At 36.6% G+C, this 71,112-nt stretch overlaps 4 protein-coding genes across 5 annotated transcripts; 3 read left to right on the top strand and 1 right to left on the bottom strand.

Moving 5' to 3' along the window:
* Positions 1 to 21,847: 21,847 nt before the first annotated feature.
* Positions 21,848 to 34,033, top strand: LOC136232395 (CLP protease regulatory subunit CLPX1, mitochondrial). The gene is made up of 15 exons (XM_066021532.1): positions 21,848 to 22,603; positions 23,044 to 23,105; positions 24,107 to 24,207; positions 24,754 to 24,837; positions 26,218 to 26,264; positions 27,865 to 27,939; positions 28,059 to 28,136; positions 28,343 to 28,399; positions 28,645 to 28,715; positions 30,837 to 30,936; positions 31,058 to 31,162; positions 31,507 to 31,569; positions 31,756 to 31,878; positions 33,389 to 33,544; positions 33,636 to 34,033. The coding sequence occupies exons 1-15, from the start codon at positions 22,073 to 22,075 to the stop codon at positions 33,705 to 33,707; spliced, it is 1,725 nt and encodes a 574-aa protein (XP_065877604.1). The 5' UTR covers positions 21,848 to 22,072; the 3' UTR covers positions 33,708 to 34,033.
* A 795-nt stretch (positions 34,034 to 34,828) lies between these two features.
* On the top strand, positions 34,829 to 43,123 carry LOC136232709 (E3 ubiquitin-protein ligase SINAT5-like). Its single transcript, XM_066022076.1, has 3 exons — positions 34,829 to 35,278; positions 41,294 to 41,680; positions 42,418 to 43,123. Exons 1-3 carry the CDS (start codon positions 35,045 to 35,047, stop codon positions 42,778 to 42,780), a joined length of 984 nt encoding a protein of 327 aa, XP_065878148.1. The 5' UTR covers positions 34,829 to 35,044; the 3' UTR covers positions 42,781 to 43,123.
* A 9,550-nt stretch (positions 43,124 to 52,673) lies between these two features.
* LOC136232689 (uncharacterized) lies at positions 52,674 to 60,504 on the top strand. The gene is made up of 7 exons (XM_066022031.1): positions 52,674 to 52,915; positions 53,154 to 53,246; positions 54,089 to 54,195; positions 56,928 to 58,880; positions 59,029 to 59,343; positions 59,420 to 59,516; positions 59,610 to 60,504. The coding sequence occupies exons 4-7, from the start codon at positions 56,983 to 56,985 to the stop codon at positions 60,321 to 60,323; spliced, it is 3,024 nt and encodes a 1,007-aa protein (XP_065878103.1). The 5' UTR covers positions 52,674 to 52,915; positions 53,154 to 53,246; positions 54,089 to 54,195; positions 56,928 to 56,982; the 3' UTR covers positions 60,324 to 60,504.
* Positions 60,505 to 62,581: 2,077 nt separating this feature from the next.
* On the bottom strand, positions 62,582 to 68,464 carry LOC136232562 (uncharacterized). 2 transcript variants are annotated; one of them, XM_066021782.1, is made up of 6 exons: positions 68,246 to 68,464; positions 67,399 to 67,902; positions 66,472 to 66,666; positions 65,408 to 65,437; positions 63,657 to 64,766; positions 62,582 to 63,309 (listed from the first exon to the last, which is right to left on the bottom strand). In XM_066021782.1, exons 2-6 carry the CDS (start codon positions 67,837 to 67,839, stop codon positions 62,758 to 62,760), a joined length of 2,328 nt encoding a protein of 775 aa, XP_065877854.1. In that variant the 5' UTR covers positions 67,840 to 67,902; positions 68,246 to 68,464; the 3' UTR covers positions 62,582 to 62,757. The 2 variants fall into 2 exon arrangements, with proteins under 2 accessions (XP_065877854.1, XP_065877855.1); XM_066021783.1 differs by lacking the exon at positions 68,246 to 68,464 and having other exon boundaries at positions 67,380 to 67,605.
* Between the last annotated feature and the right edge of the window lie 2,648 nt (positions 68,465 to 71,112).

Raw genomic sequence — 71,112 nt, 5'->3', positions numbered from 1 at the left:
TGCGTGGCCACCGGTGTAAAAAATTGTAAAGTTCAGTAGTTATACTGTTAAGAATTGAAGTTCAGTGACCACAATGTTAAAATGATTAAAGTTCAATGGTCATGGGAGTAATTTATCCTAAGAATGAGATAAGGAAACAAATAGTTAAAGTTCAGTGGCCATGGATGTAATTTTCCTTAGCACAAATGCAAAACCGACACCGTTTTGCTATGCAGTAGTTTGGGAAAAAAAAAATGAAAAATGGCAAGGACAGATAAGGAAATAAGCTGTAAGGCTAAAATTGGAACATTTTGGAAAAAATTTAGAAATTGCACTGTTCATGACTTGTATATATAATTTAGTCTTTAAAATAATAAAATTTAATAAATTAATCCAAATTCTATAAATTAATTAAATCAAATATTGAAGTTTAGATATTAATTTAGTCTTTAAAATAATAAAATTTAATAAATTAATCTAAATTCTATAAATTTTATTAATTTAAGGACCAGCATAAAGTTTAATTAAATTTATCTTAACTCCAATACTTTTTTTTGGTAGAAACAGGAAAAAAAAAGGACAAAAATCAAAACAAAGAAACCTAGCCTGGGATAAGCCTAGGGAAGCTAACCCCAATCCTATCTTCTAAAAGAAAAGAAGAGAGAAAAATAGGAGGATCAGAAAGGGTTGTGACGCCCAACATCCCCTCATGACCAGCCGCCGCCAAGCGATCAGCAACCCGGTTCTGCTCTCTGAAGATATGGCTGAACTTTATGAACTCAAAGGAAGAACAGAGCCTTTTAATAGCTTTGATAAGGTTTCGGCTATTTAAACAAATATCATGATTATCAGAAATCATTTTAATGGCCTCCAGGTTGTCAGATTCAATAGATAACATCTTCAAACCCAGACTCTTGGCAAGCTTTATGCCAGAGAGAATCCCCCAAAGCTCCGCTGAAAATGATGAACCCATCCCCAGGTTCTGGGTGAACCCAGACAGCCAGGCGCCCCCTGCATCTCTAAGAACACCTCCAGCAGCAATCTTCCCATCATTGAGGCAAGAGCCATCCGTATTTAATTTCACCACCCCTTCTCTCGGCCTGCTCCAACTAAGGAGGTGGACATCTTTCTTCTGGGTAGATCTAGCAAGGGAGTCCCCTTTGAAACTCTCAGTGATCTTTGAAAGTTTTTCCGAGAAGAACTAAGCTAAGTTAGGAATATAAACAGTTTTATCTCTAAAAATCTCCTCGTTCCTCCACTTCCAAATCTGGTAACAGATGATAGCAAAGAAAATATTACTATGCTCCAGGTTAGCCAGTAACTTCCCACTAACTCCATTAGAAAACCAGTCAAGCTCAGAGTGGGCCAGGAAAGAAGAAAGAAGGTGGTGGGGAAGAGTTTTCCTCTACACCTCTTTACTCTTAGAGCAGTCTCTAAAAGCATGGCACAAAGTTTCAACATGGCCTCTGCATCTACTGCAAGCTCCTGACTCCACCAGATGCCGTCTATGCCTATCCGAATTAGTAAGCAGTCTGTCCCTAAACCCCAGCCAGTCCCCCTCAGAGTCAACCACATCGGCGATCCTCCAATTACAGATATTACTAGGCGGAGGGGAGCTACACACTTCTAATAACGGTTTGTCTCCAATCCAGATATCATTCCAGAAGCTGATGGATTTGCCATTACCCACCTCCAAGCCAACCCCCGAGCAGAACTCTGCAAACACATCGCTAAGCCCTTTCCAGAGAAAAGAACAATTGACAACTCTCTCCTTGGGGCCCCCAAAAATTTTGTCTTTACGATACTTCCCACAAAGAAGACGAACCTAGAGAGAGGAAGGGCATTGCCACATTCTCCACAGAAGCTTCATTAATAAGACTTTGTTATTATACTTAGCTTGTCTTATCCCAAGGCCTTCCATACTTTTCGGCTGGGTCTTAACTCCAATACCAACTTGTTTAAGTATCATTTTTACATCTAAACAAGGAGTTTCATTTTATGAGAATATTCCTTATAATAAAAAATGTAAAAGTAAAAAAAAAAAAGGCTTTCTACGAAACTAATCAATATGGTTAATTTCCTTCTTAATATAACAAAACTGTTTGATTTTATTATAATTTATAAATATGTCAAAAATTACATCCCAAAAACAATTTACTTAGTTACTTTCTAACAATTTTATTATTATAATTTTAGAAATTATTTAACAAATAAATAAACTATAAAGAAAACATATTTTAACTGCAAAACTACTCTGGAAAAAAAAACTGCGGCTCCTCCTTTCTTTCTTCTTCCCGTGTTCAAGTTTTTTCTCTCTTTTGTGGATCTACATTAAGGAGGAAGAATGGAGTTCTTTCTTCCTCCTCTCAATGGGTTAGGTTTATTGTAAATTTTTTATTGTATTATTTTCGGTCAGTGTTTATATATTTTATTGGATCTCTTTATCCGTTTGAATTGTATATGTTCTCCATTATTCTACTGTTTATACCTTTTTTGGATTTAGCAAGAGCGGAAATGATTTATTTTATACGTGGATCAATATATCTACGTGGATGCAACAAACGAAAGGACCCAGATCCGAATGTTCGGAAGGACATAAATGATGAAGATTCGATTGCAGTTGCTTTTCTGCGGATTTGGATTTCAATGAAGTATATGTTTTTTTGTTGGTTTTGTACCTTTTATGGCTTTTTATGCTCTTTGTAATCATTTTCGTCCCATTGTGGATTTTATAAGGTTTTTTACCTTTCTCGTTTCTTGTTGTACTTGTTGTTTTCGTATCTAATGAAGATATATGCATTTTCATAAAAAAAACTGCAAAACTAAAAAAATAAAAATAAATGCTAGATCCTAATTTATAAATTTTATTCTCTGAAAAATAAAGCTTGGACTATAATTTATCAACCTTAAATCCTAAAATATAAATTATAGAGCCTAAAAAACAAACCTAGACCTTAATTTAAAAACCATATATTCTAAAATATAAATTATGGACCGAAAAATTAAACTTGGAATCCTAATTTATAAATTCTATAAATTGATGACTTAAAAAAAAACCTAGATAATTAAACGGAAAAAGATGGGAGAAAAAAATAGAATTAGTGATGAATAATAGATAAAGACCATCTATCAGTAAAACCTCGATAAATGCATATCCTGTTAGAAATATGGGATCACAAACATAAAATAGGGACGTGATTAATCACTGTCCTTAAGGAAATATTAGCCCCCACTATCAATTGCTATTGGGTTTCTGACTAAGTTTCCTCTAGGATTTCCCTAACATAAAATTAATGATAGCAATTTCACTAATTTCCCTATGAACGTATTTGAATAATTAAAACAGTAAGTAGAAAGGTATGAAGGATTGAAGATATTTATAGCCAAAAAACTGGTTGTCAAAATACAGATGTCTCTAGACAATACAGATGTCTCCAGACATACAGATGTCTCTAGACAATACAGATGTCTCTTAGACAAAATAAAATACATATTTCCTTCTTATTCTTTCCATGTGGAATTTCCACAACACCAATATTAAAGACTAATATCTAACAATCCCCCACTTAGGCTTTATGTATTGGTGTTTAAATAAATCTCATTAGAGTTATGCATAAATGTCGGTATCTTGCGATTTGGACCTCCACTTAGTGTCACACTTCAAGGAAAAACGAAATTAATGGCGGCTTGCCGCTTTTGAGCCATAATCCCTTTTGTTATACCAGAAGTGTCACACACATAACTTCTATATAAACGTACGTTCATAGAAATGGTAGCACTATTATGGCCATGCGCTCATCCTAGACTTTATGGACAATTATAAAAGTAGACCACACTTTCATTAGGAGCGGCACCACTCCTTATGTCCATATAGGTGAAGTTCAAATACAACATATGAAGCTTCATTAAGAGTCTAAGACTCACCCTAATAATCATATACTATATAATTTATTATTATAGTTAGTATATCAATCAGTTATCAACAACTTGTTTTTACCACATTGAACCTTTACATAGTGATAATACTATACATAGGTTGGGTTTCTGTTGTTGCTGATGTAATCATATAGGTCTTAAACCAATCTCTTTGGACATTTTATATACTATGTCCCTTGGAAGTCCTTTTGTGAAAGGATCTGCCAAATTATTACAAGACTTAACATATACAACAGTTATAATCCCGTCTGATATTAACTGTCGTACATATGAATGTCTTAAGCTAATATGTCTATACTTTCCATTATATATCTTGTTATAAGCTTTAGACAAAGTAGCTTCACTATCGCAGTTCAAAGAAATGGCTGACATCGGTTGTGGCCACAACTTAATATCTAATAACATATTCCTCAGCCATTCAGCTTCTTTTCCTGCTGCTGCTAAGGCCAAAAATTCAGCCTCCATTGTGGAATGAGTAATACAAGTTTGTTTCTTTGAAGCCCAAGAAACAGCTCCTCCACCAAGCATAAAAATCCAACCACTTGTGGACTTACTATCACCGATAGTATTTATCCAACTAGCATCTGAATAACCCTCAAGAACTGCTGGAAATTTATTATAATATAATCCAAGGTTTTTGGTTCTTTTTAAGTAACCTAAAACCCTACCAATCGCTTTCCAATGTTCACGACTCGGATTACTCGTAAATCTAGAAAGTTTACAGACAGCAAATGCAATATCTGGTCTAGTACTATGTGATGCATACATCATACTTCCTATTGCACTAGCATACTCAAGTTGAGCAACACCTCTTCCCTCATTTTTACTAAGTTTACAAGATGAATCATAAGGGGAATTAGCCTCTTTAAACTTTAAGTGCTCAAATTTATTAAGCACTTTTTCAATATAATGAGATTGACTCAACGCAAAACCCCCACTATGTTTTATAGCCTTGATACCTAAGATAGTATCAACTTCATTTAAATCTTTCATTTTAAAACATGAACTGAAATAGTTCTTTGTCTCATTAATTCCTTTCATATTGGTTCCAAAGATTAACATGTCATCAACATATAAACATATGATGACACCATAATCTTTTGTAAACTTAGAGTAAATGCACCTATCTGCTGAGTTATAAGTAAAACCATTTGATAAAATAACAGAATCAAATTTTTCGTGCCATTGTTTAGGCGCTTGTTTTAATCCATACAAGGATTTAACCAATTTGCAAACTTTATTTTCATTTCCAGGGAGAACAAAACCCTCAGGTTGTTTCATGTACACTTCTTCTTCTAAATCCCCATTTAGAAAAGCCGTCTTCACATCCATTTGATGTACACATACACCAAAAATAGAAGCTAAAGCCATAAGTACTCTAATGGATGAAATTCTAGCCACAGGTGCATAAGTGTCAAAATAATCTACCCCTTCTTTTTGAGTAAAGCCTTGTGCAACCAATCTAGCTTTGAAAGAATTTATAGATCCATCTGTATTATACTTAATCCTGAATACCCATTTGCATCCAACAGTTTTGGACCCTGGAGGCAAGTCCGTAATATACCAAGTATTGTTTGATATCAATGAATCCATTTCATCATTGATTGCCTCTTTCCAAAAAGCTGAATTTCTAGAAGCCATTGCTTCTTGAAAAGTTTTGGGATCATCTTCTACAGTAAGTATAATTGGTATTTTATTAGTAACCCCATTTCTATTTCCTTCCACCAGAAAGAGAATAGCTTGAGAATTAATAAAATCTGGACCTAAATTCTTCTCTTTTCTAGTTCTTTCACTTCTTCTTGGTTCATTAGAAGAATCAGGCACAACTCTTTTCCCATTTGAGTTTGAAGAAATTTGTGGTGCTATTGAGTTTTCTGTTCCTGTGGAATCGCCACGAAATTTATTTTCAAAGAATTCAGCATCTCGTGATTCCACTATAACATTAGAATCCAAATCCAAAAACCTATATGCTTTTGAATTTTCAGCATAGCCCACAAAAACACTTTTCAAAGCCCTTGGTCCTAATTTAGTTTTCTTAGGATCTGGGACCTTGTAATATGCAACACAACCCCACACCTTAAAGTAACTTATATTAGGTTTCCTTCCTTTCCAAATTTCATAAGGTGAAACCTTAAATTTCTTAGAAGGTACTCTGTTGTGTATATGACATGCGGTTAGCAAAGTTTCTCCCCATAAATTAAGTGGCAAATTTGCATTAACAAGCATTGCATTTAGCATATCCCCTAAAACACCATTTTTTCTTTCAGCAACTCCATTTTGTTGAGGTCTATAAGGAGCACTAACCTGATGTATAATTCCACTAGATTCACAAAAAGAAGAAAATTCTGTAGGAAAATACTCCACACCTCTATCACTGCGTAGAATTTTAATTTTCTTATTCTTTTGTGTCTCTACCATGGCTTTATAACATTTAAACATTTCAAATGCTTGGTCTTTTGTTTTTAACAAATAAACATAGGTAAAACGAGAACTATCATCAATGAAAGTTATGAAATACCTATTACCTCCTCTAGTTAAATTTCCATTAAATTCACAAATATCAGAATGAATAAGTTCTAACATTTCTGTACTTCTTTCAATTTTAGGAAATGGTTTCCTTTTCATTTTTGCTTAAACACATACCTCACATTTATCTTCATGATCATTACCATAAGATATCATTCCATTTTTAGACATATATTTCATGGTTCTATAATTGGTATGTGCTAAACGATTATGCCACAAATGAAAAGAAGTACATTCAATTGCATGCACAAGAAAATAAGCAGAATTCTCAACTTTATTAATAGACAATTTGAACATTCCATCACAGACATAACCTTTCCCAATAAATGCTCCAGCCTTAGACAAAATTATTTTATCAGATTCTATTACAGCCTTTAACCCCTTTTTACATAACATAAAACCAGAAACTAAATTCTTCCTAATTTGAGGAACATGAAGAACATTTGTGAGAATAACTTTCTTTCCAGAAGTAAACTGAATTTCAACAGTCCCGGTTCCTTGAACCTTGGAAGAGTGATGATCACCCAACAAAACTTCATGGTCTGGAGAAGAATCAATATAAGTCTTGAAGAGTCCTTTGTTGTTGCAAACATGAGTAGTTGCACCAGAATCATACCACCAATCATTGCTTATGGTAAGAGATGCCATATGCAATTCTTGGATCATACCAATTTGCAACTCAGAAACCATGGCAATAATTTCATTATTGTCAACATGTTCAACAACATTTGCTTTGTCCTCACTCTCCTTCTTATTCTGATTTTTGCTATCCTTCTTCTTGGGGTTCTTACAGAATCTTTTGATGTGTCCTTTTTCACCACAATTATAACAAACAACATCAGACAAATTCTTCTTAAACTTTTTGTTGTTGTTGGGATTATTCTGATAATTTCCTTTCCTCTTTTTGCCCCCCTTCTGATTATTACTGACATAATTAACTTTAGAACTAGAAGCAACATCATGTTTCTTATCACGAATTCGAGTTTCCTCTTCAATTCGTAAATGCTTCTGAATTTGTTCCAAATTAAAATCCTCAGAAGTGTGCAACAGTTTCTTTCTATAGTTATTCCAACTTGAAGGTAATTTGGCTATGATTGCCCCCCACAAGTAATTTCTCTGGAATGTCTATAGTAAGATCCTTAAATTTAGAGGCCAAGATAAGAAATTCATGGACTTGGTCAAGTACAGATGCAGAATCATTCATAATAAATTCAAAAAACTTCATAGTGATAAACTTATCTGCCCCTTGCTTTTCTGAATTATACTTTGTCTCCAGTGATATCCATATATCCTTTGCCTTTTGTACATGAATGTACAAATCATAAAGACGATCAGAGAGATGGTTCAGAATATATCCTCTACATAGCGCCTCGTCTTCTTCTCGCTTCTTACGTTCAGCCACAATTCCATCAGTATCTTTGTCACTCGGTTCTGGAATAGATTGCAAATCAATGTCCAGAATGTAAAAAATTTTCAGAGTGATCAGAAAAAATTTCATAGTCTCCTTCCAACGAGTGAAATTCGTCCCATCAAACCGATCAAGTTTACCAGCATCACCAACATTCTTCAGCACGTTCTCCATAATATTTCCTTAAGATTGTTAGAAATATGGGATCACAAACATAAAATAGGGACGTGATTAATCACTGTCCTTAAGGAAATATTAGCACCCACTATCAATTGCTATTGGGTTTCTGACTAAGTTTCCTCTAGGATTTTCCTAACATAAAATTAATGATAGCAATTTCACTAATTTCCCTATGAACGTATTTGAATAATTAAAACAGTAAGTAGAAAGGTATGAAGGATTGAAGATATTTATAGCCAAAAAACTGGTTGTCAAAATACAGATGTCTCTAGACAATACAGATGTCTCCAGACATACAGATGTCTCTAGACATACAGATGTCTCTAGACAATACAGATGTCTCTTAGACAAAATAAAATACATATTTCCTTCTTATTCTTTCCATGTGGAATTTCCACAACACCAATATTAAAGACTAATATCTAACATATCCTTGGGACCGGAAAAAAAATATTCATTAAGCGAGATTATTTATTTATCGATAAATGAATAAATTATTCATTTATCGATAAATCAATATTTATTATTTTATAGATAATTTTTCATTGTAAAATACATACATTGTATGTGGTAAGAAAAATCAAAAGACATCAATTAAAGTATTACTTGAATCTAGAGACGTTTAATTTTTTTTTGGTGAAACTTAATGTATTTAAAACTAAGTTCATGTACATAGCAAATGAAAATGTTTAGTATTTAGCTACAAAAGGTAGAAGATATATTCCAAGTATACATTCTTTTCTCCTCCAATAGCTTCTCATCATTTGAAAGGAGTAAAGAAATCAACTATTGATAACTTGTCGGATTTAATTCGATGGTCCTCGTCGTAGTTACCTGCAAAACAAAACCGGAGACAGGATCTCCGGGAAAACTCTCCGACGATCAAGTCAGTTTTATGTGGAAGGCTAGTAGATTGATAATAGTATTGAGGGGAAAAATGTCAACTTACCTCCCCATTTGCTTTCATGTCTCTTTTATAAGTATCTCTAGGTAACCGCCGAGGGCGGTTACTCTTTCTATGCCACGTCCCTTACGTGGCCACCAACGTGGTTTCGTTTGTTTGAGTGGGAGGTTTAATGCCCTGTTAGGATTTCGGGGCGGTTATCCGCTTTACCCGCTTCCTTTATTAGGAGCCTATTTGATCTTGAACCATGGGCCTAAGTATAGGTTGGGCCCGTGTTTATGATTCGGCCCGGTTTGGCTTCGCGGATCATCACATGCCTCCCCCTTAGTTTGGCAAGAGCCCTTTAGGGTCTTTTCATATGTTATAGGCAACTCTTCATCTTTGTCTGGATATTCAAAATTCGAAAGTGGTTCCTTCGTTCTCCGTCATTTCCTCTCCGGCGTCAACATCTTTGCGTTCGTTCTTCTCTGTATTCTTTCTCACATGTAAGTTTTCCCCTTCTGTAACTTGCAGCTCGTTTAACTATTTCTTATTTCTGTTCGTTCTCCTCCCTGATATGTCGAACCCTGAACTTGATTTCGCACCTTTCGATGAAAATTACGATCGCGAGGTGTCTCACGAGGTCGAGGAGATGGTTGATGAAGTTTCAACTAGCTCTCCTAGGTCGAACTCTCATCCCGCCGATTTTCTCCATTTGGTGAATACAACTGATGAGGGCCTAGGTTTCGACCCCAAGAAGTTGATTCCACCACTTGTCCCAACTCCCCGTTTATTACCAAAAAAGGATAGGTCCGGAAGCTTAGTTTGCCGCGAGATGATTGACGACTTGCGGGAGCAGTATCCTTGGCTTCAAGGCCTGGAGACAAGCATTCCCGGGGAAAATAGAGGGCCTGGCGACTACCCAAAGGGGTACTTTACCATTTTTGTCGCCCAGATTATCTGCGGTTTCACGTATCCGCTGGCGGATGAGATTGCTTCCATCCTTGGTGGTTATGGAATCGCACCTGTACAACTGCATCCCAATGGATGGGCCGACTTAACCCTAGATAAGTTTTTGGCGGATTGTCTGGAGGTTCCCCTCTCGCTCAAGATTTTCTCTAAGCTTCATCATTTCAAGAGTTCGGGGGAGTACTTTACTTTCATCCGACAGAGCGGTTACTACGGCTTTGATGAGAAGTCGAACAAAATCTGTGAGTGGGATAAGTCCTATTTCTTCATTAAGTTCCATGAAGGGAATCCAAACTTTCTTCGCTGCTGGGGCCGACCCAATGTAAAGAGTTTGAACTTTGGTTACCCCAGCCAGGAAGAATCCGCTATTATAAAGTTCTTGAAGAGTACCCCTCCTTTTGTATGGACATATGATCAGGAATTCCATATGCTAAGAAGCCGAGTAGCGATTGCCTACCGCGAGGGAGATCGCGTTGTCTATATCCCTTATCGCGTTTTTGTACAAGGTACTATTAACTTATTTCCAAGTTGATGATTTCTTTTAACCCTTTGCAGGGGTGATCCTTTATCTCAACTCGCTGCAGATCGGGAAGCGAAAGCCCTGGCGAGAAGGAAGAAGCGGATGGCGGGAACAACTTCTGTTGCAGGGGCGAATTCTCCTGTGGGGGCGACTTCTGTTGAGGCGGCTTCCCCCACAATTGCTTCCGTTTCACAGGGCCCCGCTTCTGTTTTTGAGGAGCTTCCCTTAAATAGGAAGCGGAAGAGTAATGTGGATGTGGAGTCTTCTCGCCCTAGGAAGAAGAATACCTCCGTATCCTTGCCTGTCGGTGGTACATCTACATCCACTCCATCCAAAGCCAAGGGCGGTACCCCATTTCATGAGGTATCATAATTTATTCGCTCTTCTTGCGTTATTTATTTTCTCTTATCAGTTTTCGCTGTTCTCCTGACCCTTCTCCTTGTGTATCCATAGCCGATTCCTGATATCAGCGGATGGTGGACCAGAACCTTTGGTAAAGCCGTGAGCTTTTCCTGTAGGGACATTGTTTCTTCCATATGTAATGTCCTTAGGCGACTTCCCTCCGCTTCTCGTGTGCGCGAACAGATGCCGCTTCCGACTGCCATGGAGGGGATTGAGAAGTGTGCTATAGAGGTATATTGCTTTCTACTCATGTTCCATCCCTCAAACGCATGTCTCTATTCGCTCTTTTTATTCACGTATCGTCCTATATGCAGATTATCAATTTCGCGGAGGGTGCTCTCTGCAGGGATGCTGAACGAGCTAGAGAGCTGGAAAGCCTTGGCACTGAATTGGCGACTCAGAAGTCGCTTTTTGATGATGTCCAAGGCAAAGTAAAGGCCATTGAAGGTGCTTGTCAGAAGGCCATCAGCGAGAAGGAGGAAGCTCTCAAATCCCTCCATGCTAAGTCTGATGAGCTTCAGAAGGTTATTGATGATCTGAATTCGTCCAAGGAAGCTTTGGAGATGCAAAAGAGGAGGGCCGAGGAGATCACCGCTGAAGATGGTGCTCGCATCTATTCGTATGGAGAGTGGATTCATGCGGCTTATGAGCATGGACATCCAGATCATGTACTTAATCGCCCCAAGGTTCCCATTCCTGAAAAGGATTTAGCTGAAAAATGGGACAAGTTGGAGGCCGAGGATGCCGATATGGATGAGGTACTTCTCCTAGATTGGCAGAGTTTTCATGACTCTCCAATTAGCTGTGAGATCCCAAATCAGAACGTAGAAGGAGGGGTACCACAAGATGTTTCTCACATTGAACAAGAGGTACCTCGCTCTGATGCGGTTACTGATTTGACTGTTGGGGATTCGCTTGAAGCAGATCACCCCACAGGAGAAGATGAAGGAGCCGCTGAAGGCGTAGGGGGCAATAGAGGCGAAGGAGAAGAAACTGTAGTATAATTTTATTTATATCCGAACTGTTGTATGTAACAAACTGCCAGTATATATATCAACCGAGCGACTTTGCCGCCGCTTTACATATATGCGCAATTATTGTTTTATTCTTCTTCGCTTTAATGCCGGTTATTTTCGTATACGACCCTTGCTTCTTGCCGACTTCATACTTGTAATTTTTCGTAGTTAGTTTTGTTTTCATTAGGGTGGCCAGACCCTTTTTGCAATTTTTTTTAGTACTCATTTATTCGCTTAATTTTATGCCTTACAATTTTTCAAATAATCATAAGGTTAACCATAAGGTTTTGCGAATGATGCGTAATCATGCATCCGCCTTTCTTTTGTAGGCAACACATTTATGTGTTTAAGGTTAACCATAAGGTTTTGCGAATGATAGGTTTTGCAAATGATGCGTAATCATGCATCCGCCTTTCTTTTGTAGGCAACACATTTATGTGTTTAAGGTTAACCATAAGGTTTTGCGAATGATGCGTAATCATGCATCCGCCTTTCTTTTGTAGGCAACACATTTATGTGTTTGTATTAGCAGTTTGAAAAGGACGTGCATTCAGCCGTAGTATACTGAATAATTGTAACCAATGAACCTCTTTATTGATAAAGAAAAAAGACTTCTTGTTACATGGGTACCTAAACTGTGTGGGATCAAAGCCTCATTAAAACCTTTTATCAGAAAACCCAGTGGGAAAAAACTCATAAAAGGAAAAAGAGTACTCGTCATTTCCCTGAACTACTCGACCTGTTTATATAGGCGTAGATTCTCTAGATTCCAGGTGCGCGGGAGCTTTTTACCGCCCATTTCTTCTATTTCAAAAGTTGATGGTCCCAACTTCTTGGATACCCTGTAAGGCCCGATCCAGTTGACGCCTAATTTTCCTTTGCCTTCTCTGGACTATATTTTATCTGCTTTTTTCAAGACCAAGTCGCTCTCATTGATTATCACCTTTCGCACCCTTCTGTCATGATACTTCTTGATTCTATTGCGATATACTGCCATTCGCATGTAAGCTTTTTCCCTTCGTTCTTCAACAGAATCCAATGCATCTCTAATGTTGATAGGATTTTGGGTGTCGCAGTAATAAATTACCCGATCTGTAGGCGACTTGATTTCAGCAGGTAGGACTGCTTCGGCTCCATAAACCAGCGAGAAAGGTGTTTCGCCTGTTGCTGCTTTTACAGAGGTTCTGTATGCCCATAACATATGAGGTATCTCATCCGTCCAACCTGTTTTCTTATCACCTAGTCTCTTCTTGATTCCTTGAATCATGGCCCTATTGGTAACCTCTGTCATACCATTCGACTGGGGATGATTTACGGAAGAAAAATGATTCTTGATCCCCATGCTTTCGCAATATGCTTTGAACTTGACACAGTTGAACTGGGTGCCATTGTCGGTTATAAGTGTTTGTGGGATTCCAAACCGCATGATAATTTTCTCTCGTAAGAACTCGATCATTCGCTCAGGTGTTTGAGCGGTTACTGCCTCCGCTTCTACCCATTTGCTGAATTGGTCAACTGTGACTATCAAGTACTTCCTTTTCTTTGTTGTTTCTGGGAACGGACTCACTATATCGATTCCCCATGTCGCGAATGGCCACGCCGTCATTATAGTGACTTGTTCGGCTCCGGGAACATGCTTTTCATTTGCATGGATTTGACAGCTGTGACATTCCGCTACCATCTTCTGGGAATCCTCCACCACCTTTGGCCAATAATAACCCATCAACTTGACTTTTCTTGCCAACGCCGCGGATGCTTCATGTGCGCCACAAATTCCTTCATGGAGTTCTCGCAGCACGTAGTCTCCTTCATTGCGGCTAATACATTTCAACCATGGACATGTATATGATTTTCGGTATAAAGTTCCATCCCGAATTGAGTATCTTGCTGACTGCCCGAGTAGCTTTCTAGCTAAACTTTTATCAACCGGCAAATCTCCATGTTCTAGATAGTGGCGGATGGGCATCCGCCAATCTTCATCGTCTTCTAGCTCTTCGATGACCATAATCTGATCGGCTTCGAATGCTGGTGACGACCTTATTTCCAAATTACATGCCTTTTGACTCCATGGGTCTCTACTCGCTGCTGCCTTTGCCAACTCATCAGCCTTTGTGTTCTGGCCTCTTGGAACATGCACCATCTCCCAGACGACTCCTTTATGTGTTAACTCCTGCGTCAATCTGCCGACAACCTGATGGTACTTGACCAGATCCTCCTGTTTCACCAGATAATTTTTTGTGATCTGATTTATCATAAGTTTAGAGTCGCTGTAGATTACCACTCTTTCCGGCATAAGTTCATTAAGCAACTTCAATCCGCATATCATTGCTTCATACTCCGCGGCATTATTGGTAGTTTTGAATGTTAACCGTGCCGCATAGTACAGGCGAATAACATCCGGACCCTTGATGGCGACTCCTAGTCCAGCTCCATCTGTGGATAATGCCCCATCTGTGAACATACTCCACTCTTCTTTTTGTGCCTTTGGACATTCGTTTTCATCCCATGTGAACTCATTCACGAAATCGGCAAGTACTTGACTTTTTAGAGCTGGTCTTCCTTCGTAGCGAATATCGAACTCTCCCAAGCGAATTGACCACTCCATTAATCGGCCGGATGCGTCAGGTTTCTGTAGTACCTTTCGTATTGGAATTCTAGTTCTCACAATGATAGTATGCGCCTGAAAGTATGGCTTTAACCTAGCCGCCGTGGTTATCACCACGAGGGCCATTTTGTCTAACCTCGAATATCGAAGTTCTGCGTCCTTCAAGACTTTACTCACGTAGTACACCGGATATTGTTGCCCTTCTTCTTCCCGTACCATTACGGTGCATATCACCGTGCTGGTGACGGATACATAAAGAAATAAATCTTCTCCATCCTCTGGCCTGCTCATTAAGGGCGGATAACATAGTAGTCGTTTTATCCCCTCGAATGCTTCTTGACAATCTGGTGTCCATTCAAAGGACTTAGATTTTTTGATGGCATTGTAGAAAGGTAGACATCTTCTAGCCGAGTATGATATGAACCGCCCTAATGCCACCAACCGCCCATTGAGTCGTTGTACTTCTCTTATATTCCTCGGCGTCTTCATCTCCATCACTGCTTTAACCTTCTCAGGATTCGCCTCAACTCCCTTGCCACTAACAATGAAACCCAGGAACTTCCCTGCTCTTGCTCCAAACGTGCATTTCTCTGGGTTCAATTTGAGGCCATATTTGATCAGCACTTCCAGGATTTCTTTAATATCCTGCGGGTGGTCTTGCATCTTCTTGCTTTTAATGATCATGTCATCTACATAGATCGAGAAGTTCTCGCCTGATTTGTCTGAAAATATTTTGTTCATCATCCGTTGATAGGTTGCTCCAGCATTTTTCAGTCCAAAGGGCATCACCTTGAAGCAATAAGTTGCCTGATGAGTTATGAATGATGTCTTGATCTCATCCGCCTTCTCCATTGGTATCTGGTGGTAACTGGATTTCACATCGGTGAACGATAAAGCTTCAAATCCCGCAGTCCCATCTACCAATATATCAATGTTAGGTAGCGGATACATATCCTTCGAACAAGCTTTATTCAGATCTTTGAAGTCTACGCACATTCTGTACGTTCCATTTGGCTTTTTGACTAACACCACATTGGCTAGCCACTCCGGATAGGTGACTTCTCGAATTGCATCTGATTTTAGCAAATCCGCCACTGCTTTTTCAATCGCCTTCTGCCTCTCTGGAGCATGTCCTCTCTTTTTCTGACGCACTGGGGTTGCACTTTTGTCCACATTCAAACGATGTGTCGCCATTTCTGGGCTTATCCCCTTCAGCACTTTATTTGGAGCGGTGAATGCCGACTCGCACTGGATCAACACATCGGTAATGGCTTTCCTCGTTTCCTCTGGAAGTCCTGCCGCTATCCGTACATTCTTGTCATTTGAGATGGCGAATAGTTCTGTTTCTCCTAACGCTTCAGCCGACAACTTCTCATTAACTTTATCCTCTTCATCTGGCTTTGGTTCAAGTGACAATGTATAAGCTTGTTGAGATATAAGTTGATCTCCCTCAACAACGACTCGCCCTTGGTGTGTTGGCAAATGCAATGTCAAATGCTTCATTGAAATGAGCGACTCCGTTTCCGATAGGAACGGACGCCCCATGATTATATTATAAGCCAATGGGAGATCAACAATTGCGAACTCCAGATCACCTCGCCATTTTAGATTTTTATCGCCCATTTCTGTCTCCAACACCACCTGTCCACTTGTTTGAGATGATTGACCTCCAAAACCAGTTACATCCATGAACGTATGTTCTACTCGCTCGTCGTTAATTCCTAATTTGTTGAATGCAGTTCGAGTAATAACATTGCAAGAACTGCCTGTATCGATAAGGACCCGCTTAACGTCCCATCCTTCAATGGCCACCGTAATCACCAACGCATCTGCATGCGGCTCCGTGATTCACGCAAATGAGTAATTGAGGGCATCCTCCCTACTCGTGTTGCTTTTTCGCTGTTCACGACGAGCCCTTTTTGTTGGAGGCTCATAGATCCCGCCTGCTATCACGTTAATCACTCATTTTTTCTGCTTCTTTTCTGGTCTTACTTCTACCTCACGCGGAAGTGTTACCTTTTCATCCATCGTTTCTTTTCTAACGAATTGACTCAGTTTGCCTCTCTCAATCAGCTTTTCAATCTCCCTCTTCAGTTCGTAGCAATCATTCGTGTCATGGCCGTTCAATCTGTGGAACCTGCAATATTTGTTAGGATATCGCCCCAAACTAGTTCAACCTTTCGTCTCAGGAAACTGCACATCTTTCTTGAGGGGGTTCTTTTCAATCCAAAGTAACACCTCATGGCGAGTCGTATTCAATGGCGTTTGATATCCTCCTCCCTGGAAGGAGCGATCGCCCTTCCGAACAAAATTACCCTTGGACTGGGTTTGATTTTGATGGCGCCGATTGTCCGAAGCGGATCTAGTGGCATCTCTTTCTCGCCGGGTTTGAGCTCTATGTTCCCTGTTGACATCATCCACTTCCATGAACTCCTTTGCTATCTTCATGAGTTCGGCCACTGTGCGTGGCTTGTTGCGGATGATTTCCTCCCGCATGCTCCAATCTGTGGTTCCATCCGCCATTATGTTGCGGATGCTCACGATATCCGGGTTCTGTAGCCGCACCAGAATATCATTGAAGGCTACAACAAATTCCCTTAGGGAATTGTAATTTCTCTGTTTGATCTCTTTCAGCTGTCTATCCGTCACATCTGCTGCTTTACAGCCCACGAACTTTGCACAGAAATCACGACTGTATTGAGTCCAGTTGTGAATAGATTCAGTAGGTAGAGACCGAAACCAATCGGATGCTGCACCGCCCAAAGTGGTCGAGAACAATCGGCAAATTATGCTTTCGCTTGCTCCTGCAACATCCATCAACTCCCTATAGTTTCTGACATGTGCCTCAGGGTCAGAATTTGGATCCCCATAGTATTTAGGTATCGCCGGCGCTTTTATTCTGTGATCTGGAATAAACTCCCGCAACGATGGGGCAAAAGGCGAATCACTCTGCACCACTGCTCTCGCCCTAGGTGTGTACCCCATTCGCTCCATCATGCTTCGCAGTTGATCTTCCAATTCAGTATTGGGTTCCCGCCGAACTTCTTCCATCCGCTGCTGGTGAATTCTGGGTGACATCCACCCGCCATACTGTGTCGACATTTGTTCTCGCTGTGGGTCTAACCGCTGTCCAGTTATAGGATCAAAGTTCCAAGTGTGCTCCCGCCCAGACATATTCATTCCTTGCATTCCTGACATCGGCTGGGATGTCTGCCAGGTCGGATGGATCGTTATAATAGGATCTTGGTGCGAGTAGTTGCCTGGATGGCTGTGTGGGTTCATGCGACTACTCTGACCCATCCGATTTGTCTCTCGAGATGGCTGCGGAAGCGCAGATATGGCAGGAATAGTCGGTGATTGTGTCAAGATGACAACGGGTTCTTGAGGAGCAGCCGCTACGACGGTATTGTGATCATCGATTGCAGTTAACAAACTAATCATTCGATCTCCAGCCGCTTGGCTCATATTCGAAGCCAAGACTTGTCCTGCCATCTGTACGAAATCGCTATTGGACATCTCCCTCTCGGTTTGCACTTGGACCTCCAATAATGGACTCAACTGTCCCGAAGGATTCGACGAGCTGGGTACCACAGGCTGTGTACTCGCAGGCTGCGAATTCACAGTCCGTGGACCTCTTGAGTTCATACTAGTTGATCTGGTTGTAACTCCGGTCGTTCGTGATGGTTCTGACATGTTCTTTGTGTATCTTTACCCAGATGTTGGTAAAAAAGGTCCACGATCACCGCACCAATGATAACTTGTCGGATTTAATTCGATGGTCCTCGTCGTAGTTACCTGCAAAACAAAACCGGAGACAGGATCTCCGGAAAAACTCTCCGACGATCAAGTCAGTTTTATGTGGAAGGCTAGTAGATTGATAATAGTATTGAGGGGAAAAATGTCAACTTACCTCCCCATTTTCTTTCATGTCTCTTTTATAAGTATCTCTAGGTAACCGCCGAGGGCGGTTACTCTTTCTATGCCACGTCCCTTACGTGGCCACCAACGTGGTTTCGTTTGTTTGAGTGGGAGGTTTAATGCCCTGTTAGGATTTTGGGGCGGTTATCCGCTTTACCCGCTTCCTTTATTAGGAGCCCATTTGATCTTGAACCATGGGCCTAAGTATAGGTTGGGCCCGTGTTTATGATTCGGCCCGGTTTGGCTTCGCGGATCATCAACTATAGATGCATTTTTTCAGAAGAAATGACTTCTAGTTGATTGATTGAAAGGTTTTGGTGCATGTGATCAAAATGACTTAGGATTCTAATAAGCTAGATCTAATGGTGAATGAGCAAATTCTACATGCTCATTAAGGTGCATGTGATCAAGACTGTATATATATATAGGCTTCATGCTTCTCTAGCCCCCTTAACTTGGCTAAATTGGTCATTTTACCCCTTCAACTCATCGAATGTCCTATTTACCCCCTTAACTCCATAAAAATGGTATTTCTCACCCCCTTAACCTGTCCAAATTTGTCATTTTACCCCTTCTTAACTCATCGAAAATCCTATTTACCCCCTTAACTCCATAAAAGTGGTATTTCTCACCACTTATGATCCTATTTACCCTCTTAACTCCATAAAAATGGTATTTCTTATCCCTTTATAGTAGTCAAAAAAGTTGAAAAGAGAAAGAACGAATAAAAAATACAAATAACAAGAACATTAATATAAACAAGTTAAATACATTATATGTAGGGATAATGTACCAAAATAGGCCTATGATTTTTGGAGAAGTATAAATTTAGGTTCCACTTACAAAATAGCATAAATATAGGTTTAACGTTTAAAAAAAGTTATCAATTTAGGATTCGATAACGGATTGTAAGAGGTGAAAAATACCACTTTTATGGAGTTAAGAGGGTAAATAGAACATTCTATGAGTTGGGGGGATAAATGGACAAGTTGAGGGGGTAAAAAATATCACTTTTATGGAGTTAAGGGGGTAAAATGACTAATTTGGACAAGTTAAGGGGGCTGGGGAAGCATTGGGCCATATATATATATATATATATATATATATATATATATTCATTGGGCCCTTAGGGATTTAAATATTTTTATTACTTAATGCATTTAGCGAGGTTATTACTTTAGTCTATTGGCCCAAATCGGGACCGAAAGAATTTATTATATAAACGAGGTTATTACTTTATCGAACATTCATTTATCGAGGTTTAACACAGGAACTTAACTTACCACGTGGCTAGCCAAGAGGCAATAAGAGTTCTCACTGAAAACCTTACAAGGATTAGACTTTGTGGAAGCAGTGTCTAAATTGGTTACGCAAAAATATCATACCTCTTTATAGAGTACATATATAAAGAGAGGGTATCGACATACTTGCATAAAAATAAACATGTAAAATAAACATGTCATAAGGATACGAACCAAAAAGAGTGGCTCTCACATCATGCCTAATAGCAAGAAGGTCACATTACACAAAACAATAACAATTCCAACAATTAAAGAATTCAAGTGCTTGAAGAAAAAGAAGCAAGAAAATTTCATAAAATTATAAACTTGAAAGGATGTCAAGTACTATATATATATATATATTAAGCAATTCCCAAAGCTCATTTCTTTTACTCTTTCTCTAGGGTAATTTTCTCTTTAGTTCATTGTTGGATCTCAGTAGATTCTTGTTATATGTAGGGATGAAAAGATTCACCTTCGATAACTATTTAAAGACTTATGTTGAGATTAGACCTTATAGACGGTGCATCAACATAGTGTGATAGATTTACATGTTAATTTGAATGCGCTAACACGCCTCAACAATGACATTGGTCGCCTTCCTCTCAACATCTACAATGAGTAACCATTAAGATCTTTCCTCCTCTAGCTCTTTAATCCTAGCAGCTAACTAAACCTTCTCGTAGAACAACTCCTCGAAAGCCTTGGTGGCCTCGGACGGTGACTAGTAAGGGTTGCCCTAACTTCATCGAGCTCCATTTTCCGTGTAGTCAGCTTACTATGTAACTTATTCAACTCTGTCCAAAAGAGAGCTTCACGGTTATTTAGGCGGCCACCTCTAGTTCAAGTTGAGAATTCTCCACTTACAAGTTTTCACTCTTTACGGGCCCTTTGAGCACACTATTCTCATAAATAGGGAGCTAGTTCCTCAACAAACTATCCTAGGTCTTTTAAGCTGCTCTTTCGGGATAGAAGTCAAGACTTTCTCAACCTCCAACTCATTGCTCCTTTTCCGAGTAACTTGAGTCAAGCGTTCAACTTCAGCTTGTCGAGAATGTGACTCTGCCACTTTGACCTTCAAAGTGGCGCTTAATCGTCAACTTCTCGGACGCCTTCGAATGGATACCGCATAGGTATCTACAAAACCGTGCAAAAATAAGCACATTCAAGTCACAATAGAATTAATAAACAATAATTCAAATAACATAAAACATACCAACCAATACTTTAAATAACCATATCACAAGCAGTGCTAGATTCGTGATCACGGACTCTGCGATAATTCGAGGGTAGCAAGAATATATCTGCTATAAAATTAGCCAAATTTGTGTTAAGAATATTATTCGCTTCACGCTCCTCCTCGTGTACCCACTACCGATACGCCTGTATCCGAACATCTAGATGATTCAATGTCTCGGGCGCAAGACGGTGGAGTTACCACGCTCATATATCTTTCCATTTTTGGCTCCTTCAATAGAGTTGAAGTTGCTCCTATGATATCCTTCCTTCCCCCTAAAGAGTGCAAGTTCCAAACTCTTTCAAGCTTAGCAGTAGAAGAAGAAAGCTCCAAACTTGTAAGTTCGAAAACCTTGTCAGGAATAATTTCCACGAGATCATTCTCCCATTCGAACTCTAGTATTTGCCCCAATCTCGTGCACCTTACCTCCCTCGTATGCCTCGGCCTGTTCTGGCTACTTGGGTTTTTTTAAGATCTTTCTCGCTTTCACCATTGTTGTTGTTCTTCTTCTAAAAATATAGTTGAATTGATATTGACAATTTAAAGATCAATTTAGCGTTTTAAGTTATTAAATAGGATCAAATTAGTCCCGTATCAAGTTTAAACATGAATTTAGCCTTTCAACTTAACATTTACCCATGTCAATATATAATTAGCATTTATGTGACACGTGTCATTTTTTTATACCGACATGTATCTAGACTAATTTAATTTAAATATTAAGTTAAAGAACTAAATAGATTCTAAATTTGATTTTGTACTAAATTAACTTAGCAATCAAAATTAATCAAATTAATCCATAATTCCAATTTTTATGTTTTATGATTGCAATTCTCACGTGGAAGCACGTGGCGGTTTGAACTCTCCCTACCACCTGTCGCCACCGCTTACCTTTTTCATCCTCACACGAAACGTCATCGTTTGACGTTACAGTTTAGATCACATTTCCCCTCCTCTCCGGTGGTCAGATATTTCTCTGATAATGTATTAAAAATATTTAATATTATTATCTTCCATGAAAACTAACTACAAAATTCTCCAACCTTACATGATGATGATAATCATAAAAATCTGAGACATACCCATTAAAATTCATCCCCAATTCTCTCCAACCCCTCTACCAATTTCATTTTATGAACCCTTAATTTTTCAGTCTACTTCTGAGCTTTATGCTTACCACTTCACATTACTTTCCTGCTAAAGTTTCGATTCTATGGCTGCTGCTCTCAGATGCAAACCCTCCAGGGGAACAGCTTCTTACACTGTTTCTCAATTCAGATACTTGATGTTCAATTATATGCATGCTGGTTCTGCTTCGAGTTCTAACTGTGCGAATCGTACAAAATGGGACGATCATTTCGCGAACACTCCTTATCACTTCACTTCATTCAAACCCGTCTCGTTGCGCGGTGAGTTCGCTGAGAAAGGTAGACTGTTACTGGATAATAGGACAAGTAGCTGCGAATCAAGTAAGGATTGGAGCGAGAAATTTCCTTATACTAGTAATGGTGGGTCCAATTATGGAGACCCTCCTGAGGTGTGGCAGCCTCCTGGGGATGGGATTACAACGGTGAGGGTCAGTGACTCCGGCGTGAATGCAGTCCGCGGCGGTAAAGGTGGGCCTGGGTCGAATTTGAAGGATGAGAATTGGGGTGGATCCAATTTGGGTAATAATTTTCCAACTCCGAAGGAAATCTGCAAGGGACTGGATAAATTTGTGATTGGACAAGAAAGGGCTAAGAAGGTGATTGTTCTTATACTTTTGGATTTTGGAAGCAGTTAGGTATTTTATAGTGAAAAAGTACATGATTTTGTTTTGTTAGGGTTGCATAGGATTGGTTTAATAATGATGTATGATTTTATTTTAACACAAAGATTATGCATAAGACCAAATGGTATGGAAAGGACATGGCTGTTGAAGGATTAATTAATTTTAGTGCTTAATGAGTTGCTTGGATTTTAATATGTTTCCTTGTTTAATACTAAATTTTCTATGGATGCTGATATGATTATTGAAGAGTGCCTATTTTAATTTTTTTCTTGATAATTATTTGTTGGTATGCACAAGTTATCTGTATGTATTTGTACTTTGTTCATAAGTTCCAGGTGTTCAATATGCAAATACATTGTGCTATATAAATTTTTTCCAACATCATCTGAATTCCTTTATTGTTTTCTGTTCAGGTTCTTTCTGTGGCAGTATACAACCATTATAAGCGGATATTTTATGATACCATTCAGAACAGGTCAGTTGTATACCTTTATTGTATGCAAACATTAGTCAATTCGTTTCGGTTGTTAGTCATGTTTGTGCTGTTCTGAGATATGTGGCTCAGTAATCAGTTAGCACTAAAGGTAAAGCTGACATTGTGTCTACGTGTGTATATATGTATATATGTCAAAGGAACCATTTGACCCAAAAACTTAAAGCTAATAGGTAAGGTCTAAGAACAGCTTTTATTATTATTATCTCTAACCCACCCCTGAACTGAATGCCCCTTGGGCTTGAAGCGTTTACAACATACCCATCTTGATTTGTGTTGAAATTCCTTTTAATAAATGGGAGTTGTCAGGATTCGAATACTTGACCACTTGGTCTAAGAGGCTCTGACTATCACAGAACCAATTGAACTAAAAGCTTAACCTCATATTTTAAGGTCTAAGAATAGCTTTTATTATTATTATCTCTAGGAATATAATATATATGTGTGACCAACTTGTGAAGTTTCTAGTCATGCCATGAAACTCAGTGTGTTGAATGATTTGAATCCACATTGCATCAGGTTTGTTCAATGTCTTGTGAGTTTTTGGTGTCATGAACTAGCTTTGTTGTGGTGGACAACGTCTCCAAGTTGTTTGGAAGGTTTTTTTTCTCTTATACTTATTTTTCAAACAATATAAAATTTTACCCTCGAGTGTGTCAGCTTCAGGTCTTCATACTAATGGCCACTATATAACAATCCTTAAATTTCCAGCTGTTTGCTGGAGTATTGTTTAATTGTTTAATCACTAAGCTTTCCTGGATTTGGTCCTTCAATAGCTATACGGAGAATTCCATCTACCCAATTGTGATCTTTTCATTATTTTGTCCTTGAGAGGGTGAAAAATAGTATTATTGGATCACATGATCAATAATTGGTGATAGGATTGGCATGCCACTCTTGAGTCTTGATTCATTCTTGTGCTTCATCTTTTTCTTGCAAGAACTATTGAGTTCTAATGTGTTTAATACAACTTGGGAAACTAGGTCCGTAGGCGATTCAGGAAACAGCCAAGCAGAAGCTATGGATGATGATAGTGTGGAACTTGAGAAGAGTAACATTCTTCTAATGGGGCCAACGGGTTCAGGTAATTTGTCATTATCTTTATTGTAATTTCTTAGCGGCCTTTCATTTTGTTTTTATTGTCTTGACTCCTAGAAATCAAATTGATTATTACCATTGCAAATCACGAAATTAACCCAGAGAGAGAGAGAGAGAGAGAGTTATTAGTGCATTTCTAAGTACCAAGAAGTTTGGGAATTGTCTCTAACAAGACAATGTCATGATTGTGTACATTTCTACTATATTTATACCCATACAGTGACGTCTTTTTTTGTTATAGCTTCTTTATCATATTAGGATTATTAGTAGATGTCCAGATACATAGAAATTTGGGAACATGCTTTGTAATTTTGCCTTTATTATCACAGGACAATATCATTATCTTCATTTCTACTAGAATTATAGCCATATAGTGCAATCTTCTTTTTCTATATTGCTTGTTTATTAGATCAAGACTCGTCTAGTGAGGTGACGAAATTGTGTATGTGTATCTATTGTTTGATTGCTTCATATTGACACTTTTGCTTACTAGTTTCACTTGTTTCAATGTTTCGTGCCATTTCAAGGACAGGGAAGACATTACTTGCCAAAACCTTGGCACGGTTTGTCAATGTTCCATTTGTTATTACTGATGCAACCACCTTGACCCAGGCAAGTTAAAGGCATTTTCTGTTAACTCTTTATGATTATTTTTCTCCTCTCTTCATATTTTTGTTATGTTCCATGGCCAATAAATTGGTTTACTTTGTGTGCTTACATTAATTCTACGTGTTAGTGTGCTTGTGCTGGTTTTCTGTAGATAGGTCAGTTATTTTGCAGTTGTGTGTTTTATAACTAGTTACACTAATCCAAAGTAGTTCCTGCAATAGGCAGCAGTTACTAGATTCTTTGTACTCTTTATTTCGAATGAAAATTAATGGAAATCAGATGTCCTCTCTTAATGAGCCCTTGAACTAACCTGGACATCATATTCTTCCCCTAACTTAGGCAATACTCGTTTCCTTCCTTAATGGAACACTAGTTCCAACATTACAATTGAAGGTTTCGAGACAAGAAGGGTTTCATTTGACTGTCACTTATGGGAATGCATTCACAGTCCAGGTTTTTGTCAATCACTTCCCTTGAAATTAGGAGATCATGTATTTAACATAGATAATTATCTGCTTCCTCTCGGTTGTGGGGTAATAGTGGGAGTTAATTGGTTTAAAAAGTTGGGGCCCATAAAGTGGAATTTTACAGCCTTAATGCAATATAAAAATTGCGGAGACCCATTGAATTGAAGGGAATCAATTCAATGCAGACTACTAATTTAAAGAAAACTTCAGCTCTCAAAAACTTAGGACCGCAATCTGGATGTTCAGCATCTGCTAGCTGAATTTGTCATAATTTTCTAGGAGCCTGCTGGATTTCCTCCTCCATGGAACTACAATCTCAGAATCATCTTGCTTGAGGAATTAAATGGAGCCTGTTATTCCACCAAGTTAGAATTGTGCTCCAGAAACTTCCATGTTAGGAGGCAAGCTGAAGATATTCCCAAAACAGCCCTTTCGAATATCATAGACACTTTGTTTTACTGTTAAACTCGGGAGGAACCTATGCAGTTCCATTATCCTTTGTTGTCGCTTGCGGACAAGCTCATTCTTCAAGCAGGAGTAATATTATGTGCTGTGGCCAATAAAAATAGAACAGATTGATAGATTGGTGTAGCGTGTGTGTGTTTACTGTCGTTGTTCTTTGATGTCACTTGCGGAGAAGCTCATTCTTCAATCGGGAACTTCAGAATTGTTTGTTGCTCCTTTCCTCAGGGGCCTGTAGATAGAGTAGCTTGATTGAACTCTTGTTTCAGTGCCAGAAACAATACAGGTTTTTTTGTATTCAGTGAAAAAGGGTAGGGAATGTTAGAGTTCTTTAAGTTGAATATTATAGATGTGTATGTTGTAGGGTTGTATATTCTCTGCTCTGTTTGAAGTTAATTGACTTAAACTAGAGCATCTACTATGATAATTGATTTTTGGTTTCCATGAAATGCAGGCAGGATATGTGGGGGAAGATGTGGAGTCCATATTGTACAAGCTTCTGATGGTAATTTCATGCAACCTATGTTTCTCTTCTGTTTCAAGTGCTACTCAAGGTTCAAAAAATCATATCCTCAAACAATGACGTATATGCTATGCTATATGTTGGGATCTTATTTGTCTTACTATCTGTTAGGTAGAATGTACCACTCAAAAGCTGCTTGAAGTTTTGGTTCTGATCTTGCATGAGAATGAGATGAATCTTTCGTATATGTTAAATTTATTTAATTACAAAGGAAACTGTATTCACTCTTGAAATGGGGAATGGATGATTATTCGGCAGCTTCACCCTTCTAAGATATTTTTTTCGCAAAGACCAATGTCATGCTATACTATGGACATGTAGCTTCCTTCACGGTTTGGAAAATGCTGCTCTACCACATCATTAATAACATGAGACCTGGTTACTGTTTTTGTATTGTTGCGACTTGCATAGCTTTTGGTACATGATTCCTTTTGGATCATCAAGGTGCTTTTTGTCTAGATAGTCTGTTTTGCTACCATTTTCTTCTACTTCACTTAATAATTCGACCATTTTGAGCTGTTTCCATCCAACTGCTTGTATAACTTTGTAGGATTCATATGAACAAGCAAAAGTCTAGGCAGTCCATTTATAAAATTTTGTGTTCTGGCAAGTATAACCGATCTTTCATTTGTATGAAGTTGAAAAAGAGAATTTGTGGTGGAAGGAAGTTCCAAAGACCCTTCACTTTTCTGTAGTTAGGTTAGGGCATTTTTTAATGAAGTTGAAAGAGTTCAAGCAAGCAATGTGGTAGGTGATCTTTGGAGTTTTATAGACTAAATATAAAGTATGAAGATCGTTTCAAGTCTAGCCCCTATTGAAGTTTACTAGTTGATGCATGTGGTTGAATAATGAAAAAAGAAAGGAACTGCAGAAGTGATGAAAGGAGATTAGAGGTATTCCTTTATGCTTCCCACAAAATAAAAACGTCCGAGTTTACTTAATTCTAAATCCTAATTAAAGGAGCCAAAGTGACCAAGAAAAAATTGCTAAACTTGATAACTGTTATGTAGATGATATTCCATCCCAGAACCAGTGGTTTAGGAGTCCTTTTATGGACCTCAAACTGTAAAATCATTAGACTCCAGTCGAATAAAGTATGGTTAGCCGCCAGCATAAGCTTCTACTTTCCAAAGCCATGGGATTGAAAATTGTTCGGTATCACAATGTCATAATGATCTGATCATCTGAATGGCTAAAATTGAGTTAAGAGAACTTGAGTATTCCACAGCCTAAAACTACCATTGGCAAAAATAACTTGCGACCAATTTGAGTTCATGTATTTGGTTTCTTCTTCCAAGTTTGTTAGTCCTGATCCTGAATAATTATATACTGTCCATTGTATTTTTCAATGATAGATCTTCTACTTTGGCATCTATATTTGAAGGGGCTGTATGACTTATTGAATCATAGGGGTGTACTTGGCTCTTGTTGACATATAGTGATTTTCTGGGTAGCATGTGAAAACTCAGCAAACGCTTAACATAATCATGATAATCTTTGGGTGTCAATGATTGGTTGAACTATGCATTAATTTAAAATGGTTTACGATTTCTTATCATCTTTTTTTCTTTTCTTTTCTCAGGCTGCTGACTACAATGTGGCAGCTGCTCAACAGGGGATTGTATACATTGATGAAGTTGACAAAATCACAAAAAAGGTTCGTTCTCACCATTTCGTTATGACGCACTTATGTTCTGCTTCATGTTTCTTGTAAATTACTTGGCTTTTGGATTATTATTATTATTATTATTGTTTATGCTCCATCTTTCCGTTCAGGCAGAGAGTGTTAGCATTAGCAGAGATGTGTCAGGTGAGGGTGTGCAGCAAGCCTTACTGAAAATGCTAGAAGGAACGGTACGTAACTATTTTGCATTACCTTCTACAGCAGTTTGATTTAGTTATCACTTACCAGTCGATGAGCTTGGTGCAATTGAAGCTGTCACATGCTTCAACTGTTTCAAATGTGTATAGCAAATTAGATGAATTTTCAACCTTTATTTTTCGATGAAAGAAACTGCTTACTCGTTTATTAATTAGTCATGGTTCATTGCTTCCTTTAGGTTGTCAATGTTCCAGAGAAGGGAGCTCGAAAACATCCAAGAGGTGACAATATTCAGGTAATATGCAGCTTATTCGTAACACTCTCATCTGGTTGTTTAATTGATTATAGCCTTTGCTGGGGCTGCATCCTTTGACATAATGGTGTGGCTTTTAAGTTAAGGCCTGGTGAGCATTCTGACCCGAGCATAGTCCTGATGTGTAATGATAAGTTAGCCTTGATGGTTGCATCTGCATTTTTTTTTTAAATTATTGCATTTTTTTTTTCTTACACTTGGTCTTTCTTTATTTATGCTTTTCATAGATTGATACAAAGGATATTCTCTTCATATGTGGAGGGGCTTTTGTTGACTTGGAGAAGACAATTTCAGAAAGGTTTGATAACACACTACTCTACCTCTGGACCTTGTTACTAGACCAGTAACATGGAGAATCATCCAAATGATTGCAAGTGGGAATCAGATTTGGAAGTTTTCCTTCTCCTTCTTACCTTTTGGTTCTAGGAGAATTTTTTTATGGGCCAATAGAATAGTGCCACCTAATAACTAAATTTGCACCTCATCTATTTAGTAGGTGGAAACTTGAGATAAAATCCTAAACCCTACATCCATTGTAATGAAGAAGGGATAATTTCCACCTAATCACATGGATGAGGTGTAATAAATTATTAGGTAGTGTTATTCTGTTGGCCTGGTCCAAAGTGATGTCGTGGACCAGGTGCATTATAAAATTTCACTAGCTTTTAGAGAGAACTTTCCAAATTCTTCTATAAAAAATGCATAATATAGAATACTTATACCGCCTTTTCTTATTCAATCCAACAGATTATAAAGAATTCAGAAAAGCAAATACCTGACGAACTCCTAAACTCAAGATTTGAAAGTTCAAAATTTATATGCCTAGATATCTTCTGATAATTCTCAAAAACTGAGAACAGTAAAATGAATTCAAAATTCAGATGTTCTGCCCCTCTAACCATGTGTCTACCACCTTAACAAAATCTGCTCAGGAAGTAGTTGCATAACATTTCCCTTCCTATCAAGAATGCATTTTGAAGTCAGGTGCCAAGGTTGGACGGTTTTATACAACTCTTGAGCAAGGCATTTCTCCAGCTAACTATTCAGACGTCTCATCATCTTCCCTTCCAACTCAATGTCTCTGATTTTATGCTGCATTGTTGTTGAGGCAGATCCCCCATTAGACCCTCCTTCCATTTCAGCCCTTCTCAAACACCTTATTCTGGAGTTTTTTCAAAGTTATAATCAAATCTTATGCATTGTTTAACAGATTCTTCTTTCAGCCATTTTCCTTGTTTTGTGTAACCTTGCCAAACTCTCAGCCTCAGTGAGATCTGCTGAATGTTGTACTTTCGCCTCCATGGTAACAGCTTTCTTCAAACCACTGGAGAAGATCGCCACTTCTTCAGACAAGGTACTAACTTGGGCTGCCAGTTGCTCGATTCACCTTTGAAGTCCTCCAGAGTTCTTATTTGTTGAGGTTTTGGGAGTTCTCTGAGCTTGTTATTGTGAATTGGAGGTCGAAATATACGTTGAAGCTCACCTTGAAATTATCCCAGCTCAGTTGGGATCTATTTTTCTTTTTTGAGTTTGATAATTCATAACTGAGCATCCCTTTCCAAGTAAAATGAAGATAGGCTAACCTTGTCGCCTTCAGCCATTCTCGGGTGACGGAAAATATCTCACACCAATTCAGCCACCCCAAGGGATCTGAAGCTCCATGATGACAGGTTTGAGTTTACAGTATCTGCACACAAAGTAACCAGCATCTTGATTCTCCTCCTCTTGATACCCTGCTCTGTCCCATTCCTTCCCCCTATTCGATTCACAGTGAAGTTCTGAAACAGGTCCCTACTTTGACAGCCAGCTCAATTCACTGGCTATCTGCTGCTGTTCCCTTTCACCCGGTCACACGGCCTATCGTCTTGACCTCGAATTGCTCCTGGAAATTGCAATGGTCCACCATGACAATCTGCTTGGGTACCAATTTGTTATGTACTCTAGCCCTCAACCTTGTCACTAGATTGGTAACACCAATATCCTCCAAAATGACACAATGGGAAATCAGACTTGGAGTTTTCTTTCGGTTACCTATTTTGGTTCCTCCTGACCGAAGCTCCTTGGAGAAAACTCTCTGCAACATAAAGCACATTACATTTTCCGGAAATTATAACTGCCTTTTGTTATTCAATTCCAACAGCTTTTAAAGAATTTAATGTGAAGGCATCTGACTAAAGGCTAACAAGCTCTAAAAATTCAAATTCAAATTTCCCAGAAATCTTCTTACAAATCTCAAAAACTCAATGCACTAAACCAATTCAAAATTCAAATATTCAGCACCTCTACCCATTGTCCACCACCTTGGCCATATTTGGTCAGGAAGCAGCTTATTAATATTTGACCCCCATTTAAGCTTTTGGTTTTTCTTTCCTTGGTAAAAATAATGAGTGAAATGAAAAATATTTTGCATTCATTACAGACGTCAAGATTCTTCCATTGGGTTTGGCGCACCAGTTCGTGCAAACATGAGGACAGGTGGTGCTACTAGTGCTGCTGTCACATCATCTTTATTGGAGACTGTAAGTGCACACCAGTCTTCAATCAACAAGTAACAGCTTTTTGCAAATTATTTTTGTACTTGTCTTCTCAAAAGGAGTATTTTAGTACCCTAATTGCTGTATGATCTTTTATCTTCGGCAGGTTGAAAGTGGTGATCTGATTTCTTATGGTTTGATACCTGAATTTGTTGGGAGATTTCCTGTCCTTGTGAGTTTGTCTGCTCTTACTGAGAATCAACTTGTACAGGTAAGACATCAAAATGATTTTGTTTCTGATAGATAGAAATCATTAGTCCTTCTCATTGATGATATCTTGTAGATAGAAGTTGTTTTCCCTTAAAAAAAAAAATTTTCTGCTAGACCTTGATGAAATCTTGGATTGTTTAATAAGAATTATTTTGAACAATTTATCGTTTGACAAGGGTTTAATGCTTGGTCTTATCGTTGACGATATCTAAATGAAATTGTTCTTCACCGTGCTCATGTAACTCATCCACTTGGAAGCATGGGATTATGCTCCTGAAAAATTATGTTCAAGTTCATCAATGTTTTTATATCTGTGTATCGCTGATTCCTAATTATGTATTGTAGGTTCTGACAGAACCGAAAAATGCCCTTGGAAAACAATACAAGAAAATGTTTCAAATGAATGATGTAAGTATCTCTTTTGATACATAGTTTATAGTTTCTGGGAGGACTGTTCTGCCCTCTGAAAAATTATTAGTTTCATGCGATTTAACTCTCTATGCCTTTTCATGTTAACAAAAATATGCAGAATTACATGCCTCTTCTGATATGTAGTTGATTTGGAGCATTTTTCATTTTTTCCCCTTTTTGCAGGCTAAGCTGCATTTCACTGAAGGTGCATTAAAATTAATCGCCAAGAAAGCAGTAAGCAAAAATACTGGCGCCCGAGGGTTGCGGTCCCTACTAGAAAGTATCTTGATGGAGTCCATGTATGAGGTATGTTGCTTCGTATTTTTTTTTTTTTTAAATCTCTGGTGCAAAACACTTGCTTGTACAAAAACAACTAGGTACGCATTAAGTGGTTAGGTGCACGGCTAAAACAATATATAATACTGTATGCTGTTGGTGGGTCATTTTGAACTCAGGATATGACAAGGACGTAGACGGGCTTTAAGGGATAGACTGGAAATAGCTTTTGAGTGAAATCATAAAATATTTCGAGTATTTATCGGATATCTAGGCTTCTGTTATATGCCAGTTTCGGAAGTATCATATGTCAATGCAGTATGCCTTGGAGGTGAAACACTTTCCTAGGTCTTGGGGTCATTTTTTATTGGTTGGTGTCTTTCAAACCAGGCACACTGACAATGACCCTTGGGTTCTCAAACCAATCAGTTATTTATTTACTTAGGTCAGGCGTCTCCTACCACTTTAGAGGATCGTGTGTTCCCCACATTTGATCTATGGACCGTGTGCTTTTTGAATCGTTTATCCTTTTTCGTTTGTCAATATTAGGGGAAATGAGAATAATAGGACTGTTTTAGCCCAATTAATGGGCAAAAAATAAGGAATGTTTATGCTAGAAGACAAAGAGGGACACATGGTCAGGTGGAATGAGCTGGCTATGTTGCACGGAAACTCCTCTTCAGTAGTGGTTCTGAGTTTTATAATCTGTTTCGGAAACGGAAACTATTCCGAAACTCCGGAAACTAGTACGACGCGTTGACATATTGAAAATAGGAAACGTGTTTCTGGTTTAGGAAACTGTTTCCGCCGGCAAACACAATCCAATTCCAGTTCCGACTATGATTCTAGCTAATTGAAACATTCTCTTTAGCTAAAACTGCTTAATTGATGATAATTTCTATTCCACAATCTCGAATTATTTCTATTTTCTGCTCACTGGTGTAATCATCTATAGAGTATAAATACCATTTTATTTATTATTATACTTTTAATATTTATAAACATGTCCCTGTATTTTTAGTATTTACACATCTTCCTCACATCCGTTTCCTATGTTATTTACAAATAACATTTCCCAGTGTCTGTTTCCATATCCGTTTCCATTTTCATTTCCGGGCAACATAGTGACCTGGCAATTTTGGTTATGCTTTGGAAAAAGAGTATTGTTAGTTATAGAGGGGGTAGAGCGTGTGGAAGAAGGTTATCAGTTTTCCCGTTTTGTCTGGCTCTTAGCTCCGGCTAGGGGAGAGGGAAGATTATTTCCTGGAGTATTGATTATCAGTGCTAGTTCCGCACTTAATTCTCGTGAATTCTACATTACTGGTTAATAAATCTCTCTTCATTTTCTCTATTTTGTGTCCTGCTTTGCATCTAAATATATCTAAATACCTAAGAAAAGGGTTCAAATTCTTGTTTGGTCTTAAAATGATAATTAGTAGTGATTGTTTTCTGATTTCGTATCTGACGAGTCAGTTTTTTTACTGTCAGTAAGATAATTTCTCTTGCTGATAATCCAGCTTAAATCTTGTAACTTTCGCAGATTCCTGATGTTAGAACAGGAGAAGGTATAATAGACGCTGTTGTGGTTGACGAAGAGGCAGTAGGATTTGAATCGCGTGGAGCTGGAGCCAAGATCCTCTATGGTACGGGTGCATTAGATCGCTATCTTTTGAAACACGAATTGAAGACTAAAGAGGTGAGTGGTCACGTCTTCTCTTGATTTCAACTTTTGATCCTAATTCGAAGAACTTTAGTCTCTAATGCATTCATTTCCATTTTGTTTGTAGACAACCGGGGAAGGTTCCGATGGAGAGCCAGAGGTGGAAACAGAGTTTTCTTCGGTAGTTGCTAGCATGTAATTTGTCGGTGATATCCTTAATAGCGTTCCTTGTCTGTGACTGTGTACATAATATCCTCACATTGATTTGATAAAAATTTAGAAATGCAATCATATAATTTTACACAATCGAGTCGTCGGAATTTGTGTTACTTGATTCAATTGAGCAGCATTCAACTCGACAAATACCGATTCAATTGAGCAGCATTCAACTCGACAAGTACGATCAAGCAGCAGCTTCAGCGATTAGCTTATTATTGTTGTTTAGTGGTAATAGATGACTTGTTTACTGCAAGTTTTTTCTGGTGGAATATCATGTTTAGTGTTATAATATCTTTTTCGGGTTTAGATGTCATCTTATAAGCATCATTGATCCTAGCTTTACATCTTTTTTGGGTACTTAACGTTAACAGTCAAGATAAATTTTATCCCTAATGTTTAAATTGGTGCAATTTTATATCATAATGTGAATTTCAAAAGTAATTTATTAAATTGTGTGTTTTTATCATGAATCTACTGTATATATGTTGTTTTATCATTCATTGTTAATGTAATATAAATATATGCATACACATGAAAAATTAAAATAAAGAACGAAAAATTATACTTTTTTTACGGGTTTGATAAATTTTTAAAAATATTTTATTGAATTTAAAAATAAACTGTGGTTTAATCAATTTATAAAAATAGTCATCTGTTTGCAAACTCATTCATTATTTAAAAAATTATTGTCGTCACTATTTAGTTTAAAAATGAGTAATTTGAAGCAATTAAAAAAATTAATTTTTAAATTAATTAAATTATAAATATTATTTGATTGATAAATTGATTCGGGTATTTTTAAATTCACAAAAATATATAGATTCTGTTTACAAATTTTTAAATATTTTACAGATTAGCTAAACCACCACGTTTACTTTTTCAATTTTCCCTAAACTAAATTTGTAATTATTCCAAAAATTTAAAATATATTGTACGGGCTACTTTTTAGATGGAAGAACACAATCTTAAAAAAATAAAAAATAAAATAAAAATAAAAATGAAGAACACAACTTCTAATAACCGTAAGATCTGCAGTCCACCTCCAACGAGTAATCGGACGGTCATCCATGCATATGTCCCATTCTCTCTCTCCTCACAAAACCTGGAGAGAGAAAAAAAGCCAAGGAAGGAAAGAACTTTTTGGAGAGAGAGAGAGAGAGAGAGAAGGGAGTTTTTTGGTTCTCGGAATCTATCTATCCATCTCCCTTCTTCTTCTTCTTCGACAGCTTTCTCCAGAAAATATAATAAATTTCCAGGAAAAATGAAAAGAATGACACGAAATCGTTGACAAATGAGATTGTGTTAGGAAGCGGTTCAATGGAGTTGGATAGTATAGAGTGTGTTTCATCAACAGATGGTTTAGATGATGATGAGATCCACCATCACAATCTGCATCATCATCATCAATTTGGTTCATCAAAATCGCACAATGTCAACAACAATGGCATCAACAATGTTTTGGGTCAAACCGGGATCGCTCCTGCTACAAGTGTTCATGAGTTGCTAGAATGTCCTGTTTGTACTAATTCCATGTATCCGCCAATCCATCAGGTATCATGTTTATTTTCTATTTTAGGTTTTCTTGCCTATTTCCCTTTGCTTCATTCTTGTTGAATTTCGTTGAATTTCATGGTTTTCTAGTTGGTTTTGTTGGATTTTCACAATTAGGTTTTAGTTACCTTGGTGGTTATATCAGATGCATCATGTGTATCTGTTTCATATCTTCTTGTTAGTATATTGGTAAATGTTTTGAAGAACTAATTATAGATATGAGAGAATTTCCTACTTAGTGCATCCGAATTTAGGATTTATGTTTCTTTCTCAACTGTGGGAAGGAAAGGTTTGGATACTAGAGGCCATAGTTGTTAAAAGGCGCTCCTGTGTCAAGGTTCAGGTGTGAGGCAGGCTATGTCAGCCAGTCGCCGCTCCTCGGCTAGCCTAGGCTCAATTGTAGGGTTCTTTTGAGCTTTTTAAGCTTCTAATGATGTAGGACTGAGATTAGGTTAGAAAAAGAAAACAAATAAGAAAGGAAAGGAAAGGAAAGAGATGAGCTGCGATTTCTAAAGGACAGAAAACCCAAAACAAACAAATGCAAAATGAGAACCTTGAAAAAGAATATGATGATGGAGATGATAGTGATGATGGTGGTGGCGACTTTGATGATGAATAGGGACTATAAAGACTAAAGAGTTTAGTCTTAACTTATTGTTTAGTTGAAGTTCAACTTTGGTCTTTAGATTTAAATTTTATTATGAATTATAATTATGTTTTAGTAGTTAATTAGAATTTTATATCATGCATTTTATGATTATGATTGTTGTTATTTGACTATTTGTGTCATTTTAGAAATGTTAAGTTTTGTTATTTATAATTTTACATGTTATTTTCTTTTGGTGCCCTTGTGCCGGCCTCCTGAGCTTTGCACCTTGCGCCTAGGCTCCAAGACCCTCTTGTGCCTTAGTGCGCCTTGCGCCTTTGACAACTATGCTAGAGGCAATATGGTTTTTCACATGAACTGGATTTATGATGATTGTCCAATTTTGAGATTCAATTTTGAGATTGCTGTTGTGCAAGGTGATTAAATTTGGGGTTTGAGCTTCTTTTTGCCATGGGTAAAAGTTTGGATATGTTAGGTCTCTCTTTCACCTTCAATTGGGGAAGAGAAGTATTGGCTGCAGTATTAGATGATGGTTCTTAGGTGATTGATTTCCTCGACGTATTAGCTAATTTTCCAATAGTGATTAGTTGCTGCAACGAACATTGGCTAACTCTTGATCTGTCTTTGCTACTTACTCACTGATAAGTTTAGTTGGATTATTTTGTTGTGATATTCGCATGGTTTTCCTCCACAACCCCAGCATGGATTTACTGATGCTGCACACGAATTCTTGACTCATTGTCATGATACTAGACTTACTTGACTACATTTACTGGGAATATAAGCTTTACACAATGGATCCTTTATGCATTTTGTAGTCAAAATGTAATTTTTGATCCTTGACCTTGGTAAAATGCATGAGTTCGAATATTGAGCTTGGCAAAATATCAAAACTGGGCCCTTATTAGTTGGAGTTCTGGTGCTTGTGATTTATGTATCATTTGGCGCTTGTGGATAGTAACCTTACAAGTGTAGGAAGGCGAGATGTGGTCAGGGATATACAACAACAACAACAACAACAACAACAAAGCCTTAGTCCCGAAATGATTCGGGGTCGGCTAACATGAACCATCATATAAAACCGTGAAAATCAAGTCGTGTCAGCGACACAGATTCGCTCCCTCCACTCCGTCCTATCCACTACCATATTTTCCTCAATTCCCAATAAACTCATATCACTCTCGATCACCCTCCTCCAAGTTTGCTTAGGTCTTCCCCTACCCCTCACCACTACATCCCTTTGCCACTCTTCGGTTCTCCTAACCGGCGCATCAAGCGCTCTACGTCTCACATGGCCAAACCACCTTAGTCGGTTTTCTCTCATTTTATTCTCAATAGATGTGACCCCTACTTTTGTCCTAATTATTTCATTACGCACCCGGTCCTTTCTCGTGTGACCACACATCCATCTCAACATACGCATCTCCGCCACCGACATCTTATGGATGTGGCAGTGTTTCACTGCCCAACACTCCGTACCATATAACAATGCTGGTCTAATTGCCGTCCGGTAAAATTTTCCCTTCAATCTATTAGGCATGCCGGGATCACAAAGGAAACCCGTAGCACTCTTCCACTTCGACCAACCAGCTTTAATCCTATGGGCAACATCTCCATCTACTTCTCCATCCGTTTGGATAATAGATCCTAAATACCGGAAGCAATCCGAGGCCTGAACAACTCTCCCATCCAGGGTGATTGTCCCTGCCTCCCTACTCCTACGGCCGCTAAACTTACACTCCAAATATTCTGTCTTACTTCGACTCAACTTAAAGCCTCTAGATTCTAGAGTTTGCCTCCATAGTTCCAACTTCATCTCCACTCCTTCTTTCGTCTCATCAACCAACACAATATCATCTGCAAACAGCATGCACCATGGTATACCATCTTGAAGTGAACTTGTTAGTTCATCCATAACGATGGCAAAAAGAAATGGGCTTAGTGCGGAACCTTGATGCACTCCAATCGTAATTTAGTGCGGAACCTTGATGCACTCCAATCGTAATAGGAAACTCTTCAGTTTTCCCAACACTAGTACGTACACTCGTGCATACTCCCTCATACATGTCCTTTATGATGTCAATATATTTCCGCGAAATGCCTTTCCTTATCAAGGCCCACCAAAGTACTTCCCTTGGTACCTTATCATATGCTTTCTCCAAGTCAATGAAAACCATATGCAAGTCTTTCTTCTTATTTCGATAGTGCTCCATTAATTGTCTCATTAGATGGATGGCTTCCATAGTTGATCTTCCCGGCATAAAGCCAAACTGGTTTTCCGAGATCTTCACCGTCCTCCTTAGCCTTTGTTCAATCACTCGCTCCCAAAGTTTCATAGTGTGACTCATTAATTTGATTCCCCGATAGTTGGCACAATCTTGGACATCGCCTTTGTTCTTATACAAAGGGATTAAGGTACTTTTCCTCCATTCTGATGGCATCTTATTGTTTCTCCAAATTTTGTTGAAGAACGTCGTCAACCATTCGATTCCTCTTTCTCCCAAACATCTCCAAATCTCAATAGGGATGCCATCAGGTCCTACTGTTTTCTTCAACTTCATCTTACTTAATGCCATTTTGACTTCACCCTTTTGAATTCTCCGCAGGCATTCATGATTTATCATATCGTGATGGATACTTATATCTACAACATCTTGTTGGCGATCTCCATTAAATAAGTCATCAAAATAGGACCTCCATCGTTCCTTGATATCCTTATCTCCAACTAGGACTTTCTGGTCCACATCCTTCACACATTTAACTTTTCCGAGATCTCGCGTCTTCCTATCTCTCATCCGAGCAATTCTATATATGTCTCTTTCCCCTTCTTTCGTATCCAATCTTGTATACAGATCCCGATTCACCTTTGCTCTAGCATCTCGTATGACCTTCTTTACTTCCCTTTTAGCCTCTTTGTATTTTTCGTAGTTCTCGTCACTCCTACATTTCCCCAATAGTTTATAGGATTCTCTCTTACTCTTTACTGCTTGTCGTACTTCTTCTGTCCACCAAGATGTGTCCTTACCCGGTGGCATGCTACCTTTAGATTCCCCTAGAACTTCCTTCGCTACTTCCCTTATACTATGCTCCATCTTATTCCATATCGAATCTATATCTGAATCCATATTGCAAGTCCAAATATCTTTTTTGGTCATCTCATCCACAAATTTTTGTTGATTCTCCCCTTGCAATTTCCACCACTTAATCTTAGTCTCTACTTGAGGTGTTTGTTTTCTTATACATTTCCTACTTCGAAAATCTAGCACCACTACTCTATGTTGGGTTGTCGTACTCTCACCAGGGATCACCTTACAATCAATATAACTCTTTCTCCAAGCACTCCTTACTAAGAAGAAGTCAATTTGGCTCGCATTACCGCCACTCCGATAGGTCACTAAGTGGGATGTTCTCTTCATAAACCATGTGTTCATGATACTCAAGTCATAGGCTGATGCGAATTCCAAAATATCATTTCCTGCTTCATTCTTATCTCCAAAACCATACCCTCCATGAACACTCTCAAACCCATCTCGCCTAGAACCCACGTGTCCATTGAGATCACCCCCTAGTACCATTTTTTCATCCCTAAGAACCTGTTGCACCACTTCCTCTAAGTCATCCCAAAAAGCTTGTCTTATAGACACATCTAATCCTATTTGTGGCGCATATGCACTAATGACATTCACAACCTCATCCCCTATCACTAGCTTAACACTCATAATTCTATCGCTCTTCCTAGACACCGCTACTACCTCATCAATATACTCCCTATCAATAAGAATACCTACTCCATTTCTACCCTTATCCTTTCCTGAGTACCAAAGCTTATAACCCCAAGGAGCTATCTCTCTAGCCTTGGCTCCAACCCACTTGGTTTCTTGTAGGCATAATATATTTATTCTCCTCCTCTTCATAACATCTACAATTTCAGCTAATCTTCCTGTCAAAGAACCTATGTTCCATGTCCCAAAGCGTAACCTACTACCCTTACCCCTACCCCTACCATTACCGTGGACTAGCTTATTTACCCGCAACCCTTGCATATTTGACACCACCCCCGGGTCCTGGGGTGGCGCGCCGCTTCGGGGCGACGACCTAGCAACCCTTGCACATTTATCACTACACCCGGGTCTAAGAAGTGCAGCGCGTCGCTGAGTAGGGAACGCCCCAACGGTATTTATATTATGGTTCATGTCATAAGATGTGGCTAAGTTTTACGCTGGCCGCCACAAACCTACCGCAACCCTCCTCCTTTGTCCGGGCTTGGGACCGGCTGTAAAGGCCACCAAGTGACCCTCACAGGCGGAGTTATGTGGTCAGGGATATCCGGCTACAAATTTATACAGCACGTGAATTACATATATTGGATTTTCACCCAATAAGGGGTTCAATTTTGATATTTTGCCAAAGTCTAGGCCTAAATGTTTGAGAGTAAAAGGTTAAACTTGTGCATTTTGTCAAGCTTGGGGGTTAAAATGAAATATGAAATATTCATCAACTTCCATATCCAAAATAGCTAAGTCGATGATCATCGAAAACTCTTAACCCATGATCGCTGCATTACCTGTAATAATGTGGTATGTGCAGGTTATTCAGTCCATATGGTTCTCATTTCCAAATTTTCATTGGTTAGAAAGGAATGTTATAGCTGTAAGGTGCAATTGGAAATCTAAACCTCTTTGCTAGTTGTAGTGCAATCGGATTTGGCTAGAGAAATTTCTTCACTAGGAATGCATTGGGTGAGGCATAGTTGTTAATGGCACGTCAAAGGCGCATGGCGCACATGGCAACAGACCTAGTGCCATGCCACCAAATGGCAGGCGGTGCGCCAGCCGCGCCATGGCGTATTATCATGGTTTAGAATTTATCATTTCTTATACTTTAAATATTATCACTTATAGTTTTATGAATTTTATTTTGTTAATGTGCCTTATGTCGCTCAGTCGCTTGGTGCGCCAAGGCTCCAGAGCTCCCTTGCACCTTAGTTCGCCAAGCGCCTTTAATATAAAGCAGTGGGCAGAATCCTAGCTGGACTGGGAGATATAAACCAGTAGCATACTAGGATCATACATCAGAACTGTAGGTAGAATACATAACAATTAGTCACCACACTATAGAATTGCATTGCGTTCCTATTTCTTGGCCAGTAGAATCTAGAATCCTTGCCGCGTTTTCCATGAAGAATTGGTTCACCTCTTTTATGTGAATATTATGTTTTATATCTCGGTCTCTCTCGTAATGCCTATTACAGTTCTGAGATATCTCCTGTTAATTATTTGAGAGAATTTAAGTTTGTTTAGAACATGTTGGGTAAAAATGCCTTTGTATACATATTGTACTGATCTATCTTGTTTTTTTAAAGACTCTGATTATCGGGTTTATAATTAATCTGTTTGCCCTCTTTACAGTGTCACAACGGACACACACTGTGTTCCACCTGTAAAGCAAGGGTACACAACAGATGTCCAACTTGTCGGCAGGAGCTCGGGGATATTAGATGTTTAGCACTAGAAAAGGTGGCTGAATCACTTGAATTGCCCTGCAAATATTACAACTTGGGGTGCCCAGAAATATTTCCATATTACAGTAAACTCAAGCATGAGGCCATTTGCAACTTCAGGCCATATAATTGCCCGTATGCAGGATCCGAATGCTCTATTGTTGGTGATATTCCTTTCCTGGTTGCTCATCTTAGGGATGATCATAAGGTGGACATGCACACTGGATGTACTTTCAACCATCGGTATGTAAAGTCAAATCCTCGCGAGGTGGAGAACGCAACATGGATGCTAACGGTAAGTAATCTAGCATATTTTTTCCCCTTTAGATTACTGAACTGAACTGTATATGCCGCAAATAATATTATCTTAGCTTCTCTAGAAAAGCATAGAACAAAAGTTTTGATGCAACATGAGTGTGTGATAAATATCTCAAATGGACTATAGAACAGTCTATTTAGATGATTTTTAAGGCATAATTGCAAGATCTGATAGATTTTAGGCTTAAAGTATTATTTGGTTCTTGACCTATAAAAAATGTTTACATTTGCCTCCTGACCTATTATTTTGTGACATTGACCCCTTAACGTATAGCAATCAATCACATTTGGTCCCTGACGTATAGCATTCAATCACATTTGGTCCCTGATGTATAAAATTCAATCACATTCCGTCAAATTACTATGTAATTAGACTTGTTAAATCGCGCGTAAAATGATTGCTACTGGGTGAAAGAAGAACTTATATTTATAGAAACCGAGAAACAAGTGGCTTTTGGGGTGAAATATTATTTGAAAATTGAGGCAACTAAGCAGATTGACAAAACATTATAACAATTATGTTACGAAACATTTAATGGGTCTCCTTATATACGTGCTAATTTCGGGCTAAATAGTGCTTTAAGCCCAGATTTTATGTGAAAAGGGCACTGTACGCTCTTCCATTTCATTATCATTTGCTCCAATTCCACATCTTAACATTTTCTTTCTCAAGCACTTGGGATCTCTGATATAGCTCTTTTGTTTGGTTATCAGGTCTTCCATTGTTTTGGTCAATACTTTTGCCTGCACTTTGAAGCCTTCCAGCTAGGCATGGCTCCGGTATACATGGCATTCCTCCGTTTCATGGGTGATGAGACCGATGCTCGAAATTATACTTATAGCCTTGAGGTTGGGGCGAACGGGAGGAAATTCATGTGGGAAGGTACACCACGAAGCATCCGAGATAGCCATAGAAAGGTGAGGGACAGTCACGATGGTCTCATCATTCAACGAAATATGGCACTCTTCTTTTCTGGAGGGGACAGGAAAGAACTCAAACTTAGAGTCACTGGTAGAATATGGAAAGAACAACAAAATCCAGAAGCTGGTGTATGCATACCAACACTTTTTAGCTAAAACAAGGGATAAGGTATCGGAATAGTCTCAAGGTTTTTGAGCCTCAACGTACAAAATAGCACCATTTTAGTCCCAACAATTTAGCCTTGAATAACGGAACTTGACGCCTCAATGTTTGTAAAGTGGTACCAATTTATCTCCAAGTTTCGCTACCCAGAGCTAAATTGACATTTCCCCGAGAACTTTGAAGCTATTTTGGTACCTTATCCTCTAAAACATACGTGATTTTGAATTACAATTTCGGTGTTTTGTGTGTATGGGATTGTTTTTTTTCTTTTTTCTTTTGTACGTATGTCAGCTATCCAGTCATGGTAATGGAGTGGATGAAAGGTTTTTTTTTTTTTTTTTTTTCTCTCAAGAGTTTTTCCAATTTGTATAATAAGCAGTTTTTCTTTTTTTTGGTGAACTCTTTGCTCGATAAATGAGTCATGTCTTAAATTGACTTGCTAACATGAAATATACTGACTAAAAACTTCTATATTTCTCCCATTACAGGTTTCAGTCTTAAGACTTAAGTTCTTAAATAGATTTAGAGCCGGAATTCCTCAAAAAAATCTAAAAATAAAAGACAAAAAACATAAGTAAATTCTTGAAATTTGCTGGGTAAATTACACCCATGGCCATTGAGCTTTACCCATTTTTACATTATGGCCACTGAACTTCATTTCTTTTCGGTATGGCTACTGAACTTTACACTTTTTAATACCGGTGGCCACTTAATGCCTCAAAACACTTTCTAATACCGGTGGCCACTTAACGCCTCAAAACGACCGTTGAAGGCTGAAAATAAAAAAATCCAAAGCGTTGATGATATTCTAAGGAATTTTAATTCTTGAAACTTTTCGATTTGAGGTCATTTAGGTGTTGTTTGGTTAGGAGAGAGAAAATGAATTTTTAAAGAGAGAGTTTCAAAAATTGTGATTTTCGAAAATAAAAAATGTGGTTTCATGGTAAATGTCGTTCTGAACAACTTTAATTCTTGAATATTTTCATTTTGAGGTCGTTAACGATCGTTAACGGTTATTTTGAGAAGTTAGTTAAAATTAAGTGGCCGTCGGTGTTAAAAAGTGTAAAGTTTAGTGGCCATACCGGAAAGAAATGAAGTTCAGTGGCTATAATGTGAAAATGGGTAAAGTTTAGTGGCTATGGGTGTAATTTACCCAAATTTGCCTGGTTTAATCAAATTCCTGATTAATTATTTTTCATATTGCCCCTGGATCTTTGATTTCGTTTTAAATTTGGTTTTTTCGTTGAGTTTGGACGTCATGTGCCATTAGGGTGAGCTGGTCTGCGGAAGTGGATACAACAACAACAAAGTCTTAGTCCCGAAATGATTCGGGGTCGGCTAACATGAACCATCATATAAAATCGTGAAATCAAGTCGTGTCAGCGACACAAATTCTCTCCCTCCACTCTTTCCTATCCACTACCATATTTTCCGCAATCTCCAATAAACTCATATCACTCTCGATCACCCTCCTCCAAGTTTGCTTAGGTCTTCCCCTACCCCTCACCACTACATCCCTTTGCCACTCTCCAGTCCTCCTAACCGGCGCATCAAGCGCTCTTCGTCTTACATGGCCAAACCACCTTAGTCGGTTTTCCCTCATTTTATTCTCAATTGATGTAACCCCTACTTTTGTCCTAATTATTTCATTACTCACCCGATCCTTTCTCGTATGACCACACATCCATCTCAACATATGCATCTCCGCCACCGACATCTTATGAGTATGACAGTGTTTCACTGCCCAACACTCCGTACCATATAATAGTGCTGGTCTGATTGCCGTGCGGTAGAATTTTCCCTTCAATCTATTTGGCATGCCGGGGTCACAAAGGAAACCGTAGCACTCTTCCACTTCGTCCAACCAGATTTAATCCTATGAGTAACATCTCCATCTACTTCTCCATCCGTTTGGATAATAGATCCTAAATACCGAAAGCAATCTGATGCTTGAACAACCCTCCCATCTAGTGTGATTGTCTCTGCCTCTCTACTCCTATCGCCGCTAAACTTACACTCCAAATATTCTGTCTTATTTCGGCTCAACTTAAAGCCTCTAGATTCTAAAGTTTGTGTAACATCCGTGTCTAAATTTTTTTCGATATAGATTTTAGAGTATTAATTAATCACGATATTAAATAAACTATTGGGTTTAATTTATTGTGTTTAGATGTAAATTTAAAGTTTAGGATAAGTTTTATAAAAATTTAAAATTCAGGGATCTTTCCAACAATTATCAAGTTAATATGTGGATATTAAATATTATATGGTTTATTTATTTTGAAGGCTTATATGATTTATGAAAAAAAAAAATTAAATTAAACGAATTTGTATTTAAATTTAGTAGCAAATCCATTTCAAATATTATTAATATAAGTTTTAATAAAAGAAGAAAAACAATTATATGTCAACTATATAATTATGTGTCAACTATATATATGTAAACTATATAACTAGGTGTCAATTATATAGCTAAGTATCAAATTAGGTGGTGGGTTATGCTTCAACCATGTCATCCTTATTTAAACATTAAGCATATCAATGAATTAGAATATTGCCATATGCCATAAAAATAATTTTAATATAGAAATTCATATATTTTTAAATGCCTTTATATATATATATATATATATATATAGGGGAGGGATCAAGTGAGAACCCTCCTTTAGGTGAGAACACTCCTTAGGTGAGAACCATCTAAAACTACGTAGTTTTGAGTGTAAAATTTAATAAAAAAAAAGCTAATGCTGCTAGGGTTCGAACCTTGACCTCCTCAATTACACTCCACATTGCTTACCACTGAGACAATTACTTTTCTTGTGTATTTTGCCGCGCGCTGATTAATATACCAATGCCCTTGTAGCTTCTATTGTTTAATATTTGATGCATGCACTTATTAATATTGATTAAATTCGCATAATAATTATTAATAGAAAAAAACAAATGTGCATAATAATTAATTATTAATAGAAAAAAAATAAAGAACATGCTCTAATTTCTTATTTTTTTGGTTAAACCATCCGGTACTCTGAACCACATTGGCCGACTAATCCGAATTCGGAGCGGGTCCAAGGATTACGGTATTTAAACCCCTCCCAATCGCCGTTGTTGGGGATCGATCCTGAGACCGCCCTTACCAAGCGCAGCCCCATGCTACTACTGCGCCAACCAACGATTGGTCTCTAATTTCTTATTTATTTAATTCCTCTATATTTTTGTAATTTATGTTTTAAATTGTTAAGGACGATGTTCTAAATATTGTTACATATGTTCTAAACTTTATAATTTGTGTTCTAAAAATTAAGATAATGTTTTAAAAAAAATAGTAAATATATGGGCCATTTTTTTTTGTTAAAAAAAAAACTCACATTCTAAAAAACATAACGTATGTTCTAAAAAACATAACATATGTTCTAAAGTTTATAGTTTGTGTTCCAAAAATTAAGTATAATTTTTTAAAAGAAGCAGTAGATATCTGTATCGTTTTTTCACTTGTTCTATAATTTAATTTATAACTCATGTTCGAAAAAACATAACACGTGTTCTAAAAAACATAACGTATGTTCTAAAAAATATGTCGTACGTTCTAACTTCATAGTTCGTGTTTTAAAAGTTAAAATATATGTTATAACGTATGTTTTAAAAAAATATATAGTTTGTGTTCTAAAAATTAAGTATAATGTTCTAAAAAATTAGTAGATATCTGGATCGTTTTTTCATTTGTTCTATAATATAATTTATAACTCATGTTCGAAAAAACATAACACATATTCTAAAAAACATAACGTATGTTCTAAAAAATATGTCGTACGTTCTAAACTTCATAGTTCGTGTTTTAAAAGTTAAAATATATGTTCTAACGTATGTTTTAAAAAATATATTTTCTTATATAACATAAATTACAAAAATATAAAGGAATTAAATAAATAAGAAATTGGAGCATGTTTTTGGATTTTTTTCTATTAATAATTCATTATTATGAACATTTTCTTTCTATTAATAATTCATTATTATGCAAATTTATTTTTTTTTCTATTAATAATTTATTATTATGCACATTTAATCAATATTAATAAGTGCATGCATCAAATATTAAACAATAGAAGCTACAAGGGCATTGGTATATTAAGCAGTGCGCAACATAATACATAAGAAAAACAAATGGCTCAGTGGTAAGGAGTGTGGAGTGTAGCTGAAGGGTCCTAGGTTTGAATCCCAGTAGCATCAGCATTTTTTATTAATTTTTACACTCAAAACTACGTAGTTTTGAGTGGTTCTCACAAGAGCCCTCTCCTATATATATATATATATATATATATATATATATGAAAATTGTAGTGAAGGAAGGAAGGAAATGAATGATAAAAGAGAAAAAAATGAAAAGAAAATTGTTCTATGTAAATCGATTGATCTTCAATGGGGTAAAATAATAACGATTCCGAGTTAATGATATCGCGTGGGCAGACTAGAATTTGTAACGATTACGTTTACAAGAGGTAATATTATTTTCTGTTTTCTCTCTAGTAAGGTTCTAGTTAGATAGTTATATAACTACATATTAAAATAGATGATTCTTTAGAGGGTTCGGTCACAGACGAAATTGACGTTAGCTAATTATTAAATTGTTAAAAGCTAAGTTTTATAGATTGAGAAGATGGTTAAGAATTTGAAGATAAAATTAGTATTAATGAGCTTTTAGCAGTGTCACGAGTCTAACTGAACCTTCGGTCGGAATTAACGATACCAGTTTAGTTTACACGTTACGATTCCGGTGAAAAACGAGAATAGTACGATAAAAGTGTTTGGTTTAAAATTTAGATATTTGTGTAATATTTAAGTGACTTGAAACGGTCGAGTTAAAATTAAGTTATAAATTAGAATGACTAATACCAATATTTGTTAAATAGATTCCGTATGAATTTGAATATAAAATTATGAGAAATATACTTTTAGTAGCTTAACGTGGTTTAACGAGTCCAATAGGTTTCATAGTTCTAATTAATTATTCAATTTAGAATTTTTGTTTCGGTGACCGAAAAATAGTCCGATAAGAATATTTACTTTTAAACGATATTAAATCGATACAATATTTTAAACTATTTAATACTTGGAGTTCGATTAAATTACGAATCGATGATTTTATACGAATTTTTAACAATTTTAGTTATATTAAGAGATTATTTGATTTTAACGATTGTGATTATTTTTGCGAAAATAGATATTTGAAGTCAAATAGTTTTATGATTTTGGAATAAATTAGACGTTTGATTGTGAAAATAGACTTGAGCATATTGTGATTTTATGATTTTTATATCCATCTAGAGTGATCCGGATTGGTGGTTTTGATATTTGAAGACCATGTTCAGTGAGGAACATGGCCTGTGTACACAGTGTAAAGACCTAGTCGGGTATTGACAGCGAAGTGCGGGGTAAGACCAATACGGGATTAGGCAAGGTTAAAGAGACGTCTCGACTATATGTGGTTTATGAGGTTTATGGATTGATACGTAAGGGGAGAAACTCTAGAATGGATATAAGTGTTATGCTATGAGTTGATTTTGATATAAGGTTTTATGTTTTCGGTTATGAGTTGATTTTGATATAAGGTTTTATATTTGATTAATTACGAGTTTGATTGATTACGAATTTGGTTTGATAAAGCGTTTATTTGATTATGGAAACCATTTGATTGATTACGAGTTGGTTTGATTTTGATATAAAGATATCGATATTTATTTATTGATTTATTTGGTTTGATAACGTGATTTTTTTTAAAATTTAAAGTTTCGTATTATTGAATCGATAAAGTATTCACGTATATATTAAATAATTAATAAATAAATTTACGATGGTCTGATTAAGCGTTTTTGGTCTATTTCGAAATTAAGTTAAGTTATTAGATAATTAAATTAAGTTTTTAACGAGTTTTAAATTGACGAGTCGAAATCGTAGACCTGGATACTAAATATATTATGAATAGTAGTAACGATAAAACGAAACAATATAGCAATAAAGTGAAGTCTATTAATTTCATCAATGTGTCTATAAGTTAAGAGAACTACCTAAAATAGGTAGAACTACGTGGCTTTGATTCCCGATTTAAAGATTAAAATACATTCGGGATACGTAGGAAGCTTGATAGAATTATCGAGTCCAAGCCAAATAATTAAATAAATTTTTTTAGTCCGAATAAATTTTTATCTATTAGAAAATCGGTACGGTTTTCAGGCTGTTAGGTGTATGTTATCCTATTTTCCCTTCATACCCGATGCCGTTTAGGGTCGGGTGTGACAGTTTGTCTCCATAGTTCCAACTTCCTCTCCACGCCTTCTTTCGTCTCATCGACCAACACAATATCATCTGCAAACAACATGCACCATGGTATACCATCTTGAAGTGAACTCGTTAGTTCATCCATAACGATGGCAAAAAGAAAAGGGCTTAGTGTAGAACCTTGATGCACTCCAATCGTAATAGGGAACTCTTCAATCTTCCCAACGCTGGTGCGTACACTCGTGCATGCTCCCTCATACATGTCCTTTATGATGTCAACATATTTCCGCGAAATGCCTTTCCTTATTAGGGCCCACCAAAGTACTTCCCTTGGTACCTTATCATATGCCTTCTCCAAGTCAATGAAAACCATATGCAAGTCTTTCTTCTTATTTCGATAGTGCTCCATTAATTGTCTCATTGGGTGGATGGCTTCCATAGTTGATCTTCCCGGCATAAAGCCAAACTGGTTTTCCGAGATCTTCACCGTCCTCCTTAGCCTTTGTTCGATCACTCGCTCCCACAGTTTCATAGTGTGACTCATTAATTTGATTCCTCGATAGTTGGCACAATCTTGGACATCGCCTTTGTTCTTATACAACGGGATTAGAATACTTTTCCTCCATTCGGATGACATCTTATTGTTTCTCCAAATTTTGTTGAAGAACGTCGTCAACCATTCGATTCCTCTCTCTCCCAAACATCTCCAAATCTCAATAGGGATGCCATCAGATCATACTGCTTTCTTCAATCTCATTTTATTTAATGCCATTTTGACTTCACCCTTTTGAATTCTCCGTATGCATTCATGATTTATCATATCGTGAGGGATACTTATATCTCCAACCTCTTGTCCGCGATCTCCATTAAATAAGTTATCAAAATAGGACCTCCATCGTTCCTTGATATCCTTATCCCCAACTAGGACTTTTTGGTCCACATCCTTCACACATTTAACTTTTCCGAGATCTCGTGTCTTCCTATCTCTCATCCGAGCAATTCTGTATATGTCTCTTTCCGCTTCCTTCGTGTCCAATCTTGTGTACAGATCCCGATTCACCTTTGCTCTAGCATCTCGTATGACATTCTTTACTTCCCTTTTAGCCTCTTTGTACTTTTCGTAGTTCTCATCACTCCTGCACTTCCCTAATATTTTATAGGATTCTCGCTTACTCTTTACTGCTTGTCGTACTTCTTCTGTCCACCAAGATGTGTCCTTACCCGGTGGCATGCTACCTTTAGATTCCCCTAGAACTTCCTTCGCTACTTCCCTTATACTATGTTCCATCTTATTCCATATCGAATCTATATCTAAATCCATATTACAAGTCCAAATATCTTTTTTGGCCATCTCATCCACAAATTTTTGTTGATTCTCCCGTTGCAGTTTCCACCACTTAATCTTAGTCTCCACTTGTGGTGTTCGTTTTCTCATACATCTCCTACTTCGAAAATCAAGCACCACTACTCTATGTTGGGTTGTCGTACTCTCACCAGGGATCACCTTACAATCAATATAACTCTTTCTCCAAGCACTCCTTACTAGGAAGAAGTCAATTTGGCTTGCATTACCGCCACTCCGATAAGTCACTATGTGGGATGTTCTTTTTATAAACCACGTGTTCATGATACTCAAGTCATAGGCTGATGCGAATTCCAAGATATCATTTTCTACTTCATTTTTATCTCCATAACCATACCCTCCATGAACACTCTCAAACCCATCTCGCCTATAACCTACGTATCCATTGAGATCACCACCTAGTACCATCTTTTCATCGCTAGGAACCTGTTGCACCACTTCCTCCAAGTCCTCTCAAAAAGCTTGTCTTATAGAGACATCTAATCCTATTTGTGGCGCATATGCACTTATGACATTCACAACCTCATCTCCTATCACAAGCTTAACACTCATAATTCTATCGCTCTTCCTAGACACCGCTACTACATCATCAATATACTCCCTATCAATAAGAATACCTACTCCATTTCTACCCTTATCCTTTCCTGAGTACCACAATTTATAACCCCAATGAGCTATCTCTCTAGCTTTGGCTCCAAACCACTTGGTTTCTTGTAGGCACATTATATTTATTCTCCTCCTCTTCATAACATCTACAATTTCAGCTAATTTTCCTGTCAAAGAGCCTATGTTCCATGTCCCAAAGCGTAACCTATTACCCCTACCCCTACCCTTACCGTGGACTAGCTTATTTACCCGCAACCCTTGCATATTTGACACCACCCCCGGGTCCTGGGGTGGCGCGCCGCTTCGGGGCGACAACCTAGCAACCCTTGCATATTTTTCACTACACCCGGGTCTAGGAAGTGCAGCGCGTCACTGAGTAGGGAACGCCCCCACAATATTCATAGTATGGTTCATGTCATAAGATGTGGCTAAGTTTTACGCTGGCCGCCACAAACCTACCGCAATCCTTTTGTCTATTTTTTTATATTTGTAACAAAAGATATCTTAGCTTTCAGGATAATTATAGTGCGATACAAAATGAACTATTACTCAGCTATTTTTTGTCTGTCTATTTATACTGAATATAACGGTTAAAAATCTAAAGAAAAAAAGAAAAAAAAACGGAATGATAAAAAAATTAACAATTACAAAGGATAAGGATGTTATAATGTTTTCTTTTTCAAACTAGAGGAACTAACAATGTGTTAGGTAAAAAAGAAAGAACTAATAAACTATTACCAAAAAAAATAATTCCTATTTGACTAGTACATAGAGAGTAAAAGAAATTTCAGAAGGCCGTTTCTATAGAAAATTGCTACATCCCTTCTCTCCAAATTTGTGATTCATCATCTTTCAAATTCGCGAATCAACGGGGCATTAAAAATTTCTACGTAAGCAAGCTGAATCCTTAACGACATGTGGCATTCAGATTCGACAGAAAAGTTAAATAAAGAGCAAAATTATAAGAAATCAAAGATTAAGAGTTTAATATAGAAAAATAATTGTTAAGAGACATGAACCTTAAAACAGACAAAGTCCTGAAATTTAATTATGTTTTTAGAAATGTAATGTAATATAATATAATATAATTGTATATAATATAAATAAATATAAACTCTAGACCATAATCTCTAGTTACTAATTTTAAAATATAAATACTAGACTTTAAATTAGATTATTTTCACTCTAAATTCTAATTTATAAACCTCATATCTCAATTTATAAATCATATCCTAAAAAATCAAACCTAAGATTCAATCTAATCTTTAATTTAGGAAATAAACAACCGTGGTCAATTATGGAACGAGATACTGTGTATAAGAAAAACCATAAAAAAAAATCGTAAGAAAATAGAAATGTGATATCGATGAAGTAAAAATATAAATGTCGGATTTTCAATTTTACATATCAAAAATCAAATATGATTCACTTGTTTAATATAATTTAAATTATTTGGAAATTTTTAAAACTAAATTTCTATATTTTTTGAATTCTCCACAAACGCTTAGGGGAAGAAACGACGTCACATTACTAAAATAATGAATTAGAGACCGAACTGTCAACTGACTGACTTAGCGACCAAGTTTCAGTTGCTAAGTAAAAAAATGTTAAAGAAAAACGGCGCTCTCCAGTTTCCCCTCTCTTTCGTTCCATTCTCTCTTCGTTTTTTCATGTACTCTTTTTCTTCTGTTTACTCTCTTTTTTCTTGTCATCCTCCATCTCCGGCCACCACCTCCCTCTCCGTTTCATCCCTCTTCTTTTCTTTTTTGCAATTGCGCGCATTGGAGACCAGAGAACTAGAACGGCGAGGATTAACATTTAGATTTCGGACGACAGACTGCTAGACATCTACATCATTTCACCTCGTTTCTGTTCCTAAGAGCAAGGTATTAGGTTTTATTACTATAATTATTTTGTGTTTTACATCTCGTTAGCATTTAGAGTTTAGGGTTTTCGGGGCTTGGTTAACATTTAGTTTTTCACTCACCAAGGTTCTTCCTTATTAGTTTCTGTATATTCCTTTTGGAAAAACCTAGCCAACATCTGAAAATTAATCGTTTGCTTCCAAGTTCTTCTAATTGAGTAGCTAGCTATATGAACAAGTTAAGAAATTTGATTTTGCAGTTTGCAGAGAGCTGAGATCGTAGAACCTCAATATTCAAGCTGTTTCAAGAATCAGTAATTTCTGTTGCAAGACGTTTCAATTCTCTAACCCTGGTATGTTTGTTAACCTCTCTTTATTATCCCCTTAATTTCTCATTAGATCTTTTTTTCTCTGTTATTACAAAATTTTCCGCTTGTTAAACACCATTAGTCGTATCATCCAAGAACTCTTTGTCAAATTAAGTTTTAATTGTTAATAATACCCAAATAAGCAAACAAGTCATAGAAAAATTTAGAGAAGGCAAGGTTAGGCTTCCATAAAATGAAATATATTCATGCATGACCCAGTCAGTCGGTTAACTGGTTGAAAGTGTGGTTTCTAATAGAATATCATGAATGATTCTGCAGATGACCTATAGTTCTAGCTGTTATTTAGCCATATCATTGTAATCATGTTTGGACCTATTAAATATGTCATCTGGAATACCAATTTGCAGTTGGTTCATGTCGGAAACTCATGATCTTACTGCATGATTCATATACTTGATGAGATATGCTATAAAGCACGCACACAATGCAACAATTCTTATTCTCTTCCTCTTGTTTTCTTGATTTTTCCCAGTTGCCTAGAATGCTAAAAGATAATGTTATGGACCTTCGTTTAGTTCTGCATTTGTACAAACCTTTTCTTTTCTTTCTGGATTCGAACCATTATAATTGTACAAATTGTCCCTGCCTGCATCCATTGATTCAGACAGGTCCAAAGGTCTATACATTTAGGGTTTTCAGGGCTTGGTTAACATTTAGTTTTTAACTCACCAAGTTTCTTCTTTATTAGTTTCTGGATATTCCTTTTGGAAAAACCTAAACAATATCTGCAAATTAATTTTTTGCTTCCAAGTTCTTCTAATTGAGTACCTAACTATATGAACAAGTTAAGAAATTTGATTTTGCAGTTTGCAGAGAGCTGGAGATTGTAGAACCTCAATATTCAATCATTCAGATATAGCTGTTTCAAGAATCAGTAATTTCTGTTGCAAGACATTTCAGTTCTCTAACGCTGGTATGTTTGTTAACATCTCTTTCTTATCCCCTTAATTTCTCATTAGATCTTTCTGTCTGTTATTACAAAATTTTCCACTTGTTAAACACCATTAGTGGTATCATCCAAGAACTCTTTGTCAAATTAAGTTTTAATTGTTAATAATACCCAAATAAGCAAACAAGTCATAGAAAAATTTAGAGAAGGCAAGGTTATTGCATAATCCAGTCAGTCTTAACCGGTTGAAAATGTGGTTTGTCATAGAATATCATGAATGATTCTGCAAATAACCTATAGTTCTAGCTGTTATTTAGCCATATCCATTGCAATTATGTTTGGTTTGGACTTATTAAATTGGAAGTGTGGGTTTGTCATAGAATATCATGAATAATTCTGCAAATGACCTATAGTTCTAGCTGTTATTTAGCCATATCCATTGTAATCATGTTTGGTTTGGACCTATTAAATTGAAAGTGTGGTTTGTCATAGAATATCATGAATGATTCTGCAAATGACCTATAGTTCTAGCTGTTATTTAGCCATATCCATTGTAATCATGTTTTGTTTGGACCTATTAAATTGAAAGTGTGGTTTGTCATAGAATATCATGAATAATTCTGCAAATGACCTATAGTTCTAGCTGTTATTTAGCCATATCCATTGTAATCATGTTTTGTTTGGACCTATTAAATTGGAAGTGTGGGTTTGTCACAGAATATCATGAATGATTCTGCAAATGACCTATAGTTCTAGCTGTTATTTAGCCATATCCATTGTAATCATGTTTGGTTTGGACCTATTAAATTGAAAGTGGTTTGTCACAGAATATCATGAATGATTCTGCAAATGACCTATAGTTCTAGCTGTTATTTAGCCATATCCATTGTAATCATGTTTTGTTTGGACCTATTAAATTGGAAGTGTGGGTTTGTCACAGAATATCATGAATGATTCTGCAAATGACCTATAGTTCTAGCTGTTATTTAGCCATATCCATTGTAATCATGTTTTGTTTGGACCTATTAAATTGGAAGTGTGGGTTTGTCACAGAATATCATGAATGATTCTACAAATGACCTATAGTTCTAGCTGTTATTTAGCCATATCCATTTGTAATCATGTTTGGTTTGGACCTATTAAATTGAAAGTGTGGTTTGTCATAGAATATCATGAATGATTCTGCAAATGACCTATAGTTCTAGCTGTCATTTAGCCATATCCATTGTAATCATGTTTTGTTTGGACCTATTAAATTGGAAGTGTGGGTTTGTCACAGAATATCATGAATGATTCTGCAAATGACCTATAGTTCTAGCTGTTATTTAGCCATATCCATTGTAATCATGTTTTGTTTGGACCTATTAAATTGGAAGTGTGGGTTTGTCACAGAATATCATGAATGATTCTGCAAATGACCTATAGTTCTAGCTGTTATTTAGCCATATCCATTGTAATCATGTTTTGTTTGGACCTATTAAATTGGAAGTGTGGGTTTGTCACAGAATATCATGAATGATTCTGCAAATGACCTATAGTTCTAGCTGTTATTTAGCCATATCCATTTGTAATCATGTTTGGTTTGGACCTATTAAATTGAAAGTGTGGTTTGTCATAGAATATCATGAATGATTCTGCAAATGACCTATAGTTCTAGCTGTTATTTAGCCACATCTATTGTAATCATGTTTGGACCTATTAAATATGCCATCTGGAATACCAATTAGCACTTGGTTCATGTCTGAAACTCGTGATCTTACTGCATGATTCATATGCTTGATGAGATATGCTATAAGGCAGGCACACAATAAAACAATTCTCATTCTTTTCCTCTTGTTTCCTTGATTTTTCCCAGTTGCCTAGAATGCTAAAAGATAATGTTATGGACCGTCGTTTAGTTCTTTATTTGTACAAACCTTTTCTTTACTTTTTGGATTCAAACTATTATAATTGTACAAATTGTCCCTGCCTGCACCCATTGATCCAGACAGGTCCAAAAGTCTATGAAACAAAATGAGCCACAACTAAAATGTAGCGGAAATATGACAGCAACTTGAGATAAATTGACGAGTGCATAGCAATAGCATAGATGATATATGTCTGATACTAAAAGGGGGAAAAGTAAAGTTGGAAGTTCATGCATTATCTTAAATTACACTCAGTTAATAAAAATTATTCAGCATATTGAACATATAGAGGCTTTATTAGGTTGAAACTCGTGTATTATCTTACTTCATTGTTAACAGCTATTGTTGGTACTTGGTACTGCTAGTATCACTCGTGTAATACAGATTGAGCCAACAGGAACAAGCTACCCTGTATATAAAGCCATATTCTAATATCCATCTGATGTTAATATTGATTTTCCATTGAAACTAAGACCAGTGTATTTCATTTGGAGATTCATAAAATTAACTTTTTATTCTCAGCACAGTAATTGTCATAATCTGATTTGCTGATTTTTTAGTTTTTCTCTCTTTTGGAAATGAGGTGTTGTTTGAGTTTTGGTCAGTTAACTATGAAGGGCATTTAAGTTTCTCCAACATCTTTGCTTCAGTTCTATACTCTGTCTCAGTCTCTGTTGAGTTGTAATTTTTTTTTTGTTATCAACAAAAGAGAAGTAAACATAGCTGTATAATATATACTTGTTTGCAATACTATGTGTTTACTTGGTTAGTTTTCCTTATTGGAATTTCTGCTGCAGAAGTTTATAAATCAATAGAACCTAAATGGTTTTTGACATTATATGACTGCAGGAATCAACATAAAACTTACTACAGTGATTTCATCTTTCATCTACTTCAATTGGTTATGATGCTTGAGAAAGAGATAACAGAAGAGGAGCCTAATATTGAATCCAGAAAATTCTTTGACAAGCTCCATTCCTTGAATGAGGAGCTTTATCCTGGGTGCGACAACCATTCTGTATTGTCGATGATGGCTCGACTTCTGAAAATCAAATCTGAGAACCATATGACAGAAAGCTGTCTTGACTCAACTTTAGAATTACTTCACGAAGTATTACCGTCGGGTAACAAAGTGCCAAAGAATTTCTACGAGATCAAGAAACTGATTCAGGGTCTTGGTTTGCCAGTTGAAAAGATTGATTGTTGTGTGCAGGGGTGTATGTTGTATTGGAGGGACGATGATGCTTTATTAAATTGCAAGGTCTGTGGTCATGCAAGGTACAAGACGAAACGAGGTTCAGCGAAACACAAACTGATTCCTTTTAGAAAGATGGTTTACTTTCCTTTAACTCCAAGGCTGAGAAGGTTGTATGCTTCCACAGCGACTGCTGAGCATATGAGATGGCATCATGAACATGCTTGCGATGAAGGAACTATGTGTCATCCGTGTGATTCAGAAGCTTGGAAGCACTTCAACAGTACTAATAAATCATTTGCAGCCGAGTCTCGTAATGTGAGGTTAGGACTTTGTGTCGATGGGTTTCAACCATTTGGTCAATCTAGTGAAGAATATTCGTCTTGGGCTATCATTGTTACTCCGTACAATTTACCTCCAGGGATGTGTATGAAAGATAAGCATATGTTCATAACAGTTCTAGTTCCAGGATTGAAACCAAAGCAGAATGTAGATGTGTTTTTGCAACCTCTCATATACGAGCTGGTGAATCTTTGGGAGCACGGAGTTGATACATATGATGTTTCCCTCAAACAGAACTTTAGACTGCGAGCTGCTTTGATGTGGACTATTAGTGATTTTCCAGCATACTCGATGTTGTCTGGATGGAATACAGTTGGAGAAAATGCATGTCCTTACTGTATGGAACATTCTAATGCTTTTTCATTGCCAAACAGTGAGAAAGTATCATGGTTTGATAACCATCGTAAGTTTTTGCCTTTGAATCATACCTACAGAAATAATAGGACTAAGTTCAGGCGCAATTGTGTTGAGAGAAGACCTCCTCCACCCATAAAGACCGGTCAACAGATATTATCTGAGATAGAAGACTTTGGGTTGTTGAGAGTTACTGAACCTGATTTTGAAAATGTGAATAAGCTGATTTGTGGCCCAAATTGTGGGTGGAAGAACAGAAGTACTTTTTGGGATCTTCCTTATTGGAAAACTAATCTTATCCGACACAACCTCGACGTGATGCACATTGAGAAAAATGTATTTGAAAATTTGTTCAATACTATAATGAACATCGAGGGTAAGACGAAAGATAACGCTAAAGCTCGGAAGGACGTTGCTTTGTTTTGCAAAAGACATGAACTTGCAATGGATCCTATCACTAATAAATACCCAAAGGCTTGCTACACTTTAACTCAGATTCAGAAGGAGGCAGTGTGTGATTGGGTTAAGCAATTGAAATTTCCAGATGGGTACGGTTCGAACTTGGGGAGACGTGTTGATGGTAAAAAATCTAGGCTATTCGGCATGAAGAGTCACGATTGCCATGTGTTTATGCAACGTTTTCTCTCCATTGCACTTCATGAGCTACTTCCAAAAAATGTTTGGGAAACTATTACAGAGTTAAGTTGTTTTTTCAAAAACTTAACAGCAAAGGTGATCGAAGTTAATGATATGACATTTTTAGAGGAAAGGATCCCAATAATTATTTGCAAACTTGAAATGATTTTTCCACCGGGATTCTTCGACTTAATGACACATCTTGCGATCCATTTTCCTTCTGAAGCTAAAGTTGCTGGTCCAGTTCAATACCGATGGATGTTTCCATTCGAAAGGTATTATAATTCACATGTTGTGTTTTCTTTTTAATATTCCGTACCTCATTGTTATTCTTGATTGCATTGAGGTATTATAATTCACATGTTGTGTTTTCTTTTTAATATTTCATATCTCATTGTCATTCTCGATTGTATTGTTATGTAGATATTTAGGCCACTTGAAAAAGAGTGTCGAACACAAAGCACGTGTTGAAGGTTCAATATGCAATACATACTTACTTGAAGAGTTATCCAACTTTTGTTCTTACTATTTTGAGCCGCAAGTCTATACGCATCATCGCAAAGTCCCTCGCAATGATGGAGGTAATGATGATGCTATTGATAAGTCGAATTTGTTGATATTCAATTACAATGGACGCTACATTGGACGGGCAAGAACAAGATGGTTAGAAGAAAAGGAGCGCTTTGCAATTCACTCTTACATCTTGTTGAATTGTCCAGAAGTTAGGCCATTTGTGGAGTAAGTTTTATACATTCCTAATTTTCATTCTAATTTTGTTGGTAAAAATTCATACATGTATGGACGTTTATATTAGGTTATATAAGGATCATTTGCAAAGACAGCCCGGTGCTACCGATTCAACCATCCAATCAGATGTGGACAAAAATTTCGCCAATTGGTTCTCAGATTTTGTAAGTGTCAGTGAAGTTATTGGGTTAATATTGTTATTTTTTTACATCAGTAATTTCCTGTTTATTGATATAAAATTTCCTTTGTTTCATTAGAGCAAGCATAATGCCATTGAGAATAGGTGTGTAGCAAATTTGGCTCAAAAACCGTCTAGAACTGTGATGTTGTTCGACGTGTATTTTGTGAACGGTTACAGATTTCACACAACAAGTCACAGCGGTGAACGATCAACTTCTAACAATTCTATTTCTGTCTATGGAGACGGATTTGAATATTTTGGAGTCATCGATGAAATCATTCAAGTTTCTTATCCCGGTGTACCGGTTCAAAAAACTGTGATGTTCAAATGCAATTGGTACGACCCTACACCAAATTTCGGCATTCGGGTTCATGATAGGTATGACATTGTTGAAGTCAATACGAAGCGAACTTCTAAAAAGTACGAGCCATTCATTTTATCGTTGCAAGCGACACAAGTACATTTCGTTTCTTATCCTTCCTTGAAGTCTGATAGGGTTGATTGGGCTGTTGCATGCCCTGTTAAAGATAGAGGGGCCCATGACATACCCGGGAATAAGGCCGCTGCTAACAACGAGGCATTTCAAGAAGAAGGGGCTCAATCATTTGAAGTTGAAGCTCTGATTGTAGATACTACTCCTCTAAATGATGTAGCTGATGATCCTGATTTTGTGTTGCCAGAAGAAGAAACTAATGAAGAAGAGGTTATGTTTTTTGAAACAGATGACGAGGCCGGGTTTAGCGATGATTCTGACAACGATATCTATCGTAGCGACAATGACAGTGGTTAGTTCGCAATTATTTTATTTCTTTAAAATGAAATGAACTTCTATGTCTGTTATTATTAGTACTGTATGTGTGTTTATGATTTCATTTGTAAGATAACACTTTTATGTATTGTTACTCTGTGAGTCCATTCAGTTTACAGAGGATGGTTTATATTCATCTTTAATGTATGTCATCTGCCTACTATGTGTACTGTAATTCATATGGTTTAATACATCAATGGTTCCTTGATTTTGGCCTAAAAAACCGATTGGCGCGCTTTGAATTTATAGAATGTCTTGTTAGCCTTCTTTGACTTGCTTAAAGTGAGATATTGGTTACTTGAATTTGTTTTTGAATTTGTTTAAAGTGATCTATTAGTCTTTTGAATTTGCTTGTAACGATCTATTAGCTCCCGAATTTGTTTATAGTGATATACATTTCAATTTGCTCAAATCCTTTCTTGCTCTGTCATGGACTTAGAAAGGTTAATCATGTCATTTTAAGTAAGCTCAGGGATAATGACGTGTTGTTTTCCCTCTTTCTCCTCTTGATTTTTCACATGTAATTCATATGGTTTAATACATCAATGGTCCCTTGATTTTGGCCTAAAAAACCGATCGGCTCTTTGATTTTACAGAATGTCTCGTTAGCCTAACTTGTTTAAAGTGACATATTAGTCACTTGAATTTGTTTAAAGTGACCTATTGCTCTTCTGAATTTGCTTATAATGATCTATTAACCCTCTGAATTTGTTTAAAGTGACATATATTTCAATTTGCTCAAATTCTTTCTTGCTCTGTCATGGACTTAGAAAGGTTAATCATGCCATTTTAACTAAGTTCAGGATAATAGCGTGGTGTGTTGTTTTTCCTCTTTCTCCTCTTGATTTTTCCATTAACATGTGGAACCATACCCATTCAGGCCATTGCTGTAAGGCTAAATACACCTTGTCCCTCCCTGAACTTGCTTATAAAGACTGATTAGTCTCTTAAATTTTAAGCGATTTGTTAGCTTTGTAAATTTGCTTACTATGATTTATTGGTCGATAAACTTGCTTTAAATGACATTTCAGTTCCCTAAAGTGGTTATAATGATTATTATCCTCTCGATTTGCTTTAAATGACATATCAGTTCCCTAAAGTGGTTATAATGACATATCGTGTTGGTGTTAAATGAGCCAATACTAGCTCAATCCAAAAAAAAAATTATGCCATAATCGTGTTAGTGCCGATTTTGTGTCATATTTTCGCTCACATGTATTTTTACTATCTACCTATATTATTGGTGTCATTTAAAAATATAAGATGATATAATAACAATTCTAAATAGTTTGTCATTTTTTGATTCGTGTAATGTGCTTACAATCACGTATAATTTTACTATCTCTATTAAGGATGACATGTAAAAACATGAATGCTCTACTTTCCATGTAAAAATTCTCTCTTCATTTTTATAGCTTAATTAGAATTATTTACATGAATACTAAACTTCTCTCCTATCATAAATAATATTTATGATAGTACAAAATGACATATAAAAAACAATAAATTAAAAAGGCTAAAATGTCATATAATAAAAAAAAAATAGAGAGAATACTTATTGCATGTAAAAAAAACGAGAGAATATGATAATAATTTTAAATATTCATATTATTTTTTATTTAATAGGTTAACTCTAACATGCTCTAAAAAATTACAAACAAAAAATAACACTATAATTACGTGTCTATTTCATGTTGTGTAATAGAATCTTGTGTAATTTTGTCAATCTAACTGTTTAATATTGAAATAACATTTCCAAACAATCAATTTTAGTTCTACATTACCGACAATTTTAAAAAAACTAGTTTGTTATCTAATTGTCACGTCAAATCTTCTAGACATTAATTATGTCCAAGTCTAAACATCAAATATGTATAAGATATTTAGTATGCTATCAACACAATTACAAAAAAAAAAACAAATCTGTCAATTATCAGTTAATCACAATGTTTTTTTTTTTTAAACTGTAAAAAATGTTTACTAGATTATAACAACCAAACTAGTCTTTTTAAATTTTCGATATCATAAGATTAAAATTAATCTTACTTAAAAACGTTAGAGCTAAATTTTTACTATTGCCAAATTTGCACTTCCCGGCTACATTATTGGATAAAATTTGAACCTTAACCCAAGATTTTTCCTTAGGAAAACACACAATCCGTGAAGGGGATATTGAGGTGTTTATTGCCAAAATTTTTGTGGACCAATTTCAGTAAAACTTATTTGCAGATTACTAAAAATAGGCAGAAAGAAACTTATTCCAATGAAAAAAATTAACCCCACAGTAAAAAAATATTACAAATGGGTATTATGAATAATTTCCAAGTGAAAAAGGAACTTTCTCTACCTTGTTATCAACTGAAAATGAAAGCCATGGATCTATTTTCTTTACAATAGCAGCAGCTCTTCTAAGAATTCATAAACTCCTCTCAATGAATTCCCAAATTCTTTCCTCCATATAAACTCGGTCGCTATGCCGCCGCGGCATGTGCCGTTCATCCGGGAAAATTAGCAGCTCGTACGGCTTTCCGGCAGCCCCTAGTGCATTGACGAGCCTTGCAGTGTGCCTGAAATGCACGTTTTCATCGATCATGCCATGAACCAACAATAACTTTCCTTTTAACTTGTGGACATGATGCATCACCGAGCTATGCTCGTAGCCGGTTGGATTCTGGGAAGGCAATCCCATGTACTTCTCGGTATAAAATGTGTCGTACCCGTCCCATGAGGTCACTGGTGCACCGGCAACAGCACAACGGAATACATCAGGAAACCTAGCCAATGTTATAGCTGACATGTACCCACCATAGCTCCATCCGTACAACCCGATATGGCCATGTTTTGCTAGCCCTTGTTTGATGAGCCATTCAGCTCCAGAGAGCTGATCATCAGCATCAATACTGCCGGACTTGTATTTGAGAGCGCCTTCAAACTTCAGCCCTCGCCGAGCACTCCCTCGGTTGTCCAACTGCAAAATAATGAAACAATTAAAGATCAAGCAATGTCATAATAGATGTTAACTACATATTTAATAAAAACAAATTCCTAACAAGTTTTAGGCTCCTTTACTTTCCTGAATTTTGGTTTTCGGTCCCTTAACTTCGATTTGGTGAAATTTGGCTCCTAAATTTTGGTTTTGGTTAGAATATTACTCTTAATAGATGATGTCATCACAATTGAACACCATGCGCCATGAAATTTAGAGTAAATTACACCCAAGGGCACTCAACTTTGGGAGCGTAAAGAAACAACGAAATCGAGTTACTATGACTAAGCAGACAAATTAGAAAATTATAATAAAAACCAGAACTTTACCTTCCATACTAGAATGCCTTTGCTCCGTAGATATTGAGCCCTCATGTCGACAGTATTTATCCATGAATCAGAAACACATTGTACAGAAGGGCCACCATACACACTGACCAAGGTTTTATACGGCGGGGGTCCAAATTTTGCTGCATTAGGCTTATATAAAGCACCATATAGTATAGTTCCATCATTTGCTTGTACCTGAACTATTTGCGGGGGATCAAGTTGAAGCTTTTTAATTCGTGGAATGGTGCCTGGCTGTTCATACAGAGGCATGATTATGCTTCCGTGATTCAAGGAGCAAAGCAAAACCCTAGGGGGAACATCAAGGGAATCATGAATATCAATGAAACTCTGCATGTGGTGATCAAGTATAACCGCATGTTTTCCCTTACCATGTGTTAATCTCACTGGTCCCAGCAAGGTTTGGCTGGAATCGGGGCATAGTTTTGTACAGTAAAGGTTCGATTCGAGAGGACCATCTAAAGTTGCAGTAAAATATATAAGGCCTGAGGCCTCATTAACACCAGCAATTTGCTCAACCATCCACTCACCTTCAGTTATAGGACCCAAACATGTTCCATTAGCATCATGTAGATATAAATGTCTAAATCCGGTTTTTTCACTCGCCCAAATAAACCCTCCAGAGTGCTTAGCGACACCTTTATCTAAAGGAGTGAAGCAGTCGTGCAAGTTAACCCATGTTTCTTGTTCTTCTACCATTATAACTTTTCTTTGACCGGTCTTGATATCAAACTTCACGATCTTTAATTTGGAGTGAGACCTGTTCAGAAGCTGAGCCACGAGTATATCTCCATGCATCCAGTTCACTCTAGCCAAGTATTCCTCCTCATTATCTGGTTCTTTTGTGCCTCCACATACAAGATCCAACCAGGTTATAGGACCACCGGTAACAGAAACTACCCCAAGGCGAACTTTGACATTTGAAGCTCCTGCAAATGGATAAGCATGGTCTTCTTGTGCCTCTAAACCAACAGAGTTTTTACCTTGGTGCATAATTCTGAAAAGAGGAATTTCAGACGAGTCAACTTCTGTGAATGCAATGAATTTGCTGTCAAGTGACCACCAATATCCGTTCTTCCTATCCATTTCCTCCTGCAATCAATGAAACTTAGGACATTGAAGAAAAAGTCTACCATATTCAGAAAAAGGATAGAACTTAACAATAACATCTGTTATTGCTAAAATTGGTATTTCTTCATTGAAATGTAATCTCAGTTAAAAGTTACGGGAGCACACAAATACAATTTTATCGAGGTAGTAGTAACCCATGTCCACTTTCTTGTATGAGAAGTTTGACATTCATTGGCCAAAATACTATTCAATCACTCACAGCCTATGCTGCAAGGACACTTCTCGTTTGTAGCATTTATGCGTTTTGTGTCCGTGTCCATATCCCTTTCGGTGTCCGTGTCAAGGCTATTTTATGAAGGCTATGTTATAGAAATAATGTTTCCCATTATCCATTTCTGTGTCAGTCTCCGTTTCAATTTCAGTGTCCGTGATAGCTTACAGGGAATCAATTTTTTTATCATTGTGTTGCTACCTAAAACGGAGTGGATGTAATCATACAAATAACACTTTTCTTGACATTTTCCAACCATAAAATCCTCCGTAGAGGCTTCTTAAGCAAAAATGATACTTTTGAGAGCCTCCGAGGAAAGGTATTTCCAGAGCACAAAGTGTAAAAATCAACATATACAAAAAGAAAAGAAATTAATGGATATAGTTCTCACCTGAGCTATATATTCAGCAAGGCCATGAGTCTGCATATGGAAAAGTAGAAATGTCAATTTCAAACCCAGTAAAGAAAAATAGCAGCTCAACAGAATGTCATGAACTTGTCAACAACAAGTGCAAAATTATATGAATACTGGAAATTAAAAGGCAACCTAGGTAGCTGGTAAACGGTTAAATGGTACAAATACTGCTTTACAAATCCATCTTATTATGATTTACCATTTCGTAACCATTATAAAGTAGAACTTTAAGACCTCCAAGAATCAAATTCCTATGGCAGTATGTCACATTTTTACATGTTTTCTTCAGTTATATAGCATATCATTTATCATATACGCCCTAGTAAATTTTTTTGGGTCAAGGCTGTAAAAATAACATATTCAATATCAGGAACGAAATTTTTCAAGACAAGATGAGAAACGTTATGCCCATAAAAACATAAATTCACTTAGCATTATCTTGTATAGCATACCAGTCACATTTATGATTGTATGGCATTTTGGATATGAAAAGAACCAAAATTGCAAAAAGTTATTAATAACATACTGATTGAACATCTAATAGGAAATTTGGAAAGAGAAACACTAGACAGTAGTTCGGTGGAAAATATAGCCATAAATAGAGCATCAGGACAATAAGGATGCACTTACCAAAACACAGCAAGTTGAAAATTGAAATGCAAGGTGACTAACTATAAGCCTCTAATTTATATGCTCATAACTGTATGTTATACCGGCAAGATATTACAGAAGAACCGTATGGTTAATAAAGACTAATAAAGATACAACATAAACATGTATCATTAATTTAGACTGTCAGGTGGCAATTTCGTGTTTCGTGTCAAAATCGTGTTATCTCATATATATGTTCCATATGATATGACATAAATCTTAGAAAAATTATTTTCGTGTCAATGGTGTCGTGTCAGTCGGGTTGTCTCTGTAAATCGTGTTAGGAATTGCCACACTACTTCAGATAAAAACTATTCTCAGAAGTCAAACATCAATATCAATAAAAAAATACCCATCCTTGTAAAGATAACAAACTCACTAAGACGTACCAGTATATTTCCGTTGGCACCAAATGTTAACTGTTTTATTTCATCAGAGAAGAAATTCAGAACATGCAGCTCACTATCCTCCACATATGCAAGCATGGTACCATCAGGGGATAGATGTGGATCAATAATTGGTGAAGATGGTGAGATTGGAAGTATGAGCTCTGGTTTTGATGAGTGCAGTTCCTGAAAATAAATCTGCAAATACAGAGATAACTCAAACATCAGCAGTGAAACAATTTCAATTTTGCAGACGGCAGGAGTAGCACAAGACAATGCAGACACAAACACAAGAAAAAAGTGCAATACGAATGCGAAAACAAGCCATCCAGTAACATATACAAAGAAAACCAAGATGCTCAACAAGAGAATGGTCATGATCACTGAACTCACATTGTCCTAACAACATAAAAATATACGATTAAGTGTTGTAGGAGTCAAACAGCAAAATGATCAAAAGAGTAACAAGTTTTATCGTGTGGATTTAAGAAAAGCTCATTCTCAAAAAGAACTAAAAGCGACATTTTATTCAAAATACAGTTAGATTATCAAATAGGAGGGCGAGCCTTGGTGCAACGGTAAACGTTGTTGTTGTGTGACCGAGAGGTCACGGGTTTGAGTCTTAGGAGCGGCCTCTTGCCAAAAAAAATTGGCAGGGGAAGGCTTGCCCCAGTACACCCTTGTGGTGGGACCCCTCCCCGGACCCTCGCTTAGCGGGGAGGCGTAGTGCACCGGGCCGCCCTTTACAGTCAGATTATCAAATATAATGTTCCACCAACTGCAATGTATGAAATGAATATCAAACTAAAATTTTCTCATACAACAAGTGAAAACATAGTTCATTCTTTTGGCTAGTCAAAACACATAGTCTATCTTTATTAGAGAACATGTGAAGGATTAACACAAATTACAAGATATGAGTGAACAAACCCCTGTTGGCAATGGCACCATAATTGTCTTCTTCTTTGAGCTTGTCTTGACCCATTCATACCGAGTCACTCCCAGTCCACGTTCCCTAGACCTCTCTCGTCTCAACTTCTCTTCCGGAGAAATATTACTCTCATCAAGTCCACCATCAGGAGGAGAAAAAATTAGTTCTTGCTTGTTAGTCTTGAGATCAAATGCGAAAACCTTTCTACTCAAATTTTGATCTGGACTAAACAAGTAAGTTACTAAAGTATCATCAGGGCTGAAACTAATTGAAGTAGGAGCACTATATCCTGGCAATGGAGTCTGTATAATCTCTTCAATAGGAAAAAGACTACAGTCATCAAAATGATGCGGAGTAGTATTGTCAGTCACAGGCATGTCGTTTTCGAATGATCTCAAACGTTTCAATTTCTTGTTCTCCTTATCCTCAACAAATTGCATTACAAAAACAATTCTTCCCAATTAGGTTGCAAGTCACCAACAGAAATCTTCAAACAGAAAAACCTAGAAAAAAAATCAGAATTTCAATTACACAGTCATTAACTGTAACTAAACCGAAAGAGGAATTAATTTCTTAATTTGACACTCTCCTCCTAGTTTTCTTAGAAATCAATCACAAAACATAAACCCATTTATAGAATTCAAGTTTTCTACTATTTATGGCTATTTACCACCAAATTCTCTTTTAAGAGAATATTCACCTGCTAAGAAACACTAAGAATCAGTTCAGTAACAAAATTCAGACACCATCTAAGAGAAATAATCAGCTGGATCAGATCGGACACTATCGAACTGCAAAATTCAAAAGTTCTTTGAAAGAGAAGTGGATTCTAGTTATTTAATTTACCTGGAAAGGGGAAATAATTGATCGGCCATGAAAGACAAGAAAGGAAAAAGATCAGAGCTAGTAGTAGCGATTTAGATTCTTGGGCAGATCCAATTGTTTGGTTGGGAATATGGAAATGGATTCTCTGTTTTTGCAGAGTTTTTTTCTTTGTTTGGTTGATTTGAAGTTTTTAGGTTGGTAATTTGAAAGGCGTTGAATTTACAATACAAGCAATCCTAAACCAAAACCAAGTGCTTCTCTATTATCACCAAAACAATGGATTGTAAAATTTAGGTTAATTACAAATTGATCGATGTCACGTGGTTTCACGGATTTACATATTTACATATGGATATTTGTGATATTTTTCGTTACAAACGCAATCCGGTCTGCAAAATTTTAATTTTTTATTGATTTTGCCAAATTTAACCGATAACCACCTCAAAATGAAAATTTTCAAGAGTTAAATGATATCCTTTTAGGTTTAAGGTTGAAAAATAAAAAATGTGGTTCCACATTAAATATGATATTAAACAACTTTCACTTTTGAAATTTTTTATTTTGGTGTCGTTATTGTCTAAATTTGGTAAAGTCAACAAAAAAAATAAAAATTTTGCAAACCACGTGGTTACATTTGTAACGAAAAATATCACAGATATCCATCTGCAAATCCGTAAAACTATATGATTTCTATTTGTAATTAACTATATTAGTAATAGTGCGAGTTTGACATTGCTTTCCTAAATTTTAAAAATAAATTTTTCGGATTTTTTAACGAGTGATTCACTTAAAAGACGAAAAAGTTGCTTTTACAAAAACAAACTACAATTTGTAGTTTTTTTTAAGTAGCTTTCATATAGCAGAAAAAAATTTAGATAAAGATAAAATTTGATCCAAACGTTTACAAATTTAGTCATAATGTATGAAATAGTGTAAATTTAACCTTGAAATTTTCAAGCAAAATAAACTTTAGTCTTATATTACCAAAAATATGAAAAAGATGGTTTGATTTGAATATTATTTAACTGTTACATCTAACCTTTCAAACAAATTTGTCGATAAATTAGAACTTTTTTTTTAACTATATTAGTAACACAATAAACATTCAAGACAGTTTGATAAAAATTTTATATCATTAATTTTTTTTTATATCATTAACTTATTTGTGGCAGACTTGATTGTTAGCATTTTAATGAGTTTTTTTGAAACTACGTTAGTAACAAATAAAATATCTTATATATATTTCATGTTTGAAAGGTATGAATTGACGGTTAAATAATAGTCAAAATAACTTTTAAATTTTTGATAATATAGAGCTAAAATTGATCTTGCTTAAAAATATTATGATTAAATTTGGGTGTTGTTAAATCCAGCCCCAATTTCCCACCCCTAGCCCCATAAAATGACCAAACTACCCTTATTGGTTTTGGTCTTTGGAAATTTTTTTTTCTCTCTACGAAACACGGGCGTGTGGCTATCACATGCCTCACCACGTGGTGAGGCGTGATAGTCACATGCCTCACCATGTGGTGAGGCGTGACAACCACATGCCTCACCACGTGGTGGGGCATGTGAACATCACGCCTCACCACGTGGTGAGGCGTGATAGCCACATGCCTCACCACGTGGTGAGACGTGATGTTCACATGCCCCACTACGTGGTATTTTTTTTTTCAATTTTAGATTTTAATTATTATTATTCTAAAAAATTATAATTATTCTAAAAAATTCTAAATATTATAATTATTAACATTATAATTTGAATTATAATTATTAACATTATAATTAAATAATATACATTAAGTATCAAACATGTGTTAAAAACAATAAGTTCTAAAGAATTCTAAATATTAACAAATTACAACAAGCCAATTCGTCCGGTTCCATTCCTCAATGAATCGATGTGTGATAGATTTAAGAAAGACTGTTCACATGCTCACGTGTGAATTTATTTTTCCAATTTTACATTTTAATTATTATTATTCCATGGAACCGGACGAATTGACTTGTTGTAATTTTTTAATATTTAGAATTGTTTAGAACTTATTGTTTTTAGGGTTAAGGTGCAAAAATACCCCTAACGTTTTGGGTCAGGAGCAATTTTACCCCTAACGTCTAAAATGGTACAATTTTATCCCTAATGTTGGAAGCCAAGAGCAATTTTACCCCTAATATTGATAAATTGGGTCAATTTGAGAAATAATTCATCAAACTATTTTCTCGGTCATGAATCTTGTCATCTACACTTCACACATGCATTATTTTATCAATAACAAATCACAAACATATGTTGGGATGTGAAAAAATAAAAAAAAAATATTAAAAATATACTGTCTTTTGTACGAATTAAAGTAAAAAATTTTAAAAATTCATTGAATTTATAAATATTAATCTCCAAATAATATTTACAATTTGTTAGAATAATTATAGTATTTATAATTGTTTAGAATAATAATAATTAAAATGTAAAATTAGAAAAAAAAAGTATCCCTAATGTTGGAAGCCAAGAGCAATTTTACCCCTAACGTTGATAAATTGGGTCAATTTGAGAAATAATTCATCAAACTATTTTCTCGGTCATGAATCTTGTCATCTACACTTCACACATGCATTATTTTATCAGTAACAAATCACAAACATATGTTGGGATGTGAAAGAAATAAGAAAAAAATATTAAAAATATATTGTCTTTTGTACGAATTAGAGTAAAAAATTTAAAAAATTAACCGAATTTATAAATATTAATCTCCAAATAATATTTACAATTTGTTAGAATAATTATAGTATGTATAATTGTTTAGAATAATAATAATTAAAATGTAAAATTAGAAAAAAAAAGTATCCCTAATGTTGGAAGCCAAGAGCAATTTTACCCCTAACGTTGATAA

The sequence above is a fragment of the Euphorbia lathyris genome, chromosome 6 (assembly GCF_963576675.1).
Source record: "Euphorbia lathyris chromosome 6, ddEupLath1.1, whole genome shotgun sequence".
Classification (NCBI taxonomy): Eukaryota; Viridiplantae; Streptophyta; class Magnoliopsida; order Malpighiales; family Euphorbiaceae; genus Euphorbia; species Euphorbia lathyris.
This window is presented reverse-complemented; position numbering and strand designations above follow the sequence as displayed.

Bases quoted from the DNA above. Each gene is read 5' to 3' on its own strand.
- LOC136232395 (XM_066021532.1), top strand. From the start codon at position 22,073: ATGGCTGCTGCTCTCAGATGCAAACCCTCCAGGGGAACAGCTTCTTAC. The intron at 24,838-26,217 runs GTTAAAGGCATT...AAATGCAGGCAG, and splicing joins AACCACCTTGACCCAGGCAA to GATATGTGGGGGAAGATGTG. The intron at 31,163-31,506 runs GTAAGACATCAA...TATGTATTGTAG, and splicing joins CTGAGAATCAACTTGTACAG to GTTCTGACAGAACCGAAAAA.
- LOC136232689 (XM_066022031.1), top strand. From the start codon at position 56,983: ATGATGCTTGAGAAAGAGATAACAGAAGAGGAGCCTAATATTGAATCC. The intron at 58,881-59,028 runs GTATTATAATTC...ATTGTTATGTAG, and splicing joins TGGATGTTTCCATTCGAAAG to ATATTTAGGCCACTTGAAAA. The intron at 59,517-59,609 runs GTAAGTGTCAGT...TTGTTTCATTAG, and splicing joins CCAATTGGTTCTCAGATTTT to AGCAAGCATAATGCCATTGA.
- LOC136232562 (XM_066021782.1), bottom strand. From the start codon at position 67,839: ATGCAATTTGTTGAGGATAAGGAGAACAAGAAATTGAAACGTTTGAGA. The intron at 65,438-66,471 runs GTACGTCTTAGT...TTCCATATGCAG, and splicing joins GTGCCAACGGAAATATACTG to ACTCATGGCCTTGCTGAATA. The intron at 63,310-63,656 runs GTAAAGTTCTGG...ATTATTTTGCAG, and splicing joins AAGGCATTCTAGTATGGAAG to TTGGACAACCGAGGGAGTGC.
- LOC136232709 (XM_066022076.1), top strand. From the start codon at position 35,045: ATGGAGTTGGATAGTATAGAGTGTGTTTCATCAACAGATGGTTTAGAT. The intron at 35,279-41,293 runs GTATCATGTTTA...CCCTCTTTACAG, and splicing joins TGTATCCGCCAATCCATCAG to TGTCACAACGGACACACACT. The intron at 41,681-42,417 runs GTAAGTAATCTA...TTTGGTTATCAG, and splicing joins ACGCAACATGGATGCTAACG to GTCTTCCATTGTTTTGGTCA.